The sequence below is a fragment of the Blennius ocellaris genome (genome assembly GCF_963422515.1).
Source record: "Blennius ocellaris genome assembly, chromosome: 19".
Taxonomy (NCBI): Eukaryota; Metazoa; Chordata; class Actinopteri; order Blenniiformes; family Blenniidae; genus Blennius; species Blennius ocellaris.
The window spans coordinates 723,486-795,574 of NC_137668.1; the positions used below are offsets into that span (position 1 = coordinate 723,486).

General features: G+C 46.5%; 1 protein-coding gene across 1 annotated transcript; it reads right to left on the reverse strand.

Annotated features, from left to right (window-relative positions):
• Nucleotides 1-3,989: 3,989 nt before the first annotated feature.
• On the reverse strand, nucleotides 3,990-42,209 carry LOC308143782 (transmembrane protein 170A-like; the record flags this gene model as incomplete). Its single annotated transcript, XM_080514699.1, is given in 4 exon segments — nucleotides 3,990-4,097; nucleotides 4,101-4,120; nucleotides 32,025-32,195; nucleotides 42,095-42,209. Coding segments are annotated over 4 exon segments (414 nt in total).
• Nucleotides 42,210-72,089: the final 29,880 nt, after the last annotated feature.

Genomic DNA, 72,089 nt, shown 5'->3' on the forward strand with positions numbered 1-72,089 from the left:
ACCAGAAACATCTGGTTCAGGTGAACCAGGTTCCTGGTGTGGACGACAGACAAGAAACATCTGGTTCAGGTGAACCAGGTTCCTGGTGTAGACGCCCCTGAGTGTACTTAAAATTGTGGGTGGTGCAAAGTGGGGTGGGGCCAGACTGCAGTTGAGAATCCTGAAACCCCACCTTCGGCACTGCCCACTGGTCCATGTTGTTGAGTGAGGTAAGGTGAGGTAAGGTAGGGGGGACACAGTCTCCTATGATCCAATATTCTAATGGAGGGAGATCAAAGAGGACCGGGAACCTTTGATATTGACACACAGTGACTGAAACTACTTCCTGCAGGATTTAGAAATAAAGGAAGGTTGGATGTTGGTCTGTATTTTACTAAGACTCCTGGGTCAAGGTGTGTTTTTAACAAGAGGTTTAACACCAGCAACCTTAAAGGCTTGTGGTCCATAACCTGTTATTAGAGATACGTTGATCTGATCTAGTATTGATGTACTAATCACAGGGAAAATATCTTTAAACAGTTTAGTGGGTATTGGGTCCAGTAAGCAAGTTGTTGGTTTAGATGAATCCACGATTGAGTAGAACTCTAGGACTTATAGAGTGAAGCTGGATCACTGGAAGTCAGGCTCCTCTTATGAATCTAAAGATGTTGTTTGATCTGCGACTGCACTGGGCAGTGGGTCGTTAATTTGATCCCTCATAGTTAGAATCTTGTTATTAAAAAATTTACAAACTCATTACTGCTCAGAGTTAAAGGGATATTAGGCTCGACAGAACTGTGACTTTTTGTTAGTCTGCCTATAGTATTGAAGAGAAATCTAGGATTGTTCTCTTCTATTAAGGAGGAATTGTAGGCATTTCCCGTTTTGCGTAGGATTTTTTTTATAGATGAACAAACTTTCTCTCCAGGCTGTTAGACATACTTCTGAGTAAAGAACCATTTCTTCTCTAATTGTTCTTCTGCTGGATCCATGATGGTATTGAAGTCAACACTGGTGGGAGAACTTCCATGAACTTGGTTACAGCATTGTCTGATAAATATATTGTGTATTTTCAGGGGCTAGAAAGCCAGTTAATGTAAATTTGAATGATATCAGGAAGTGACCTGACAACAGAGGGTTGTGGGGAAAAACTGTTAATTGATCAATGTACATACTGTAAGTGAGAACAAGATCAAGTGTGTGATTAAGATAAGTGTGTGTCCAGTAATGTGCTAAATGCTGTTAAATGTTCAGGCTGTCATTGTCAACATCGACATGAATATGCATTTAAGACCCATTTTTAAATATATGTCAAACAAATTTCACCATTTTAAATAAATATCTAGAGACCAAAATCATCAGTGGACAATTCAGCCCTGATGTGTTGAGTGATCTGTGTCTGAGGTGTTAATAACAAGAATAATAATGGTGTTCTGTGTATCCTGTCCACGGAGTACTGTAGGGTCAAACTGCACTGGAAAGGTTGTGTGTATCCTGTCCACGGAGTACTGTAGGGTCAATCAGCACTGGAAAGGTTGTGTGTATCCTGTCCACGGAGTACTGTAGAGTCAAACTGCACTGGAAAGGTTGTGTGTATCCTGTCCACGGAGTACTGTAGGGTCAAACTGCACTGGAAAGGTTGTGTGTATCCTGTCCACGGAGTACTGTAGGGTCAAACTGCACTGGAAAGGTTGTGTGTATCCTGTCCACGGAGTACTGCAGGGTCAAACTGCACTGGAAAGGTTGTGTGTATCCTGTCCACGGAGTACTGTAGGGTCAAACTGCACTGGAAAGGTTGTATGTATCCTGTCCACGGAGTACTGTAGGGTCAAACTGCACTGGAAAGGTTGTGTGTATCCTGTCCACGGAGTACTGCAGGGTCAAACTGCACTGGAAAGGTTGTGTGTATCCTGTCCACGGAGTACTGTAGGGTCAAACTGCACTGGAAAGGTTGTGTGTATCCTGTCCACGGAGTACTGTAGGGTCAAACTGCACTGGAAAGGTTGTGTGTATCCTGTCCACGGAGTACTGTAGGGTCAAACTGCACTGGAAAGGTTGTGTGTATCCTGTCCACGGAGTACTGTAGGGTCAAACTGCACTGGAAAGGTTGTGTGTATCCTGTCCACGGAGTACTGTAGGGTCAAACTGCACTGGAAAGGTTGTGTGTATCCTGTCCACGGAGTACTGTAGAGTCAAACTGCACTGGAAAGGTTGTGTGTATCCTGTCCACGGAGTACTGTAGGGTCAAACTGCACTGGAAAGGTTGTGTGTATCCTGTCCACGGAGTACTGCAGGGTCAAACTGCACTGGAAAGGTTGTGTGTATCCTGTCCACGGAGTACTGCAGGGTCAAACTGCACTGGAAAGGTTGTGTGTATCCTGTCCACGGAGTACTGTAGGGTCAAACTGCACTGGAAAGGTTGTGTGTATCCTGTCCACGGAGTACTGTAGGGTCAAACCGCACTGGAAAGGTTGTGTGTATCCTGTCCACGGAGTACTGCAGGGTCAAACCACACTGGAAAGGTTGTGTGTATCCTGTCCACGGAGTACTGTAGGGTCAAACTGCACTGGAAAGGTTGTGTGTATCCTGTCCACGGAGTACTTCAGGGTCAAACTGCACTGGAAAGGTTGTGTGTATCCTGTCCACGGAGTACTGCAGGGTCAAACTGCACTGGAAAGGTTGTGTGTATCCTGTCCACGGAGTACTGCAGGGTCAAACTGCACTGGAAAGGTTGTGTGTATCCTGTCCACGGAGTACTGTAGGGTCAAACTGCACTGGAAAGGTTGTGTGTATCCTGTCCACGGAGTACTGCAGGGTCAAACTGCACTGGAAAGGTTGTGTGTGTCCTGTCCACGGAGTACTGCAAGGTCAAACTGCACTGGAAAGGTTGTGTGTGTCCTGTCCACGGAGTACTGCAGGGTCAAACTGCACTGGAAAGGTTGTGTGTGTCCTGTCCACGGAGTACTGCAAGGTCAAACTGCACTGGAAAGGTTGTGTGTGTCCTGTCCACGGAGTACTGCAAGGTCAAACTGCACTGGAAAGGTGTTTTTGGAAGAAGGCAGTGGACGTGTGCTCCTCACCTGCAAACACAAGCATCACACATGAAGACTTCAGGACTTTAATGACACGCTGCCCCCTTCCGGGCTGAACAAGGCAAGGCGGAGCAAGTCCTCCTGAAGAAACATGGGGGAGGAAAGTAGCAGCAAGACGCAGAGCAAAGGTAGGACATACAAAGTAAGGCATCAGGAGGAACAGTCTTCAAATGAGCATCATCCTCCTGTGGAACCCTGAAGGTCCAGCTGAAGGTCTAGCTGAAGGTCTGAAGGGCCAGTGGTCTAGCTGAAGGTCTAGCTGAAGGTCTGAAGGGCCAGTGGGCTAGCTGAAGGTCTAGCTGAAGGTCTGAAGGTCCAGTGGTCTAGCTGAAGGTCCAGCTGAAGGTCTGAAGGTCCAGTGGTCTGGCTGAAGGTCTAGCTGAAGGTCTGAAGGGCCAGTGGTCTCGCTGAAGGTCCAGCTGAAGGTCTGAAGGTCCAGTGGTCTAGCTGAAGGTCCAGCTGGAGGTCTGAAGGTCCAATGATCCAGCTGAAAGTCTGAAGGTCCAGTGGTCTTGCTGAAGGTCCAGCTGAAGGTCTGAAGGTCCAATGATCCAGCTGAAAGTCTAAAGGTCCAGTGGTCTTGCTGAAGGTCTAGCTGAAGGTCTGAAGGTCCAGTGGTCTAGCTGAAGGTCCAGCTGAAGGTCTGAAGGTCCAATGATCCAGCTGTCGGTCTGAAGGTCCAGTGGTCTAGCTGAAGGTCTAGCTGAAGGTCTGAAGGTCCAGTGGTCCAGCTGAAGGTCCGGTGGTCTTGCTGAAGGTCCAGCTGAAGGTCTGAAGGTCCAGTGGTCCAGCTGAAGGTCCGGTGGTCTAGCTGAAGGTCCAGGTGAAGGTCTAGCTGAAGTCCTGCTTCACCTGCTTCATCCTCAGTGGTCTCTCTGGTCCCATGTCCAAGACCCTTCCGGGGTCCAGGTCCTGGTGCTAAAGGGTGGCCAGGATTCTGAGGAAGGAGATGAGGAGGACGCAGAAGGACTGTCCAACTCCGTAGACCAGGGCCTCCAAGGAGATCATGGTCTTCCCTGCTGCTTGTTACACACCGGCTATGGCTGCACCTGCAAGACATCAGCATTAACACTGAGGGAGCAGCATGACCACTGAGAAACACCAGCATTAACACACAGAAAGACAGCAGCATTAACGCAGAGAGACAGCAGCATTAACACACAGAGACAGCAGCATTAACACAGAGACAGCAGCACTACCACAGAGAGACAGCAGCATTAAGACACAGAGACAGCAGCATTAACACACAGACAGCAGCACTACCACAGAGAGACAGCAGCATTAACGCAGAGAGACAGCAGCATTAACACACAGAGACAGCAGCATTAACACAGAGACAGCAGCACTACCACAGAGAGACAGCAGCATTAACACACAGACAGCAGCACTACCACAGAGAGACAGCAGCATTAACACAGAGACAGCAGCATTAACACACAGAGACAGCAGCATAAACACAGAGACAGCAGCACTACCACAGAGAGACAGCAGCATTAACACAGAGACAGCAGCACTACCACAGAGAGACAGCAGCATTAACACAGAGACAGCAGCACTACCACAGAGAGACAGCAGCATTAACACAGAGACAGCAGCACTACCACAGAGATACAGCAGCATTAACACAGAGACAGCAGCACTACCACAGAGAGACAGCAGCATTAACACAGAGACAGCAGCACTACCACAGAGAGACAGCAGCATTAACACACAGAGACAGCAGCACCACCACAGAGAGACAGCAGCACTAACCACAGAGAGACAGCAGCATTAACACAGAGAGACAGCAGCACTACCACAGAGAGACAGCAGCACTACCACAGAGAGACAGCAGCATTAACACAGAGACAGCAGCACTACCACAGAGAGACAGCAGCATTAACACACAGAGACAGCAGCACCACCACAGAGAGACAGCAGCACTACCACAGAGAGACAGCAGCATTAACACAGAGAGACAGCAGCACTACCACAGAGAGACAGCAGCACTACCACAGAGAGACAGCAGCATTAACACAGAGAGACAGCAGCATTAACACAGAGACAGCAGCACTACTACAGATAGACAGCAGCATTAACACAGAGAGATTGCAGCATGACCACAGAGAGACAGCAGCATTACCACAGAGAGACAGCAACATTAACACAGAGAGACAGCAGCATTAACACAGAGAGACAGCAGCATTACCACAGAGAGACAGCAGCATTAACACAGAGAGACAGCAGCACTACCACAGAGAGACAGCAACATTAACACAGAGAGACAGCAGCATTAACACAGAGAGACAGCAACATTAACACAGAGAGACAGCAGCATTAACACAGAGAGACAGCAGCATTAACACAGAGAGACAGCAGCACTACCACAGAGAGACAGCAACATTAACACAGAGAGACAGCAGCATTAACACAGAGAGACAGCAACATTAACACAGAGAGACAGCAGTACTACCACAGAGAGACAGCAGCATTAACACAGAGAGACAGCAGCACCACCGCAGAGAGACAGCAGCATTAACACAGAGAGACAGCAGCACTACCACAGAGAGACAGCAGCATTAACACAGAGAGAAAGCAACATTAACACACAGAGACAGCAGCACTACCACACAGAGACAGCAACATTAACACAGAGAGACAGCAACATTAACACAGAAATAGCAACATTAACACAGAGAGACAGCAGCATTAACACAGAGAGACAGCAGCATTAACACAGAGACAGCAGCACCACCACAGAGAGACAGCAACATTAACACAGAGACAGCAGCACTACCACAGAGAGACAGCAGCATTAACACAGAGACAGCAGCACTACCACAGAGAGACAGCAACATTAACACAGAGATAGCAACATTAACACAGAGAGACAGCAACATTAACACAGAAATAGCAACATTAACACAGAGAGACAGCAGTACTACCACAGAGAGACAGCAGCATTAACACAGAGACAGCAGCACCACCACAGAGAGACAGCAGCACTACCACAGAGAGACAGCAGCATTAACACAGAGACAGCAGCACTACCAAAGAGAGACAGCAACATTAACACAGAGAGACAGCAACATTAACACACAGAGACAGCAGCATTACCACAGAGAGACAGCAGCATTACCACAGAGAGACAGCAACATTAACACAGAGAGACAGCAGCATTAACACAGAGAGACAGCAGCATTACCACAGAGAGACAGCAACATTAACACAGAGAGACAGCAACATTAACACAGAGAGACAGCAGCATTAACACAGAGAGACAGCAGCATTAACACAGAGAGACAGTCGCATTACACAGAGAGAAAGCAGCATAACCACAGAGAGACAGCAACATTAACACAGAGAGACAGCAGCATTAACACAGAGAGACAGCAGCATTAACACAGAGAGACAGCAGCATTACCACAGAGAGACAGCCGCATTAACACAGAGAGACAGCAGCATTACCACAGAGAGACAGCAGCATTAACACAGAGAGACAGCCGCATTAACACAGAGAGACAGCAGCATTAACACAGAGAGACAGCCGCATTAACACAAAGAGACAGCAACATTAACACACAGAGACAGCAGCATTAACACACAGAGACAGCAGCATTACCACAGAGAGACAGCAGCATTAACACAGAGAGACAGCAGCACTACCACAAAGAGACAGCAGCACTACCACAGAGAGACAGCAGCACTAACACAGAGAGACAGCAGCATTAACACAGAGACAGCAGCACTACCACAGAGAGACAGCAGCATTAAGACACAGAGACAGCAGCATTAACACACAGAGACAGCCGCATTAACACAGAGAGACAGCAGCATTAACACAGAGAGACAGCCGCATTAACACAAAGAGACAGCAACATGAACACACAGAGACAGCAGCATTAACACACAGAGACAGCAGCATTACCACAGAGAGACAGCAGCATTAACACAGAGAGACAGCAGCACTACCACAAAGAGACAGCAGCACTACCACAGAGAGACAGCAGCACTAACACAGAGAGACAGCAGCATTAACACAGAGACAGCAGCACTACCACAGAGAGACAGCAGCATTAACACAGAGAGACAGCAGCACTACCACAAAGAGACAGCAGCACTACCACAGAGAGACAGCAGCATTAACGCAGAGAGACAGCAGCATTAACACACAGAGACAGCAGCATTAACACAGAGACAGCAGCACTACCACAGAGAGACAGCAGCATTAACACACAGACAGCAGCACTACCACAGAGAGACAGCAGCATTAACACAGAGAGACAGCAGTACTACCACAGAGAGACAGCAGCATTAACACAGAGAGACAGCAGCACCACCGCAGAGAGACAGCAGCATTAACACAGAGAGACAGCAGCACTACCACAGAGAGACAGCAGCATTAACACAGAGAGAAAGCAACATTAACACACAGAGACAGCAGCACTACCACACAGAGACAGCAACATTAACACAGAGAGACAGCAACATTAACACAGAAATAGCAACATTAACACAGAGAGACAGCAGCATTAACACAGAGAGACAGCAGCATTAACACAGAGACAGCAGCACCACCACAGAGAGACAGCAACATTAACACAGAGACAGCAGCACTACCACAGAGAGACAGCAGCATTAACACAGAGACAGCAGCACTACCACAGAGAGACAGCAACATTAACACAGAGATAGCAACATTAACACAGAGAGACAGCAACATTAACACAGAAATAGCAACATTAACACAGAGAGACAGCAGTACTACCACAGAGAGACAGCAGCATTAACACAGAGACAGCAGCACCACCACAGAGAGACAGCAGCACTACCACAGAGAGACAGCAGCATTAACACAGAGACAGCAGCACTACCACAGAGAGACAGCAACATTAACACAGAGAGACAGCAACATTAACACACAGAGACAGCAGCATTACCACAGAGAGACAGCAGCATTACCACAGAGAGACAGCAACATTAACACAGAGAGACAGCAGCATTAACACAGAGAGACAGCAGCATTACCACAGAGAGACAGCAACATTAACACAGAGAGACAGCAACATTAACACAGAGAGACAGCAGCATTAACACAGAGAGACAGCAGCATTAACACAGAGAGACAGTCGCATTACACAGAGAGAAAGCAGCATAACCACAGAGAGACAGCAACATTAACACAGAGAGACAGCAGCATTAACACAGAGAGACAACAGCATTAACACAGAGAGACAGCAGCATTACCACAGAGAGACAGCCGCATTAACACAGAGAGACAGCAGCATTACCACAGAGAGACAGCAGCATTAACACAGAGAGACAGCCGCATTAACACAGAGAGACAGCAGCATTAACACAGAGAGACAGCCGCATTAACACAAAGAGACAGCAACATTAACACACAGAGACAGCAGCATTAACACACAGAGACAGCAGCATTACCACAGAGAGACAGCAGCATTAACACAGAGAGACAGCAGCACTACCACAAAGAGACAGCAGCACTACCACAGAGAGACAGCAGCACTAACACAGAGAGACAGCAGCATTAACACAGAGACAGCAGTACTACCACAGAGAGACAGCAGCATTAAGACACAGAGACAGCAGCATTAACACACAGAGACAGCCGCATTAACACAGAGAGACAGCAGCATTAACACAGAGAGACAGCCGCATTAACACAAAGAGACAGCAACATGAACACACAGAGACAGCAGCATTAACACACAGAGACAGCAGCATTACCACAGAGAGACAGCAGCATTAACACAGAGAGACAGCAGCACTACCACAAAGAGACAGCAGCACTACCACAGAGAGACAGCAGCACTAACACAGAGAGACAGCAGCATTAACACAGAGACAGCAGCACTACCACAGAGAGACAGCAGCATTAACACAGAGAGACAGCAGCACTACCACAAAGAGACAGCAGCACTACCACAGAGAGACAGCAGCATTAACGCAGAGAGACAGCAGCATTAACACACAGAGACAGCAGCATTAACACAGAGACAGCAGCACTACCACAGAGAGACAGCAGCATTAACACACAGACAGCAGCACTACCACAGAGAGACAGCAGCATTAACACAGAGACAGCAGCATTAACACACAGAGACAGCAGCACTACCACAGAGAGACAGCAGCATTAACACAGAGACAGCAGCACTACCACAGAGAGACAGCAGCACTACCACAGAGAGACAGCAGCATTAACACACAGACAGTAGCACTACCACAGAGAGACAGCAGCATTAACACAGAGACAGCAGCATTAACACACAGAGACAGCAGCATAAACACAGAGACAGCAGCACTACCACAGAGAGACAGCAGCATTAACACAGAGACAGCAGCACTACCACAGAGAGACAGCAGCATTAACACAGAGACAGCAGCACTACCACAGAGAGACAGCAGCATTAACACACAGAGACAGCAGCACCACCACAGAGAGACAACAGCACTACCACAGAGAGACAGCAGCATTAACACAGAGAGACAGCAGCACTACCACAGAGAGACAGCAGCATTACCACAGAGAGACAGCAGCATTAACACAGAGAGACAGCAGCACTACCACAAAGAGACAGCAGCACTACCACAGAGAGACAGCAGCACTAACACAGAGAGACAGCAGCATTAACACAGAGACAGCAGCACTACCACAGAGAGACAGCAGCATTAAGACACAGAGACAGCAGCATTAACACACAGAGACAGCCGCATTAACACAGAGAGACAGCAGCATTAACACAGAGAGACAGCCGCATTAACACAAAGAGACAGCAACATTAACACTCAGAGACAGCAGCATTAACACACAGAGACAGCAGCATTACCACAGAGAGACAGCAGCATTAACACAGAGAGACAGCAGCACTACCACAAAGAGACAGCAGCACTACCACAGAGAGACAGCAGCACTAACACAGAGAGACAGCAGCATTAACACAGAGACAGCAGCACTACCACAGAGAGACAGCAGCATTAAGACACAGAGACAGCAGCATTAACACACAGAGACAGCAGCATTACCACAGAGAGACAGCAGCATTAACACAGAGAGACAGCAGCACTACCACAAAGAGACAGCAGCACTACCACAGAGACACAGCAGCATTAACGCAGAGAGACAGCAGCATTAACACACAGAGACAGCAGCATTAACACAGAGACAGCAGCACTACCACAGAGAGACAGCAGCATTAACACACAGACAGCAGCACTACCACAGAGAGACAGCAGCATTAACACAGAGACAGCAGCATTAACACACAGAGACAGCAGCACTACCACAGAGAGACAGCAGCATTAACACAGAGACAGCAGCACTACCACAGAGAGACAGCAGCACTACCACAGAGAGACAGCAGCATTAACACACAGACAGTAGCACTACCACAGAGAGACAGCAGCATTAACACAGAGACAGCAGCATTAACACACAGAGACAGCAGCATAAACACAGAGACAGCAGCACTACCACAGAGAGACAGCAGCATTAACACAGAGACAGCAGCACTACCACAGAGAGACAGCAGCATTAACACAGAGACAGCAGCACTACCACAGAGAGACAGCAGCATTAACACAGAGACAGCAGCACTACCACAGAGAGACAGCACCATTAACACAGAGACAGCAGCACTACCACAGAGAGACAGAAGCACTACCACAGAGAGACAGCAGCATTAACACAGAGACAGCAGCACTACCACAGAGATACAGCAGCATTAACACAGAGACAGCAGCATTACCACAGAGAGACAGCAGCATTAACACAGAGACAGCAGCACTACCACAGAGAGACAGCAGCATTAACACACAGAGACAGCAGCACCACCACAGAGAGACAACAGCACTACCACAGAGAGACAGCAGCATTAACACAGAGAGACAGTAGCACTACCACAGAGAGACAGCAGCACTACCACAGAGAGACAGCAGCATTAACACAGAGACAGCAGCCCTACCACAGAGAGACAGCAGCATTAACACACAGAGACAGCAGCACCACCACAGAGAGACAGCAGCACTACCAAAGAGAGACAGCAGCACTACCACAGAGAGACAACAGCACTACCACAGAGAGACAGCAGCATTAACACAGAGAGACAGCAGCACTACCACAGAGAGACAGCAGCACTACCACAGAGAGACAGCAGCATTAAGACACAGAGACAGCAGCATTAACACAGAGACAGCAGCACTACCACAGAGAGACAGCAGCATTAACACAGAGACAGCAGCATTAACACACAGAGACAGCAGCATAAACACAGAGACAGCAGCACTACCACAGAGAGACAGCAGCATTAACACAGAGACAGATGCACTACCACAGAGAGACAGCAGCATTAACACAGAGACAGCAGCACTACCACAGAGAGACAGCAGCATTAACACAGAGACAGCAGCACTACCACAGAGAGACAGCAGCATTAACACAGAGACAGCAGCACTACCACAGAGAGACAGCAGCATTAACACAGAGACAGCAGCACTACCACAGAGAGACAGCAGCACTACCACAGAGAGACAGCAGCATTAACACAGAGACAGCAGCACTACCACAGAGATACAGCAGCATTAACACAGAGACAGCAGCACTACCACAGAGAGACAGCAGCATTAACACAGAGACAGCAGCACTACCACAGAGAGACAGCAGCATTAACACACAGAGACAGCAGCACTACCACAGAGAGACAGCAGCACTACCACAGAGAGACAGCAGCACCACCACAGAGAGACAGCAGCACTACCACAGAGAGACAGCAGCATTAACACAGAGAGACAGCAGCACTACCACAGAGAGACAGCAGCACTACCACAGAGAGACAGCAGCATTAACACAGAGACAGCAGCACTACCACAGAGAGACAGCAGCATTAACACACAGAGACAGCAGCACCACCACAGAGAGACAGCAGCACTACCACAGAGAGACAGCAGCATTAACACAGAGAGACAGCAGCACTACCACAGAGAGACAGCAGCACTACCACAGAGAGACAGCAGCATTAAGACACAGAGACAGCAGCATTAACACAGAGACAGCAGCACTACCACAGAGAGACAGCAGCATTAACACAGAGACAGCAGCATTAACACACAGAGACAGCAGCACTACCACAGAGAGACAGCAGCATTAACACAGAGACAGCAGCACTACCACAGAGAGACAGCAGCATTAACACAGAGACAGCAGCACGACCACAGAGAGACAGCAGCATTAACACAGAGACAGCAGCACTACCACAGAGAGACAGCAGCATTAACACAGAGACAGCAGCACTACCACAGAGAGACAGCAGCATTAACACAGAGACAGCAGCACTACCACAGAGAGACAGCAGCATTAACACACAGAAACACCAGCACCACCACAGAGAGACAGCATCACTACCACAGAGAGACAGCAGCATTAACACAGAGAGACAGCAGCACTACCACAGAGAGACAGCAGCACTACCACAGAGAGACAGCAGCATTAACACAGAGACAGCAGCACTACCACAGAGAGACAGCAGCATTAACACACAGAGACAGCAGCACCACCACAGAGAGAAAGCAGCACTACCACAGAGAGACAGCAGCATTAACACAGAGAGACAGCAGCACTACCACAGAGAGACAGCAGCATTAACACAGAGAGACAGCAGCATTAACACAGAGACAGCAGCACTACCACAGAGAGACAGCAGCATTAACACACAGAGACAGCAACATTAACACAGAGAGACAGCAACATTAACACACAGAGACAGCAGCATTACCACAGAGAGACAGCAGCATTAACACAGAGAGACAGCAGCATTACCACAGAGAGACAGCAGCATTACCACAGAGAGACAGCAACATTAACACAGAGAGACAGCAGCATTAACACAGAGAGACAGTCGCATTACACAGAGAGAAAGCAGCATTACCACAGAGAGACAGCAACATTAACACAGAGAGACAGCAGCATTAACACAGAGAGACAGCAGCATTACCACAGAGAGACAGCAGCATTAACACAGAGAGACAGCCGCATTAACACAGAGAGACAGCAGCATTACCACAGAGAGACAGCAGCATTAACACAGAGAGACAGCCGCATTAACACAGAGAGACAGCAGCATTAACACAGAGAGACAGCCGCATTAACACAGAGAGACAGCAACATTAACACACAGAGACAGCAGCATTACCACAGAGAGACAGCAGCATTAACACAGAGAGACAGCAGCACTACCACAAAGAGACAGCAGCACTACCACAGAGAGACAGCAGCATTAACACAGAGAGACAGCAGCACTACCACAGAGAGACAGCAGCATTAACACAGAGACAGCAGCACTACCACAGAGAAACAGCAACATTAACACAGAGATAGCAACATTAACACAGAGAGACAGCAACATTAACACAGAAATAGCAACATTTACACAGAGAGACAGCAGTACTACCACAGAGAGACAGCAGCATTAACACAGAGACAGCAGCACCACCACAGAGAGACAGCAGCACTACCACAGAGAGACAGCAGCATTAACACAGAGACAGCAGCACTACCACAGAGAGACAGCAGCATTAACACACAGAGACAGCAGCACTACCACAGAGAGACAGCAACATTAACACAGAGATAGCAACATTAACACAGAGAGACAGCAGCACTACCACAGAGAGACAGCAGCATTAACACAGAGAGACAGCAGCATTAACACAGAGGCAGCAGCACTACTACAGATAGACAGCAGCATTAACACAGAGAGATTGCAGCATTACCACAGAGAGACAGCAACATTAACACAGAGAGACAGCAACATTAACACACAGAGACAGCAGCATTAACACAGAGAGACAGCAACATTAACACAGAGAGACAGCCGCATTACACAGAGACAAAGCAGCATTACCACAGAGAGACAGCAACATTAACACAGAGAGACAGCAGCATTAACACAGAGAGACAGCAACATTAACACAGAGAGACAGCAGCATTAACACAGAGAGACAGCCGCATTAACACAGAGAGACAGCAGCATTACCACAGAGAGACAGCAGCATTAACACAGAGAGACAGCCGCATTAACACAGAGAGACAGCAGCATTAACACAGAGAGACAGCCGCATTAACACAGAGAGACAGCAACATTAACACACAGAGACAGCAGCATTACCACAGAGAGACAGCAGCATTAACACAGAGAGACAGCAGCATTAACACACAGAGACAGCAGCATTAACACACAGAGACAGCAGCATTACCACAGAGAGACAGCAGCACTACCAAAGAGAGACAGCAGCATTAACACACAGAGACAGCAGCACTACCAAAGAGAGACAGCAGCATTAACACAGAGAGACAGCAGCACTACCACAAAGAGACAGAAGCACTACCACAGAGAGACAGCAGCATTAACACAGAGAGACAGCAGCATTAACACAGAGACAGCAACATTAACACAGAGAGACAGCAGCACTACCACAGAGAGACAGCAACATTAACACAGAGAGACAGCAGCATTAACACAGAGACAGCAGCATTAATTCAGAGAGACAGCAGCACTACCACAGAGAGACAGCAGCATTAACACAGAGACACAGCAGCATTAACACAGAGACAGCAGCACTACCACAGAGAGACAGCAACACTACCACAGAGAGACGGCAACATTAACACAGAGACAGCAACATTAACACAGAGAGACAGCAGCATTAACACAGAGAGACAGCAGCATTAACACAGAGAGACAGCAGCATTAACACAGAGATAGCAACATTAACACAGAAATAGCAACATTAACACAGAGAGACAGCAGTACTACCACAGAGAGACATCAGCATTAACACAGAGACAGCAGCATTAACACAGAGAGACAGCCGCATTAACACAGAGAGACAGCAACATTAACACACAGAGACAGCAGCATTACCACAGAGAGACAGCAGCATTAACACAGAGATAGCAACATTAACACAGAAATAGAAACATTAACACAGAGAGACAGCAGTACTACCACACAGAGACAGCAGCATTACCACAGAGAGACAGCAGCATTAACACAGAGAGACAGCAGCACTACCACAAAGAGACAGCAGCACTACCACAGAGAGACAGCAGCACTAACACAGAGAGACAGCAGCATTAACACAGAGACAGCAGCACTACCACAGAGAGACAGCAGCATTAAGACACAGAGACAACAGCATTAACACACAGAGACAGCAGCATTACCACAGAGAGACAGCAGCATTAACACAGAGAGACAGCAGCACTACCACAAAGAGACAGCAGCACTACCACAGAGAGACAGCAGCATTAACGCAGAGAGACAGCAGCATTAACACACAGAGACAGCAGCATTAACACAGAGACAGCAGCACTACCACAGAGAGACAGCAGCATTAACACACAGACAGCAGCACTACCACAGAGAGACAGCAGCATTAACACAGAGACAGCAGCATTAACACACAGAGACAGCAGCACTACCACAGAGAGACAGCAGCATTAACACAGAGACAGCAGCACTACCACAGAGAGACAGCAGCACTACCACAGAGAGACAGCAGCATTAACACACAGACAGTAGCACTACCACAGAGAGACAGCAGCATTAACACAGAGACAGCAGCATTAACACACAGAGACAGCAGCATAAACACAGAGACAGCAGCACTACCACAGAGAGACAGCAGCATTAACACAGAGACAGCAGCACTACCACAGAGAGACAGCAGCATTAACACAGAGACAGCAGCACTACCACAGAGAGACAGCAGCATTAACACACAGAGACAGCAGCACCACCACAGAGAGACAACAGCACTACCACAGAGAGACAGCAGCATTAACACAGAGAGACAGCAGCACTACCACAGAGAGACAGCAGCATTACCACAGAGAGACAGCAGCATTAACACAGAGAGACAGCAGCACTACCACAAAGAGACAGCAGCACTACCACAGAGAGACAGCAGCACTAACACAGAGAGACAGCAGCATTAACACAGAGACAGCAGCACTACCACAGAGAGACAGCAGCATTAAGACACAGAGACAGCAGCATTAACACACAGAGACAGCCGCATTAACACAGAGAGACAGCAGCATTAACACAGAGAGACAGCCGCATTAACACAAAGAGACAGCAACATTAACACTCAGAGACAGCAGCATTAACACACAGAGACAGCAGCATTACCACAGAGAGACAGCAGCATTAACACAGAGAGACAGCAGCACTACCACAAAGAGACAGCAGCACTACCACAGAGAGACAGCAGCACTAACACAGAGAGACAGCAGCATTAACACAGAGACAGCAGCACTACCACAGAGAGACAGCAGCATTAAGACACAGAGACAGCAGCATTAACACACAGAGACAGCAGCATTACCACAGAGAGACAGCAGCATTAACACAGAGAGACAGCAGCACTACCACAAAGAGACAGCAGCACTACCACAGAGAGACAGCAGCATTAACGCAGAGAGACAGCAGCATTAACACACAGAGACAGCAGCATTAACACAGAGACAGCAGCACTACCACAGAGAGACAGCAGCATTAACACACAGACAGCAGCACTACCACAGAGAGACAGCAGCATTAACACAGAGACAGCAGCATTAACACACAGAGACAGCAGCACTACCACAGAGAGACAGCAGCATTAACACAGAGACAGCAGCACTACCACAGAGAGACAGCAGCACTACCACAGAGAGACAGCAGCATTAACACACAGACAGTAGCACTACCACAGAGAGACAGCAGCATTAACACAGAGACAGCAGCATTAACACACAGAGACAGCAGCATAAACACAGAGACAGCAGCACTACCACAGAGAGACAGCAGCATTAACACAGAGACAGCAGCACTACCACAGAGAGACAGCAGCATTAACACAGAGACAGCAGCACTACCACAGAGAGACAGCAGCATTAACACAGAGACAGCAGCACTACCACAGAGAGACAGCAGCATTAACACAGAGACAGCAGCACTACCACAGAGAGACAGAAGCACTACCACAGAGAGACAGCAGCATTAACACAGAGACAGCAGCACTACCACAGAGATACAGCAGCATTAACACAGAGACAGCAGCATTACCACAGAGAGACAGCAGCATTAACACAGAGACAGCAGCACTACCACAGAGAGACAGCAGCATTAACACACAGAGACAGCAGCATTACCACAGAGAGACAGCAGCACCACCACAGAGAGACAACAGCACTACCACAGAGAGACAGCAGCATTAACACAGAGAGACAGCAGCACTACCACAGAGAGACAGCAGCACTACCACAGAGAGACAGCAGCATTAACACAGAGACAGCAGCCCTACCACAGAGAGACAGCAGCATTAACACACAGAGACAGCAGCACCACCACAGAGAGACAGCAGCACTACCACAGAGAGACAGCAGCACTACCACAGAGAGACAACAGCACTACCACAGAGAGACAGCAGCATTAACACAGAGAGACAGCAGCACTACCACACAGAGACAGCAGCACTACCACAGAGAGACAGCAGCATTAACACAGAGACAGCAGCACTACCACAGAGAGACAGCAGCATTAACACAGAGACAGCAGCACTACCACAGAGAGACAGCAGCATTAACACACAGAAACACCAGCACCACCACAGAGAGACAGCATCACTACCACAGAGAGACAGCAGCATTAACACAGAGAGACAGCAGCACTACCACAGAGAGACAGCAGCACTACCACAGAGAGACAGCAGCATTAACACAGAGACAGCAGCACTACCACAGAGAGACAGCAGCATTAACACACAGAGACAGCAGCACCACCACAGAGAGAAAGCAGCACTACCACAGAGAGACAGCAGCATTAACACAGAGAGACAGCAGCACTACCACAGAGAGACAGCAGCATTAACACAGAGAGACAGCAGCATTAACACAGAGACAGCAGCACTACCACAGAGAGACAGCAGCATTAACACACAGAGACAGCAACATTAACACAGAGAGACAGCAACATTAACACACAGAGACAGCAGCATTACCACAGAGAGACAGCAGCATTAACACAGAGAGACAGCAGCATTACCACAGAGAGACAGCAGCATTACCACAGAGAGACAGCAACATTAACACAGAGAGACAGCAGCATTAACACAGAGAGACAGTCGCATTACACAGAGAGAAAGCAGCATTACCACAGAGAGACAGCAACATTAACACAGAGAGACAGCAGCATTAACACAGAGAGACAGCAGCATTACCACAGAGAGACAGCAGCATTAACACAGAGAGACAGCCGCATTAACACAGAGAGACAGCAGCATTACCACAGAGAGACAGCAGCATTAACACAGAGAGACAGCCGCATTAACACAGAGAGACAGCAGCATTAACACAGAGAGACAGCCGCATTAACACAGAGAGACAGCAACATTAACACACAGAGACAGCAGCATTACCACAGAGAGACAGCAGCATTAACACAGAGAGACAGCAGCACTACCACAAAGAGACAGCAGCACTACCACAGAGAGACAGCAGCATTAACACAGAGAGACAGCAGCACTACCACAGAGAGACAGCAGCATTAACACAGAGACAGCAGCACTACCACAGAGAAACAGCAACATTAACACAGAGATAGCAACATTAACACAGAGAGACAGCAACATTAACACAGAAATAGCAACATTTACACAGAGAGACAGCAGTACTACCACAGAGAGACAGCAGCATTAACACAGAGACAGCAGCACCACCACAGAGAGACAGCAGCACTACCACAGAGAGACAGCAGCATTAACACAGAGACAGCAGCACTACCACAGAGAGACAGCAGCATTAACACACAGAGACAGCAGCACTACCACAGAGAGACAGCAACATTAACACAGAGATAGCAACATTAACACAGAGAGACAGCAGCACTACCACAGAGAGACAGCAGCATTAACACAGAGAGACAGCAGCATTAACACAGAGGCAGCAGCACTACTACAGATAGACAGCAGCATTAACACAGAGAGATTGCAGCATTACCACAGAGAGACAGCAACATTAACACAGAGAGACAGCAACATTAACACACAGAGACAGCAGCATTAACACAGAGAGACAGCAACATTAACACAGAGAGACAGCCGCATTACACAGAGACAAAGCAGCATTACCACAGAGAGACAGCAACATTAACACAGAGAGACAGCAGCATTAACACAGAGAGACAGCAACATTAACACAGAGAGACAGCAGCATTAACACAGAGAGACAGCCGCATTAACACAGAGAGACAGCAGCATTACCACAGAGAGACAGCAGCATTAACACAGAGAGACAGCCGCATTAACACAGAGAGACAGCAGCATTAACACAGAGAGACAGCCGCATTAACACAGAGAGACAGCAACATTAACACACAGAGACAGCAGCATTACCACAGAGAGACAGCAGCATTAACACAGAGAGACAGCAGCATTAACACACAGAGACAGCAGCATTAACACACAGAGACAGCAGCATTACCACAGAGAGACAGCAGCACTACCAAAGAGAGACAGCAGCATTAACACACAGAGACAGCAGCACTACCAAAGAGAGACAGCAGCATTAACACAGAGAGACAGCAGCACTACCACAAAGAGACAGAAGCACTACCACAGAGAGACAGCAGCATTAACACAGAGAGACAGCAGCATTAACACAGAGACAGCAACATTAACACAGAGAGACAGCAGCACTACCACAGAGAGACAGCAACATTAACACAGAGAGACAGCAGCATTAACACAGAGACAGCAGCATTAATTCAGAGAGACAGCAGCACTACCACAGAGAGACAGCAGCATTAACACAGAGACACAGCAGCATTAACACAGAGACAGCAGCACTACCACAGAGAGACAGCAACACTACCACAGAGAGACGGCAACATTAACACAGAGACAGCAACATTAACACAGAGAGACAGCAGCATTAACACAGAGAGACAGCAGCATTAACACAGAGAGACAGCAGCATTAACACAGAGATAGCAACATTAACACAGAAATAGCAACATTAACACAGAGAGACAGCAGTACTACCACAGAGAGACATCAGCATTAACACAGAGACAGCAGCATTAACACAGAGAGACAGCCGCATTAACACAGAGAGACAGCAACATTAACACACAGAGACAGCAGCATTACCACAGAGAGACAGCAGCATTAACACAGAGATAGCAACATTAACACAGAAATAGAAACATTAACACAGAGAGACAGCAGTACTACCACACAGAGACAGCAGCATTACCACAGAGAGACAGCAGCATTAACACAGAGAGACAGCAGCACTACCACAAAGAGACAGCAGCACTACCACAGAGAGACAGCAGCACTAACACAGAGAGACAGCAGCATTAACACAGAGACAGCAGCACTACCACAGAGAGACAGCAGCATTAAGACACAGAGACAACAGCATTAACACACAGAGACAGCAGCATTACCACAGAGAGACAGCAGCATTAACACAGAGAGACAGCAGCACTACCACAAAGAGACAGCAGCACTACCACAGAGAGACAGCAGCATTAACGCAGAGAGACAGCAGCATTAACACACAGAGACAGCAGCATTAACACAGAGACAGCAGCACTACCACAGAGAGACAGCAGCATTAACACACAGACAGCAGCACTACCACAGAGAGACAGCAGCATTAACACAGAGACAGCAGCATTAACACACAGAGACAGCAGCACTACCACAGAGAGACAGCAGCATTAACACAGAGACAGCAGCACTACCACAGAGAGACAGCAGCACTACCACAGAGAGACAGCAGCATTAACACACAGACAGTAGCACTACCACAGAGAGACAGCAGCATTAACACAGAGACAGCAGCATTAACACACAGAGACAGCAGCATAAACACAGAGACAGCAGCACTACCACAGAGAGACAGCAGCATTAACACAGAGACAGCAGCACTACCACAGAGAGACAGCAGCATTAACACAGAGACAGCAGCACTACCACAGAGAGACAGCAGCATTAACACACAGAGACAGCAGCACCACCACAGAGAGACAACAGCACTACCACAGAGAGACAGCAGCATTAACACAGAGAGACAGCAGCACTACCACAGAGAGACAGCAGCATTACCACAGAGAGACAGCAGCATTAACACAGAGAGACAGCAGCACTACCACAAAGAGACAGCAGCACTACCACAGAGAGACAGCAGCACTAACACAGAGAGACAGCAGCATTAACACAGAGACAGCAGCACTACCACAGAGAGACAGCAGCATTAAGACACAGAGACAGCAGCATTAACACACAGAGACAGCCGCATTAACACAGAGAGACAGCAGCATTAACACAGAGAGACAGCCGCATTAACACAAAGAGACAGCAACATTAACACTCAGAGACAGCAGCATTAACACACAGAGACAGCAGCATTACCACAGAGAGACAGCAGCATTAACACAGAGAGACAGCAGCACTACCACAAAGAGACAGCAGCACTACCACAGAGAGACAGCAGCACTAACACAGAGAGACAGCAGCATTAACACAGAGACAGCAGCACTACCACAGAGAGACAGCAGCATTAAGACACAGAGACAGCAGCATTAACACACAGAGACAGCAGCATTACCACAGAGAGACAGCAGCATTAACACAGAGAGACAGCAGCACTACCACAAAGAGACAGCAGCACTACCACAGAGAGACAGCAGCATTAACGCAGAGAGACAGCAGCATTAACACACAGAGACAGCAGCATTAACACAGAGACAGCAGCACTACCACAGAGAGACAGCAGCATTAACACACAGACAGCAGCACTACCACAGAGAGACAGCAGCATTAACACAGAGACAGCAGCATTAACACACAGAGACAGCAGCACTACCACAGAGAGACAGCAGCATTAACACAGAGACAGCAGCACTACCACAGAGAGACAGCAGCACTACCACAGAGAGACAGCAGCATTAACACACAGACAGTAGCACTACCACAGAGAGACAGCAGCATTAACACAGAGACAGCAGCATTAACACACAGAGACAGCAGCATAAACACAGAGACAGCAGCACTACCACAGAGAGACAGCAGCATTAACACAGAGACAGCAGCACTACCACAGAGAGACAGCAGCATTAACACAGAGACAGCAGCACTACCACAGAGAGACAGCAGCATTAACACAGAGACAGCAGCACTACCACAGAGAGACAGCAGCATTAACACAGAGACAGCAGCACTACCACAGAGAGACAGAAGCACTACCACAGAGAGACAGCAGCATTAACACAGAGACAGCAGCACTACCACAGAGATACAGCAGCATTAACACAGAGACAGCAGCATTACCACAGAGAGACAGCAGCATTAACACAGAGACAGCAGCACTACCACAGAGAGACAGCAGCATTAACACACAGAGACAGCAGCATTACCACAGAGAGACAGCAGCACCACCACAGAGAGACAACAGCACTACCACAGAGAGACAGCAGCATTAACACAGAGAGACAGCAGCACTACCACAGAGAGACAGCAGCACTACCACAGAGAGACAGCAGCATTAACACAGAGACAGCAGCCCTACCACAGAGAGACAGCAGCATTAACACACAGAGACAGCAGCACCACCACAGAGAGACAGCAGCACTACCACAGAGAGACAGCAGCACTACCACAGAGAGACAACAGCACTACCACAGAGAGACAGCAGCATTAACACAGAGAGACAGCAGCACTACCACAGAGAGACAGCAGCACTACCACAGAGAGACAGCAGCATTAAGACACAGAGACAGCAGCATTAACACAGAGACAGCAGCACTACCACAGAGAGACAGCAGCATTAACACAGAGACAGCAGCATTAACACACAGAGACAGCAGCATAAACACAGAGACAGCAGCACTACCACAGAGAGACAGCAGCATTAACACAGAGACAGATGCACTACCACAGAGAGACAGCAGCATTAACACAGAGACAGCAGCACTACCACAGAGAGACAGCAGCATTAACACAGAGACAGCAGCACTACCACAGAGAGACAGCAGCATTAACACAGAGACAGCAGCACTACCACAGAGAGACAGCAGCATTAACACAGAGACAGCAGCACTACCACAGAGAGACAGCAGCACTACCACAGAGAGACAGCAGCATTAACACAGAGACAGCAGCACTACCACAGAGAGACAGCAGCATTAACACAGAGACAGCAGCACTACCACAGAGAGACAGCAGCATTAACACAGAGACAGCAGCACTACCACAGAGAGACAGCAGCATTAACACAGAGACAGCAGCACTACCACAGAGAGACAGAAGCACTACCACAGAGAGACAGCAGCATTAACACAGAGACAGCAGCACTACCACAGAGATACAGCAGCATTAACACAGAGACAGCAGCATTACCACAGAGAGACAGCAGCATTAACACAGAGACAGCAGCACTACCACAGAGAGACAGCAGCATTAACACACAGAGACAGCAGCATTACCACAGAGAGACAGCAGCACCACCACAGAGAGACAACAGCACTACCACAGAGAGACAGCAGCATTAACACAGAGAGACAGCAGCACTACCACAGAGAGACAGCAGCACTACCACAGAGAGACAGCAGCATTAACACAGAGACAGCAGCCCTACCACAGAGAGACAGCAGCATTAACACACAGAGACAGCAGCACCACCACAGAGAGACAGCAGCACTACCACAGAGAGACAGCAGCACTACCACAGAGAGACAACAGCACTACCACAGAGAGACAGCAGCATTAACACAGAGAGACAGCAGCACTACCACAGAGAGACAGCAGCACTACCACAGAGAGACAGCAGCATTAAGACACAGAGACAGCAGCATTAACACAGAGACAGCAGCACTACCACAGAGAGACAGCAGCATTAACACAGAGACAGCAGCATTAACACACAGAGACAGCAGCATAAACACAGAGACAGCAGCACTACCACAGAGAGACAGCAGCATTAACACAGAGACAGATGCACTACCACAGAGAGACAGCAGCATTAACACAGAGACAGCAGCACTACCACAGAGAGACAGCAGCATTAACACAGAGACAGCAGCACTACCACAGAGAGACAGCAGCATTAACACAGAGACAGCAGCACTACCACAGAGAGACAGCAGCATTAACACAGAGACAGCAGCACTACCACAGAGAGACAGCAGCACTACCACAGAGAGACAGCAGCATTAACACAGAGACAGCAGCACTACCACAGAGATACAGCAGCATTAACACAGAGACAGCAGCACTATAACAGAGAGACAGCAGCATTAACACAGAGACAGCAGCACTACCACAGAGAGACAGCAGCATTAACACACAGAGACAGCAGCACTACCACAGAGAGACAGCAGCACTACCACAGAGAGACAGCAGCACCACCACAGAGAGACAGCAGCACTACCACAGAGAGACAGCAGCATTAACACAGAGAGACAGCAGCACTACCACAGAGAGACAGCAGCACTACCACAGAGAGACAGCAGCATTAACACAGAGACAGCAGCACTACCACAGAGAGACAGCAGCATTAACACACAGAGACAGCAGCACCACCACAGAGAGACAGCAGCACTACCACAGAGAGACAGCAGCATTAACACAGAGAGACAGCAGCACTACCACAGAGAGACAGCAGCACTACCACAGAGAGACAGCAGCATTAAGACACAGAGACAGCAGCATTAACACAGAGACAGCAGCACTACCACAGAGAGACAGCAGCATTAACACAGAGACAGCAGCATTAACACACAGAGACAGCAGCACTACCACAGAGAGACAGCAGCATTAACACAGAGACAGCAGCACTACCACAGAGAGACAGCAGCATTAACACAGAGACAGCAGCACTACCACAGAGAGACAGCAGCATTAACACAGAGACAGCAGCACTACCACAGAGAGACAGCAGCATTAACACAGAGACAGCAGCACTACCACAGAGAGACAGCAGCATTAACACAGAGACAGCAGCACTACCACAGAGAGACAGCAGCATTAACACACAGAAACAGCAGCACCACCACAGAGAGACAGCATCACTACCACAGAGAGACAGCAGCATTAACACAGAGAGACAGCAGCACTACCACAGAGAGACAGCAGCACTACCACAGAGAGACAGCAGCATTAACACAGAGACAGCAGCACTACCACAGAGAGACAGCAGCATTAACACACAGAGACAGCAGCACCACCACAGAGAGACAGCAGCACTACCACAGAGAGACAGCAGCATTAACACAGAGAGACAGCAGCACTACCACAGAGAGACAGCAGCATTAACACAGAGAGACAGCAGCATTAACACAGAGACAGCAGCACTACTACAGATAGACAGCAGCATTAACACAGAGAGATTGCAGCATGACCACAGAGAGACAGCAGCACTACCACAGAGAGACAGCAGCATTAACACACAGAGACAGCAACATTAACACAGAGAGACAGCAACATTAACACACAGAGACAGCCGCATTACCACAGAGAGACAGCAGCATTACCACAGAGAGACAGCAGCATTAACACAGAGAGACAGCCGCATTAACACAGAGAGACAGCAGCATTAACACAGAGAGACAGCCGCATTAACACAGAGAGACAGCAACATTAACACACAGAGACAGCAGCATTACCACAGAGAGACAGCAGCATTAACACAGAGAGACAGCAGCATTAACACAGAGACAGCAGCACTACCACAGAGAGACAGCAGCATTAACACAGAGACAGCAGCACTACCACAGAGAGACAGCAGCATTAACACACAGAGACAGCAGCACCACCACAGAGAGACAGCAGCACTACCACAGAGAGACAGCAGCATTAACACAGAGAGACAGCAGCACTACCACAGAGAGACAGCAGCATTAACACAGAGAGACAGCAGCATTAACACAGAGACAGCAGCACTACTACAGATAGACAGCAGCATTAACACAGAGAGATTGCAGCATGACCACAGAGAGACAGCAGCACTACCACAGAGAGACAGCAGCATTAACACAGAGAGACAGCAGCACTACCACAGAGAGACAGCAGCATTAACACAGAGAGACAGCAGCATTAACACAGAGACAGCAGCACTACTACAGATAGACAGCAGCATTAACACAGAGAGATTGCAGCATGACCACAGAGAGACAGCAGCACTACCACAGAGAGACAGCAGCATTAACACACAGAGACAGCAACATTAACACAGAGAGACAGCAACATTAACACACAGAGACAGCAGCATTACCACAGAGAGACAGCAGCATTAACACAGAGAGACAGCAGCATTACCACAGAGAGACAGCAGCATTACCACAGAGAGACAGCAACATTAACACAGAGAGACAGCAGCATTAACACAGAGAGACAGTCGCATTACACAGAGAGAAAGCAGCATTACCACAGAGAGACAGCAACATTAACACAGAGAGACAGCAGCATTAACACAGAGAGACAGCAGCATTACCACAGAGAGACAGCAGCATTAACACAGAGAGACAGCCGCATTAACACAGAGAGACAGCAGCATTACCACAGAGAGACAGCAGCATTAACACAGAGAGACAGCCGCATTAACACAGAGAGACAGCAGCATTAACACAGAGAGACAGCCGCATTAACACAGAGAGACAGCAACATTAACACACAGAGACAGCAGCATTACCACAGAGAGACAGCAGCATTAACACAGAGAGACAGCAGCACTACCACAAAGAGACAGCAGCACTACCACAGAGAGACAGCAGCATTAACACAGAGAGACAGCAGCACTACCACAGAGAGACAGCAGCATTAACACAGAGACAGCAGCACTACCACAGAGAAACAGCAACATTAACACAGAGATAGCAACATTAACACAGAGAGACAGCAACATTAACACAGAAATAGCAACATTTACACAGAGAGACAGCAGTACTACCACAGAGAGACAGCAGCATTAACACAGAGACAGCAGCACCACCACAGAGAGACAGCAGCACTACCACAGAGAGACAGCAGCATTAACACAGAGACAGCAGCACTACCACAGAGAGACAGCAGCATTAACACACAGAGACAGCAGCACTACCACAGAGAGACAGCAACATTAACACAGAGATAGCAACATTAACACAGAGAGACAGCAGCACTACCACAGAGAGACAGCAGCATTAACACAGAGAGACAGCAGCATTAACACAGAGGCAGCAGCACTACTACAGATAGACAGCAGCATTAACACAGAGAGATTGCAGCATTACCACAGAGAGACAGCAACATTAACACAGAGAGACAGCAACATTAACACACAGAGACAGCAGCATTAACACAGAGAGACAGCAACATTAACACAGAGAGACAGCCGCATTACACAGAGAGAAAGCAGCATTACCACAGAGAGACAGCAACATTAACACAGAGAGACAGCAGCATTAACACAGAGAGACAGCAACATTAACACAGAGAGACAGCAGCATTAACACAGAGAGACAGCCGCATTAACACAGAGAGACAGCAGCATTACCACAGAGAGACAGCAGCATTAACACAGAGAGACAGCCGCATTAACACAGAGAGACAGCAGCATTAACACAGAGAGACAGCCGCATTAACACAGAGAGACAGCAACATTAACACACAGAGACAGCAGCATTACCACAGAGAGACAGCAGCATTAACACAGAGAGACAGCAGCATTAACACACAGAGACAGCAGCATTAACACACAGAGACAGCAGCATTACCACAGAGAGACAGCAGCACTACCAAAGAGAGACAGCAGCATTAACACACAGAGACAGCAGCACTACCAAAGAGAGACAGCAGCATTAACACAGAGAGACAGCAGCACTACCACAAAGAGACAGAAGCACTACCACAGAGAGACAGCAGCATTAACACAGAGAGACAGCAGCATTAACACAGAGACAGCAACATTAACACAGAGAGACAGCAGCACTACCACAGAGAGACAGCAACATTAACACAGAGAGACAGCAGCATTAACACAGAGACAGCAGCATTAATTCAGAGAGACAGCAGCACTACCACAGAGAGACAGCAGCATTAACACAGAGAGACAGCAGCATTAACACAGAGAGACAGCCGCATTACCACAGAGAGACAGCAGCATTACCACAGAGAGACAGCAGCATTAACACAGAGAGACAGCAGCATTAACACAGAGAGACAGCCGCATTAACACAGAGAGACAGCAACATTAACACACAGAGACAGCAGCATTACCACAGAGAGACAGCAGCATTAACACAGAGAGACAGCAGCATTAACACACAGAGACAGCAGCATTAACACACAGAGACAGCAGCATTACCACAGAGAGACAGCAGCATTAACACAGAGAGACAGCAGCACTACCACAAAGAGACAGAAGCACTACCACAGAGAGACAGCAGCATTAACACAGAGAGACAGCAGCATTAACACAGAGACAGCAACATTACCACAGAGAGACAGCAGCATTAACACAGAGAGACAGCCGCATTAACACAGAGAGACAGCAGCATTACCACAGAGAGACAGCAGCATTAACACAGAGAGACAGCCGCATTAACACAGAGAGACAGCAGCATTAACACAGAGAGACAGCCGCATTAACACAGAGAGACAGCAACATTAACACACAGAGACAGCAGCATTACCACAGAGAGACAGCAGCATTAACACAGAGAGACAGCAGCACTACCACAAAGAGACAGCAGCACTACCACAGAGAGACAGCAGCATTAACACAGAGAGACAGCAGCACTACCACAGAGAGACAGCAGCATTAACACAGAGACAGCAGCACTACCACAGAGAAACAGCAACATTAACACAGAGATAGCAACATTAACACAGAGACAGCAGCACTACCACAGAGAGACAGCAACACTACCACAGAGAGACAGCAGTACTACCACAGAGAGACAGCAGCATTAACACAGAGAGACAGCAGCATTAACACAGAGAGACAGCAGCATTAACACAGAGAGACAGCAGCATTAACACAGAGATAGCAACATTAACACAGAAATAGCAACATTAACACAGAGAGACAGCAGTACTACCACAGAGAGACATCAGCATTAACACAGAGACAGCAGCATTAACACAGAGAGACAGCCGCATTAACACAGAGAGACAGCAACATTAACACACAGAGACAGCAGCATTACCACAGAGAGACAGCAGCATTAACACAGAGATAGCAACATTAACACAGAAATAGCAACATTAACACAGAGAGACAGCAGTACTACCACAGAGAGACAGCAGCATTAACACAGAGAGACAGCAGCATTAACACAGAGATAGCAACATTAACACAGAAATAGCAACATTAACACAGAGAGACAGCAGTACTACCACAGAGAGACAGCAGCATTAACACAGAGACAGCAGCATTAACACAGAGAGACAGCAGTACTACCACAGAGAGAGAGCAACATTAACACAGAGATAGCAGCATTAACAGAGACAGCAGCATTATGGTGCAGTGGTACAGTGCAAACAGTTTGTTTGTCAAAAATAATCAACATTTGATGCAGTTTGCATGAGCAGAGTTCTCAGAACAAACACGTTCTGCTCGTTCTTCCTAGAGTGACTGTAAACAAAGGCATTGCTCCAACAACAGACTGTAAACAAATGCATTGTAGCAACAACAACAGACTGTAAACAAAGGCATTGCTCCAACAACAGACTGTAAACAAAGGCATTGCAGCAACAACAGACTGTAAACAAAGGCATTGCTCCAACAACAGACTGTAAACAAATGCATTGTAGCAACAACAACAGACTGTAAACAAAGGCATTGCTCCAACAACAGACTGTAAACAAATGCATTGCAGCAACAACAACAGACTGTAAACAAAGGCATTGCAGCAACAACAACAGACTGTAAACAAAGGCATTGCAGCAACAACAACACAAAGGCATTGCTCCAACAACAGACTGTAAACAAATGCATTGTAGCAACAACAACAGACTGTAAACAAATGCATTGCAGCAACAACAACAGACTGTAAACAAAGTCATTGCAGCAACAACAACAGACTGTAAACAAAGGCATTGCAGCAACAACAACAGACTGTAAACAAAGGCATTGCAGCAACAACAACACAAAGGCATTGCTCCAACAACAGACTGTAAACAAATGCATTGTAGCAACAACAACAGACTGTAAACAAAGGCATTGCTCCAACAACAGACTGTAAACAAATGCATTGTAGCAACAACAACAGACTGTAAACAAATACATTGTAGCAACAACAACAGACTGTAAACAAATGCATTGCAGCAACAACAACAGACTGTAAACAAAGGCATTGCAGCAACAACAACAGACTGTAAACCAAGGCATTGCAGCAACAACAACACAAAGGCATTGCTCCAACAACAGACTGTAAACAAATGCATTGTAGCAACAACAACAGACTGTAAACAAATGCATTGCAGCAACAACAACAGACTGTAAACAAAGGCATTGCAGCAACAACAACAGACTGTAAACAAAGGCATTGCAGCAAAAACAACAGACTGTAAACAAAGGCATTGCAGCAACAACAACAGACTGTAAACAAAGGCATTGCAGCAACAACAACAGACTGTAAACAAAGGCATTGCAGCAACAACAACAGACTGTAAACAAAGGCATTGAAGCAACAACAACAGACTGTAAACAAAGGCATTGCAGCAATAACAACAGACTGTAAACAGAGGCATTGCAGCAATAACAACAGACTGTAAACAAAGGCATTGCAGCAAGAACAACAGAGTGTAAACAAAGGCATTGCAGCAACAACAACAGATTGTAAACAAAGGCATTGCAGCAACAAAAGACTGTAAACAAAGGCATTGTAGCAACAACAACAGACTGTAAACAAAGGCATTGCAGCAATAACAACAGACTGTAAACAAAGGCATTGCAACAACAACAGACTGTAAACAAAGGCATTGCAGCAACAACAACAGACTGTAAACAAAGGCATTGCAGCAACAACAACAGGGTGTAAACAAAGGCATTGCAGCAACAACAACAGACTGTAAACAAAGGCATTGCAGCAACAACAACAGACTGTAAACAAAGGCATTGCAGCAACAACAGACTGTAAACAAAGGCATTGCAGCAACAACAACAGAGTGTAAACAAAGGCATTGCAGCAACAACAACAGACTGTAAACAAAGGCATTGCAGCAACAACAACAGGCTGTAAACAAAGGCATTGCAGCAACAACAACAGACTGTAAACAAAGGCATTGCAGCAACAACAGACTGTAAACAAAGGCATTGCAGCAACAACAACAGACAGTAAACAAAGGCATTGCAGCAACAACAACACAAAGGCATTGCTCCAACAACAGACTGTAAACAAATGCATTGTAGCAACAACAACAGACTGTAAACAAATGCATTGCAGCAACAACAACAGACTGTAAACAAAGTCATTGCAGCAACAACAACAGACTGTAAACAAAGGCATTGCAGCAAAAACAACAGACTGTAAACAAAGGCATTGCAGCAACAACAACAGACTGTAAACAAAGGCATTGCAGCAACAACAACAGACTGTAAACAAAGGCATTGCAGCAACAACAACAGACTGTAAACAAAGGCATTGCAGCAACAACAACAGAGTGTAAACAAAGGCATTGCAGCAACAACAACAGACTGTAAACAAAGGCATTGCAGCAACAACAACAGGCTGTAAACAAAGGCATTGCAGCAACAACAACAGACTGTAAACAAAGGCATTGCAGCAACAACAGACTGTAAACAAAGGCATTGCAGCAACAACAACAGAAAAGGCATTGCAGCAACAACAACAGACAGTAAACAAAGGCATTGCAGCAACAACAGCAGCCTGGTCCATTCATCATCCACCCGTTCAGACTTACTGGTGAGGACTCCGCCCAGCAGGGGTCCCACGAAGCCCATGAGCAGGACAGCGATGGGCAGGAAGCGAGCCACTTTGTGGCGGCGCAGCGTGGCAAGGCAGAGCAAGGCAGCCGGCAGGTGGAACACCAGCGACGACACGGTGGCCCACAGGAACACTCCGTACCACATCTCTGTCCACACACACACACACACACACACACACACACACACACACACACACACACACACACACACACACACACACACACACACACACACACACACACACACACACACATAGCAGCGTCAGGCCACCTGCCTCACCTGGACCACCTGCCTCACCTGGACCACCTGGACCACCTGCCTCACCTGGACCACCAGCCTCACCTGGACCACCTGGACCACCTGCCTCACCTGGACCACCTGCCTCACCTGGACCACCAGCCTCACCTGGACCACCTGGACCACCCCTCCACTGCTGCAGGTCTGTTGTCCTCATCAGAAGCTTCACATGATTTTCAGCACAAAAGGACGATTCTTCTCCAAAAGAACAAGAAAGTTCTGCTCAACTAAATGACGTTGGGTCCGTTTCACGAAGCAGGTTTAAGGATTACCCCAGGTTATTGAACATCGAGTTGAGGGAAATGCGGGATTTTCCGTTTCACAAAGGGAGGTAACTCAAACCGGAGGAAGCGGGGTAACTCAAGCCTGTTTCACGAAGCGGTATAACGTCAACTCCCGGTCAGTTACCGGGGCAACAGACACTCTAGAACTAACCTGGTCGGGAGCAGGTTTTTGTCAGTGAACATGGAGTTTTGCTCTGGCTCCGCCCCCTTTCAGACGGGCACGGGATTTCATTTCCTCATTCAGCGGGGGAGTTTTGGTGAAACAGTTCTGCAGTGCCTTATTCCCGAGGCAAATTAGACGTCAACTTTATTCCCTCAATATGGAATGTGCTTTTGATAATGATCCGATTGATGAAGGCGCAGCATTACTTCGCCGAGAATTTCATATTCGCAGATAATATTCGCATCATCAGACCGCGCATAGATGTACTGGCATTTGCAGACACCTTCCTTTTTGAGCGGTACCGTTTTACTGCCGAGACCATTATGTACATCCACAGTTTAATCGCTCTGTACATTAGCAACATCACCAGCTGAGCCTTGCCCTGACGTCATAGCAGATATTGTGTGTTGTGTTGCGTTTCCTCGTAAATGGCAGAGCTGTCAGAGACACCATATGCCATCATCACTTCGGGGTCTGATCACCACCACCACCACCAAATAAAGACATGATGCACAATTCATTTGGTCTTTTTTATTTCCTACAAATACAAGCGCTAGTTTAGTTAATGTAGTTAGTAGTTAGCATAATTCACCTGGGGCTGTACACCCACCCTTAACTTGTGCTCCAGTGTTTTCCATCTTCTGGAGCAGGTGGAGTCTATAGATCTGTTTTACAGATAACTGGGAGGACATAAGGAGGACACTCAATTATTACAGTTGGACATGAATTCCACAGAATGAACCTCTGGTGTTTACTGAACATCTGTCTCACTGTCAGTCCCTGCAGTGGATGTTGAGGGACCCTCCTGCTGCTGCCCAGCCAGGCCCTGTTAAAAAGGATGATAATGTGTCAATACTTCAGTGTAGACAAAATATCACTCTTTATTCCACCACAATGTTTCAGAAATGTAAACGGGATGAGAACTATCATACCTCTACAGGCCTTTGTGGATCCTCCTCTGTAAAGGCAGCAGACAGGGTTTCCTGTACTCTTCATCATAGATGAATATGTTTCAGTATATTTAAACTACCATTTTGTGTAGTTTTGCCTACTGAGTGTTGCCTACTTACAAGGTCTGTTGTGGCATGAGGGGGTCCAGCAGGCAGAGAGCACCATCACAATCTGTTGGGTGACAAAAAAAAGACATGATGGGGAAATAAAGATGAACAAAAGGAGGCTTAAAGAGATATATAGGCCTCGGCATATTATATATTATGAAGGAAGTGGCATCTTGAGGGGTGAGCTCTGAAGAGGAGCTCCTCCAGGGATTCCCTCAGCCACTGGCCTCCCAACATTCTGGCTTAGGGCTCCTCTGCCTCTGTTAAAGGTGGAGGTGCTGGGCCTCCACCCGTTTTACAGGCATCTGCCTTCTTTCTGTTGGCTGAGTAAAGTCTGTCTTAGTTTAGCCTTAGTTATTTGACAGCACATGATATGGGTGAGAAGACATTTATGTGTTTGAAAACAGCATTATGTTGGGAATAAAACACTTGCACAGTCCAATGGCCACTTGATATTTACTGTACAATGTCACACATGATCGACATTACGTTAAGAAATGTATTGATTAACAATTAAATTGGCAGCGGTCTTACCCGATTGGACAATGTTTTTATATTTCACTTTCAGCTGCTGCCAAGAGCGCTTCTCCCCCGCGGAATTGCACCCAAAAGAAATAAATTAATAAGCTCCCATCAAGCAGTATTCCCTTGCAATAATGTTGCGATGACAAAGACGTTTGAACTTACGCATTCACTTGAGCAGCAATCTTCTTCCACGCCGCCTCCCTCTCTTTAGCAGCCGCTGCGCTGTTGCATTTTTTTTTTTTAATATGTTCATATTCGCCATATGATGGGATCAATACTTCCTGCTCCACTGGCGTCAAAAACTCCGCCCTCCGCGTCTCAGTTGTCATGGTGACTCGTTGAATCGGGGCTCCATTGATGCGGTCTTTTTAGAGTCGTGGTGCACGCGCTTGACTCCAGGTGAAACTACTCCGAGTTCATCAAACTGATCAAAATCCGGCGTCGTGAAACCCGAAAACTCCGCGTTTTCTGTCTCAGTCTAACTCAATTCAGAGCTCGGTGTTAAGCTCATGGCTTCTTAAACCTGCTTCGTGAAACGGACCCGTCATTTCCTTCGTCCAGCTCTTCTGGAAGAACTCATTCGTCTGCTGAACCCTGTAGGAGCTGCTCTGCTGAGCCCTGTAGAAGCTGCTCTGCTGAACCCTGTAGAAGCTGCTCTGCTGAGCCCTGTAGGAGCTGCTCTGCTGAACCCTGTAGAAGCTGCTCTGCTGAACCCTGTAGAAGCTGCTCTGCTGAACCCTGTAGGAGCTGCTCTGCAGGGACCCTTGGACCTGTGAACAACTTATCTTTCACTAAAATTAAATCTATTCAGATTTGAATTCTTTATATTTGGTCTGAGGTGAAATTGATGAAAATTAACTGAATCAGTCCAACTAGTAATTTATGGTTGAATGTTGAACTGGCTGATGTTTCTCTCATGAGAGGAAGAAAGGAACTGTTCATAATGATCTTCTTGTCACGGCTGGGGGCCGGCGTGTGGAGTGTCCTGAACCCAAAAGCAGACCTCAAGCAGAAAGTTGTTTGCAAACAGTAAATGTTTTATTGAGGGAACAGGGAAAGGGGAGCTGGAACGGTGACGGGACCCGGGTAACTCCGGGGAGCCTCTTGGAACCGGGACGTGACCCGGGGGAATCTCAGGGGGGCCTCTTCCCACATGGAAAGAACCTATATGAGGATATATTGTCAGGATTGGTGGTGAACAGGATTCAAACGCCAACTAGTCCGGGATGTAATTTGAAAATAAAGTTTATTTTAAGTCGCTCCAACGGGGCGGCAGTCCGTGGCGAGGGATCGGGAAGCAGAGGCGGACGTCACGGAGACGGGGTCTTCCCAGGAGGGCAGAGCGGCGCACACCGGGACTGGACGGGAGAACAAACGGAGGTCAGAATACTGAGCTGCTTCCACACAAGAAGCGAACAAACACAAAACAATAATCACGAGGGGCAGAGTCTAGGTACCGCAGAGTAAACGTAACGATCTTGCAATGAGAGCCTGGGATCCCGGTCCTTAAATACTGGCTTCCCTCATTCACTTCAGGTGTGCGTCCTGCTCCGTCCGCTCCGCCTACACTCACACACGCCCACACACACACACACAAAACAACAACACAGTAGGAGACCTGCACGGGTTGTGACAGTACCCCCCACTTAACGGACGCCTCCTGGCGTCCTACCCGGCTTATCCGGATGCTCCCGGTAGAAGTCGGTCAGCAGACTCCGATCCAGGATGTGACCCCGCGGTACCCATGACCGTTCCTCAGGACCGTAACCCTCCCAATCCACGAGGAACTGGAACCCCCTGCCCCGGCGACGAACATCCAAGATCTTGTTGACTGTGTAGGCCGGGTGGTTGTCAATGAGCAGGGGGGGTGGCGGGGGCTCGGTGGAGGGGCTAAGAGGGCTGGAGTGGACTGGTTTCAGTAGCGAGACATGGAACGTTGGATGTATCCTTAAGGACGCCGGCAGTTTCAGCCTCACCACCGCCGGATTGATGATCTCCTCGATCTCAAAGGGCCCAATGAAACGAGGCGCCAGCTTGCGGGACTCTACCTGGAGTGGAAGGTCGCGGGAGGAGAGCCATACCTTCTGACCCGGGTGATACACGGGAGCTGAAGACCTTCGACGGTCCGCCAGTCTCTTATTGCGGGAAGATGAACGCACCAAGGCGGCCCTCGCCTCCTTCCAAACCCGCCGGCAGCGTCGAAGGTGGGCTTGCACCGAGGGCACGGCAACATCCTCCTCCTGGGTGGGGAACAGGGGGGGTTGGTAGCCGAGGGCCACCATAAACGGGGACATACCAGTGGCCGAGCAGGTGAGGGAATTATGGGCATACTCCACCCATGGCAACTGCGAGCTCCAGGAGGATGGGTGCCGAGCCGTCACACACCGCAGTGCCGTCTCCAGGTCTTGGTTGGCCCTCTCCGTCTGACCATTAGTCTGGGGGTGATACCCTGAGGAGAGGCTGGGAGAAGTTCCAAGAGCTCGGTCCGACACCACATCCTGGGGGATCCCGTGCAGCCGGTACACCTCCCTGACCAGCAGATCAGCCGTCTACGTCGCCGTGGGTAATTTAGGAAGGGGGACAAAGTGCACAGCCTTTGAAAAGCGATCCACAACAGTCATTATCACTGTGTTACCTTCAGACGGGGGGAGACCGGTAACAAAGTCGACAGCAATGTGGGACCAGGGTCGACTCGGGATGGGCAAGGGACGGAGCAGCCCTGCAGGCGGTTGGTGGGATGCCTTGCTTCGGGCACAGACGGTGCACGCAGCCACAAACGTCTGGGCATCCCGGGATATGGAGGGCCACCAGAAACGTTGCCTCAGGAAAGACAGGGTTCGCTGGGAGCCTGGATGGCAGGTTAATTTGGAAGAATGGCCCCACTGCAGAACCCTAGACCTCATAGGCTCAGGAACAAAGAGACAGTTCTCCGGCCCATTACCCGGATCGGGATGGGTGAGTAGGGCTTGTCTGACCTGATCTTCGATGTCCCAGGAGGCAGATGCGACCATGCAGGTGGAGGGAAGTATATCCTCTGGTTCCCCCTCAGTCCTCTCAATGGTGGTCTGCCGGGACAGGGTGTCGGGCTTCGTGTTCCTGGAGCCTGGCCGGTAGGTAAGGGTAAAGTTAAACCGACCCAGAAACAATGCCCAGCGTGCCTGCCGGGAGTTTAGTCGTTTGGCAGACTGAAGGTATGACAAATTCTTGTGGTCAGTCCAGACCACAAATGTTTGGGGGGCTCCCTCCAGCCAGTGTCTCCATTCCTCCAATGCCAGTACAACTGCCAGCAACTCCCGGTTACCGACATCATAATTCCGTTCAGCCGGAGTCAGGCGTCGCGAAAAGAAGGCGCAGGGGTGAGTCTTGGAGTCCTCGGCACGCTGGGATAACACCGCTCCAACGCCAGTGTCCGAGGCGTCGACCTCTACGATGAGCTGCTTGGTGGGATCAGGATGACACAGCACCGGGGCCTGCGTGAACAGCTGCTTCAGGGTGCTGAACGCCTGTTCAGCTGCCTGTGTCCACTGAAAACGGGTTGAGGTGGACGTGAGTTGCGTGAGAGGGGCTGCGACCTTACTGTAGTTCCTGATGAATCGTCGGTAGAAGTTGGAAAACCCGAGAAACCGCTGCAGCTGTTTACGGGTAGTTGGTCTGGGCCAGTCCACCACCGCTTGGACCTTGGCTGGATCCGCTTTCACCTGTCCCCGTTCGATGATGTACCCCAAGAAGCTCACAGAGGTCGCATGGAGGACACACTTCTCCGCCTTCACAAATAGCCGATTCTCCAGAAGACGCTGGAGCACTGCCCGGACGTGAAGAACATGCTCCTCCTGGCTGCGAGAGAATATCAAAATGTCATCCAAATATACAAATATACACTGGTTCAACATGTCCCGCAACACATCGTTGACCAGGTGCTGGAATACTGCAGGAGCATTTGTGAGTCCAAAAGGCATAACTAAGTATTCAAAGTGCCCGAGGGGAGTCTTAAACGCCGTCTTCCACTCATCTCCCTCGCGGATCCGAATGAGGTGATAGGCGTTCCGGAGGTCAAGCTTGGAAAACACGGTAGCTTCATGGAGGGGCTGGAAAGCAGAGTCCATTAGCGGTAGGGGGTATTTGTTCTTGACCGTTATATTGTTCAGTCCTCTATAGTCAATGCATGGCCGTAACGTACCGTCTTTCTTGGCAACAAAAAAGAACCCGGCCCCCACGGGAGACGATGAGGGACGGATCAGGCCAGCAGCGAGGGACTCGTGGATGTACCTCTCCATGGTTTCTCTCTCGGGGCGGGACACATTATACAGGCGACTGGAGGGAAGGGGCGCCCCCGGGAGAAGCTCAATGGCGCAATCATATGGTCGGTGAGGGGGAAGGGAGGTAGCTCGCTGTTTACTGAATACCTCCCTTAGGTGGTGATACTCAGGAGGAACGGAACCCAGATCGATCTTCTCCTGGTTGGTGGAGGGGGGTGTTGGGGGGCGTCCTGGAGCCGACTGGAGACAGTGAGTGTGGCAAGATCGTTCTGTCAGGATTGGTGGTGAACAGGATTCAAACGCCAACTAGTCCGGGATGTAATTTGAAAATAAAGTTTATTTTAAGTCGCTCCAACGGGGCGGCAGTCCGTGGCGAGGGATCGGGAAGCAGAGGCGGACGTCACGAAGACGGGGTCTTCCCAGGAGGGCAGAGCGGCGCACACCGGGACTGGACGGGAGAACAAACGGAGGTCAGAATACTGAGCTGCTTCCACACAAGAAGCGAACAAACACAAAACAATAATCACGAGGGGCAGAGTCTAGGTACCGCAGAGTAAACGTAACGATCTTGCAATGAGAGCCTGGGATCCCGGTCCTTAAATACTGGCTTCCCTCATTCACTTCAGGTGTGCGTCCTGCTCCGTCAGCTCCACCTACACTCACACACGCCCACACACACAAACACAAAACAACAACACAGTAGGAGACCTGCACGGGTTGTGACATATATGCACATATATGAAACCTATATGCAGCATATATGCACATATATGACAATATATATGCTGTATATATGCACATATATGCACATATATGACAATATATATGCTGCATATATGCACATAAATGCTGCATATATGCACATATATGACCATATATATGCTGCATATATGCACATATATGCAGCATATATGCACATAAATGCTGCATATATGCACATATATGACCATGTATATGCTACATATATGCACATATATGCTGCATATATGCACATAAATGCTGCATATATGCACATATATGACAATGTATGGGCTGCATATATGCACATATATGACAATATATGCTGCATATATGCACATATATGCTGCATATATGACCATATATATGCTGCATATATGCACATATATGCTGCATATATGCACATAAATGCTGCATATATGCACATATTTGACAATATATGGGCTGCATATATGCACATATATGACCATATATATGCTCCATATATGCACATATATGACAATATATATGCTGCATATGTGCACATATATGCACATATATGCTGCATATATGCACATATATGACAATATATATGACAATATATATGCTGCATATATGGAAAGTCCCACATGGACAGAACCTATATAAACATATATGTTTTAATATAGGTTTTGATATAGGTTTTGAATATATGTGACACGTATAAAATTGGCCATTTTCCTATATTTTATGCACATCTATGGACCTATATGCACAGATAGGTACATATTTTTAGATATATATATATATAGCTCAGGTGGCAAGGCAACAGACTGGTGCACGGGAGACCCTGGTTCGATTCCCGCTAGGGTCACTGAGCAAATAACAGCATCCGGTGTGGGCCCACATGGAAAGAACCTATATAAAGGTTAGGATATATGTGACATATATAAAATTGGCCATTTTCCTATATTTTATGTACATATATGTGTGCATACATGGGCACATATAGGTGTGCATATATGCGCATATAGGTGTGCATATATGGGAACATATAGGTTTGCATATATGTGCATATAGGTTTGCATATATTGGAACATATAGGTGTGCATATATGCACATATAGGTTTGGAATATATGTGACATATATAAAATTGGTCGTTTTCCTATATGTTATGTACATATATGTGTGCATACATGCGCATATAGGTTTGGCATATATGTGAAATATATAAAATTGGCCGTTTTCCTATATGTTATATACATATATGGGTGCATACATGCGCACCTATATGTACATATATGTACATATATGTATATAACATATAGGAAAACGGCCAATTTTATATATGTCACATATATGCCAAACCTATATTAAAACATATATGTTTATATAGGTTCTTTCCATGTGGGTTGGAACCGGTACGGGACCCGGGGGAATCTCAGGGGGGCCTCTTGGAACCGGGACGGGACCCGGGGGAATCTCAGGGGGGCCTCTTGGAACCGGGACGGGACCCGGGGGAATCTCTGGGGGGGGCCTCTTGGAACCGGGACGGGACCCGGGGGAATCTCAGGGGGGCCTCTTGGAACCGGGACGGGACCCGGGGTAATCTCTGGGGGGGGCCTCTTGGAACCTGGACGGGACCCGGGGGAATCTCAGGGGGGCCTCTTGGAACCCGGACGGGACCCGGGGGAATCTCTGGGGGGGGCCTCTTGGAACCGGGACGGGACCCGGGGGAATCTCTGGGGGGGGCCTCTTGGAACCTGGACGGGACCCGGGGGAATCTCAGGGGGGGGCCTCTTGGAACCCGGACGGGACCCGGGGGAATCTCAGGGGGGCCTCTTGGAACCCGGACGGGACCCGGGGGAATCTCAGGGGGGCCTCTTGGAACCCGGACGGGACCCGGGGGAATCTCAGGGGGGCCTCTTGGAACCCGGACGGGACCCGGGGGAATCTCTGGGGGGGGCCTCTTGGAACCGGGATAGGACCCGGGGGAATCTCTGGGGGGCCTCTTGGAACCGGGATGGGACCCGGGGGAACTTCTTGGAGCCGGGACGGGACCCGGGGAATCTCTGGGGGGCCTTCTTGGAACCGGGACGGGACCCGGGGAGACCTCTTGGAACCGGCGTCGGAACAGGAACGGGAACGGGAACCACCCCGGGGAGGACACTCACTCCCCGGGGAGGACAACACCGACTCACCTCCACACGGAGTGAAGACTAGGCAATCCTCTGGCACCGGACCCACCTCCCTGCAGGGCTTAAGACTGCTTGACAATCAATTAGCTGATTGCCTGCAGGAGTGCCAGAGAGGATCCGGTGCTGGAGCGAGGTGTGTGACTCCTGACACTTCTTACATTATAAAGTCTGTAATCATCACAACTGATAGCTCAAGCGCATTAAATTGTCATTCATCTAAAACCATGTTATTTTCATCAAATAATTCAGACTCAACCCCTGAAGGAAGCAGTCTCGGTCCAGCTACACATGGAAACTGTTTTCTTACAGCACTGCTGGAAAGGCACAGAAAAGAAATCTGAAATGATGAAGTAAGGTTCAACATTACGCTGAAAAGCGGAACTGATAAAGTGTCCAGGTGAAGCAAAATGCTAACTAGCTTAGCACATTACAAAGGAAATACGTTTAAACAAGCTTCATCTTGTAACTGTACCAAACTGTTCACACACGAAGCCTTTTAACTCACAACAGCAGTAAAAACAAACGTTTATTTAGCATAAAAAACAAAATTAAAGACATTATCGTCACCTGAGAAGTCGCTAAGAGACGTGTTGTTTCCTTGGTTCGTGTCGTTTGTCCTCGGCACAAAGTTCAAATCTGGAATCTGCTTGAAAAAGCCAGTCTCCTGATATTTGTCCTGCATGTCTGTAACTGTTTCCACAACAGAAGAGAGATATGAATCTATGAATCTGCGTCTTTCTTCCACCTGAAGCGGAGCAGCATCGACCCAACTGAGCTAGCTGTAAACACGGTGACGTCAGGACGCTGGATCCCGGTGACCGCCATCTTGGATGGGTCTACAATAGACAATATACAGAGAAGCTTCATTGACTCACGCCGCCGATCGTAGCTGACGTAACAGAACGACACCATCTTGGATAGGTCACGCTGCGCCTCCAGTACATTGGTTTTCTACTGAGGAAGGTGTCGTCCAACTATAATCACCACTCGCCGAAATTTCACACACGAAAAGTATGTGCTTTTACGTTGAAATAATTTGTTTTATCCTTCTTTACAAAGACTGACATGTCATTAATAAATGTGTAAATTAAGAAACTGATCATTTGGAGTAGTTTCTCGCTCATACACGTGGAAACACCAATAACACATATATTCACATATTTGTTTTGTGAGCAAAATATATTGCCAAATCTACTGTACCCAAATATACTCAATGCTGATTTGCAAAGAAAATAAATGTCCAGATCATGACTTGTGTGTGGCTTCATTCCTGAGTGCTTGAAACGATCTTAAAGTCTGCTCCACACTCACACTTTTAACACCCAACCTCGTTAGGTTGGGTGTTAAAATAGTGTTGAATACCGTTGTATTCAACACTGGAGTTCCGGTTGCAAAGTATTTGCATTTAATCTGCTTTAATTAAATCATGACATGACAAGAGCTGGTGACTGATCACTTCCGATAACAAGTAGTAAAACTTCCTATCATGTACTTACCAGTGGCACCAGAGGGGTGAGGTTTCAGGCCTCGCACCAGCCACTCCATTTGCCAAACCTTACCAAGGTGATTGGTAGATGTTGCCCACATGTTGGAAACGCTTCACTGCAAAAATCTGGGGTCCGTTTCACGAAGCAGGTTTAAGAAGCCATGGGCTTAACACCGAGCTCTGAATTGAGTTACACTGAGACAGAAAACGCGGAGTTTTCGGTTTCACGACGCCGGATTTTGATCAGTTTGATGAACTCGGAGTAGTTTCACCTGGAGTCAAGCGCGTGCACCACGACTCTAAAAAGACTGCATCAATGGAGCCCCGATTCAACGAGTCACCATGACAACTGAGACGCAGAGGGCGGAGTTTTTTACGCCAGTGGAGCAGGAAGTATTGATCCCATCATATGGCGAATATGAACATATTAAAAAAAAAAAATGCAACAGCGCAGCGGCTGCTAAAGAGAGGGAGGCGGCGTGGAAGAAGATTGCTGCTCAAGTGAATGCGTAAGTTCAAACGTCTTTGTCATCGCAACATTATTGCAAGGGAATACTGCTTGATGGTAGCTTATTAATTTATTTCTTTTGGGTGCAATTCCGCGGGGGAGAAGAGCTCTTGGCAGCAGCTGAAAATGAAATATAAAAACATTGTCCAATCGGGTGAGACCGCTGCTAATTTAATTGTTAATCAATACATTTCTTAACGTAATGTCGATCATGTGTGAAATTGTACAGTAAATATCAAGTGGCCATTGGACTGTGAGGTGTTTTATTCCCAACATAATGCTGTTTTCAAACACATAAATGTCTTCTCACCCATATCATGTGCTGTCAAATAATGAAGGCTAAACTAAGACAGACTTTACTCAGCCAACAGAAAGAAGGCAGATGCCTGTAAAACGGGTGGTGGCCCAGCACCTCCACCTTTAATAGAGGCAGAGGAGCCCTAAGCCAGAATGTTGGGAGGCCAGTGGCTGAGGGAATCCCTGGAGGAGCTCCTCTTCAGACCTCACCCCTCAAGATACCACTTCCTTCATAATATATAATATGCCGAGGCCTATATATCTCTTTAAGCCTCCTTTTGTTCATCTTTATTTCCCCATCATGTCTTTTTTTTGTCACCCAACAGATTGTGATGGTGCTCTCTGCCTGCTGGACCCCCTCATGCCACAACAGACCTTGTAAGTAGGCAACACTCAGTAGGCAAAACTACACAAAATGGTAGTTTAAATATACTGAAACATATTCATCTATGATGAAGAGTACAGGAAACCCTGTCTGCTGCCTTTACAGAGGAGGATCCACAAAGGCCTGTAGAGGTATGATAGTTCTCATCCCGTTTACATTTCTGAAACATTGTGGTGGAATAAAGAGTGATATTTTGTCTACACTGAAGTATTGACACAGTATTTTTAACAGGGCCTGGCTGGGCAGCAGCAGGAGGGTCCCTCAACATCCACTGCAAGGACTGACAGTGAGACAGATGTTCAGTAAACACCAGAGGTTCATTCTGTGGAATTCATGTCCAACTGTAATAATTGAATGTCCTCCTTATGTCTTCCCAGTTATCTGTAAAACAGATCTATAGACTCCACCTGCTCCAGAAGATGGAAAAAACTGGAGCACAAGTTAAGGGTGGGTGTACAGTCCCAGGTGAATTATGCTAACTACTAACTACATTAACTAAACTAGCGCTTGTATTTGAAGGAAATAAATAAGACCAAATGAATTGTGCATCATGTCTTTATTTGGTGGTGGTGGTGGTGGTCAGACCCCGAAGTGATGATGGCATATGGTGTCTCTGACAGCTCTGCCATTTACGAGGAAACGCAGCACAACACACAATATCTGCTATGACGTCAGGGCAAGGCTCAGCTGGTGATGTTGCTAATGTACGGAGCGATTAAACTATGGATGTACATAATGGTCTCGGCAGTAAAACGGTACCGCTCAAAAAGGAAGGTGTCTGCAAATGCCAGTACATCTATGCGCGGTCTGATGATGCGAATATTATCTGCGAATATGAAATTCTCGGCGAAGTAATGCTGCGCCTTCATCAATCGGATCATTATCAAAAGCACATTCCATATTGAGGGAATAAAGTTGACGTCTAATTTGCCTCGGGAATAAGGCACTGCAGAACTGTTTCACCAAAACTCCCCCGCTGAATGAGGAAATGAAATCCCGTGTCCGTCGGAAAGGGGGCGGAGCCAGAGCAAAACTCCATGTTCACTGACAAAAACCTGCTCGCGACCAGGTTAGTTCTAGAGCGTCTGTTGCCCCGGTAACTGACCGGGAGTTGACGTTACACCGCTTCGTGAAACAGGCTTGAGTTACCCCGCTTCCTCCGGTTTGAGTTACCTCCCTTTGTGAAACGGAAAATCCCGCATTTCCCTCAACTCGGTGTTCATTAACCTGGGGTAATCCTTAAACCTGCTTCGTGAAACGGACCCCTGGTCCAAAGTGTCACCATGACTTTATGCAGTGGCTGCAGATTGGTCACTTCACCAAAGGTCTCTGCCGGATGGAGTCCAGAGAAGTTGTCATGCTCCAGAACTCTGACATCATTTAAACTTGAATTGAGAAAGTACTAATTTGTTCTAATGAAATAAAAACTTTATTCCAAAATCACTCTATATCTCGTGTGGAGCATCATTTCGGCCACTCCTTATGAAATGAAAATAGCAGTCAAATCCAGCATAATAAAACAGGTTGAAACTGCTTAAACCTGATAAACACTTCATGTTTAAACTTGAATAGTGAAAGTACGACTATGTTCTAGTAAAATACAAACTTTATTCTAAAAACCAACTCTCAAGCTCCTCATCCTATCTCTAAGGGTGCGCTCAGCCACCCTACGCAGGAAGCTCACTTCAACCGCTTGTATCCGGGATCTCGTTCTTTCGGTCATGACCCATAGTTCATGGCTGTGGTGGAGGCAATAACTCGGGTCTGGGAGGAGTTTGGAGAGGCCATGGAAGAGGACTTTCGGTCTGCCCCGAGGAAATTCTGGCAAACCGACTCCATGCTCCGGGAGCATGGAGTCCGGGGCCCTTCATCCCTGCAACATCGCGTGACGCGGGGACGGTACCTCTGGACAGGCAGAATGGGGTCGTGGTCCCTCTCTTCAAGGAGGGGGATCGGAGGGTGTGTTCCAACTACAGAGGGATCACACTCCTCAGCCTCCCCAGGAAAGTCTATTCCAGTGTACTGGAGTGGAGGGTCCGGCCGTTAGTCAAACCTTGGATCCAAGAGGAATAATGCGGTTGTCGTTCTGGTCGAGGAACACTGGACCAGCTCTATACCCTCCACCAGCTGCTTGAGGGTTCATGGGAGTTTGCCCTACTAGTCCACATGTGTTTTGTGGATCTGGAGAAGGCGTTCGACCACGTCCCCCGAGACATCCTGTGGGGGGGTGCTCCGGGAGCATGGAGTCCAGGGCCCTTTGTCAAGGGCTGTTCGGTCTTTGTATTCCTGGAACAGGAGTTTGGTTTGCATTGGCGGCAATAAGTCGGACCTGTTTGCAGTGGTTTCACATGATCCGCCAGTGGCAGACAGAAAAAAGCATTAGCCAAATCTATACAAGAGAAAAATCTATGTTCAGGTGAGAGATGTGACAACGCAGTTTTGAGATGTCTGGAATCTCGTTTCTCTGCACAGGTTGCCGGGACCGGCAGCCAGGGGGGACTCGGCTGAGATCCTCAACACCAGCCCCTGGGTACTTCTCAGGGTGATAAAGAGGAAGTGGTCCGAGCCCAGGTGAACGGGTCGATTTAAGGTCGTCGAGAGGACGTCTCACGCTGTTCGGCTGAGTGACAAAGGCTCCCCAGGAAAGTCTATTCCAGGGTACTGGAGAGGAGGGTCCGGCCGTTAGTCGAACCCTGGATACAAGAGGAACAATGCGGTGCCATCTGTCGCAGTGTACTCTGGCGGGAGAACCACATCGCACTCTTCAGGAGACCTCCATCCATCTGAAGCAAGTTGCCCCTGGATCGGCTGATCCAGGAGACAGCTCCACACGTCAAAGGGCGGAATAATCCCTGTACACCGAAGTAAGAAGAACACAGAGAAGTAGACGACAGCAAGGGAGGAGGTGAAATAGCGCTCCTCTCTGTTCATGTGACGTGCCAAGTCCATCCATCCATCCATCCATTTTCTGCCGCTTATCCGGGGCCGCGTCGCGGAGGCAACTCTGCTCAGACTTCCCTCACCCCAGACACTTCCTCCAGCTCTTCCGGTGGCACCCCAAGGCGTTCCCAGGCCAGCCGAGAGAGAGGGCAACTCCAGAGAGAGAGGGCAACTCCAGAGCAGTGGAGTATCCAGCCCCCGTCGAGGAGCTGGGTTCCGGAGTCCAAGCTGTAAGTGGAGGCGAGCCCGACTATATCTAGACGGTATCTCTCAGCCTCCCTCACAAGCTCGGGCTCCTTCCCCCCCAGCGAGGTCACATTCCATGTCCCAATAGCCAGATTCTGTGGCCGGGGATCGGGTCGTCGAGGCCTCTGCCGTCGACTGCCCCCCAATCCACAATGCACCCAACCCCTACGGCAGCCTCTGTAGGTGGTGGGCCCACAGGAGGGGCAAGTCCCCCGACAACATAGCTCCGAGGGTCATTCGGGTGCTCAAACTCCCCCACCACGACAAGGTTGCAGTTCAAGGGGGAGTCACCACCGTTTAAAAGTTTTGTATGTTGCTATTTGAGTATATGATTGTTGATTTTGCTTACATATGACCTCTATTATACGAAGAGTGCCTCATACTGTATTGACACTAATTATTGACCTCTGGGGTCAGAGGTCAAAAGGGGAATTGAAGGAATATAGTGGTTGAACATTTGTTTTCTGTGTGACAACTGGACATATTGTATTCAGTTGTGTTTCTACACTACTGGGGTTTCTCCCACTGCCCAAGTTGGGAAAACACAGCTATAAATCCATGTTCAGGGACATTCCAAGTTGGTTGGCGATGTCTCCTCAGTGCTCTACTTGCAAAAACATGGTCAAGGTAAGATTGGATCAACAGATAAGAGGTCACTTTGTCCCACAGAACGTCAAGCTCTGAGAAGAACCAGTTTGAAGCAGTTTTGGGAACAAAGGAATAGTAAATTCACTATAGCAACGCATACATCACGAGGAACCGACCAATGTGAGGTTGAGGTGGTGTATGCAAATGTATAAATATGAACCACGTGTTGCAGTTGTGCCCTTCTTCATTGTAAACCTGGCCTGCACACTTGGGTCTGCAAGGAAGAACGGTCTGAGCTCGTATTATGTAATCTGATATATGTATTTTTGTAATCTCTTGTTTGTGTGATTATTAAATTCACTATTGAAGAAATTAACTCTGTTCCTGCCTCTCCCGGATCAAACGAACAAGCAGGAATTCAGGGGAACACAGGAACGAATTCCAACACTAAGCATCTCTACCTAAAGTCAGTAACACGATTTCTCTAGATTAAACCAGTCTGAGATGCTATATCTAAAGACAGTAACGGGATTGATTTTTTTTTTTTTTTTTTTTTTTTTTTTTTATTAAACCAGCCTGAGCAGCTCCATCTAGAGACAGTAACGTGATTTTCTAAATCAAACCAGCCTGATCAGCTCTATCTAAAGACAGTAATGTGATTTTCTAGATCAAACCAGCCTGATCAGCTCTATCTAAAGGCAGTAACACAATTTGTCTAGATTAAACCAGCCGGAGCAGCTCTATCTTAAGAAAATAACATGATTTTTTTCTCAATTAAACCAGCCTGAGCAGCTCTATCTTAAAGGAGTACAGTAGGATTTTCCCGAATTTTAGGAAAGAACCGCCCTCTCCACCTTTTGAAAAATGCACGCAAAGCTCTACCTGCTCCCGAGATGGAACGCCTACTAAAACGTGTGCGAGAGACATGAACGAGCCCAGTTCTCCTCGTGCACGCACTGTTTACAAGTCACAAGTCAGCATCGCTTACACAAGCTCACTTTACAAGAAGATTTGAACTTTTTCCACTAATCAACCCTGGAAAGTTACAATATAGACATAGATAACTTTTACTGGAAGTGATTTGAAATGGATTTCTCCAAATAGAATGCCAAACTTTACCTGTCGAGTAGAAACTTCGCGACTGAAGCATCAGTGGGAAGCCCAACCTGGGCTTTCAGCGCACGCCATCGTGTGAAAGAATCTCCCAAAAACACTCTGGTCTTGTTTCTCTCTTCCGAAGCCTTTCTCTTCTTCTCATACACTTCGAAGACACTTTTTCTCTTTTGTGACCCTCTGCCATTTTCAAAGTACCCGGTGAGAACTGCGAGCTCGCTGAAGGCGTAGCTCACCATATACACCTGAAAGCGCGCATGCGCAGAAAGTGAAAACTAATAGATCCACGCTACCTGGGGACGAGCACATACGACGGCCTTGCGTAATATATCACCAGAATGATTGACAGTTGGGAGTACCAATAGTCTTGATGATCCACCCGGAAAAAGAAAATCCTCCTGTACACCTTTAAGACAGTAACATGATTTTACTTGATTAAACCAGCCTGAGAAGCTCTATCTTAAAAAAGTACACTCAAAAATGAAATGACAGAATTGTTTTTTCAGTGTGACATGATTTTCCTCGATTAAACCATGGTCCAAGTGGAGGAACGTGGGAGCAGCGCTTCAAAGGGTTGAGTGGAAATCTCCACCAACGGCTGATCCCACGTTTCATCGGGCTCATCCATCCCTCCGGACAGGGCCTCACAGCCAGAGACAGGTGAGCCGTTTAGGGACTATTCAGTAACAAGAACTTAGAGCTGTGATTTCACTTGTATATAAGTTAAAGATGTAAAGCAAAGTTGGACTCTTCAGGTGATGAAATATACATTAAATGTCCACCAATGACTGTTGAGATGGTTGATCATTTAGTTTTAAACGTAGTAAACATAGAAAATACTTTGGCTGGTTATTGTGATTAAATTAAATTACATCTCACAACAAAACATGCTTTTAAAATAACAAAGACATTTGATCCAAATTACATTGAATTTAATACAAGAGACCCATTCTACAAAACAAACCTTTCCTCCTGCAATTAGCCTTTCAATACCACCTCACTCCGTGTGTGTTGTCCTCACAATCAATCAAAGTGATCTGGTGTCTCCTGGTGTTGATCTTAAGAGTCTCTCAACTTGTGGAACCTGTGCATTTAACACTTTTCTTTTGTCTACAGTGTGTTGTGGGAATCTCCCAGAACCTGTATCTCGCCCACCTTGCTGCTCCTCCTGTCACCTGCAGTACAAGGTGATTTCGTCTGTCCACTTCTGGCTCTAAAGACTCTTCTGGCTGTTTGTACCTACATGAACATCATTACATGCAGCTTGTTTACCAGAGCTTTACTTCAAGTCATTGCACAGCTAGAAAACTTTAGTTTAGTAAGTCTCAGTAAGGTCTGAGTGTGTATCACATGTTTAGGTGCAACCAGGGTTGGGTAGTCATGGAATACATGTAACAGTGTTACATAATTAGGATACAAAAAACATATAACTGTAATCTGTTACAGTACATAAAAAAATGTGTAATCTCGTTACAGGTATGCTCGATAAAAACTGGGATTACTGAGCAGGATTACAGTAGAAATCAGATGGAATAAACTAGAAATGCAGCTGTCACATGCGCCATGCACTGGCATTGCGACACTTCCCGACGCTTTCAGGCTGACAATCCATGCTTTGCCATGGATTCTGCAGACAGTTGCTTTCATCACTATGTTTTAAAGTCGGAGAAATCTCTTAACCTCTCTGTACAATGCAAACTATGTCTCCCAGAAGTGAAAGTGCTGTGAACGTCCAGGAACTGGACATCTCACCTGAAGAAACATAGAAACATAAAACCTGCTCACTTTCACTGATACACACATGGACTCTGTTTACTAGTTTTATTAGCTCGTAATATGCTTCCTACCTGTTCTCAATACGTTTAGAGGCTCTTGTGTTTTAGGGATTAATTGGGGCGACACGTGCCATCACTTTTTTCTTTTTACTCAATGAGTGATTCATGCTGCCAGATACAGCCTCTCATCAAACATTCACATTTATTCCGGAAAAAAACCAACATTAAAACTAATGAGGAAACGGGTCGAGAGAGAGAGAGAGAGAGAGAGAGAGAGAGAGAGAGAGAGAGAGAGAGAGAGAGAGAGTTTTAGAAAAGATGGGCACATTTTCTTGAATAGAAATTGAAAGCTTTATTTGTATTGTGGTTTTGATTCTCTAAAAAAAAAAAATCAATGTTAGACACCTGATTGGTTACTGAGTTTTGATAGTTCAAAACTTGTTAAGTGCAATTTGTGTCTGCTGTGTATAAGATGTGTCAATACACTGAGCAGATGACACTTTCTATTCTTTCTTGTCATTTTTTTATGTTTTATTATGGCCAGGCAAGAGTAGAGGCACGGCTTTTCAGAGGTTGATGGACTCTGTGCTGCGCGACCTCGCTTTCGTTTCTGTTTACCTGGACGACATCTTGGTGGCTAGTTCTTCAGTTGAGGAGCATTTTTCACACCTAAAGCAAGTTTTTCAGCGCCTTGAGCAGGGGTGGGCAATTATTTTTCCGAAGGGGCCAAATGAGAAGCAGAAAATATTGTGGAGGGCCTTGCCAAAAGTTTAAACTCTATTCTGCATATGAATTTTATTTCTAAATTGAAAGCAGTAAATGGCATTGTTTACACATGCTGGTAAGTGTCTGTGTTATTATTAGGTAAAGAGAAAGTGAGGGTTATTTTAACAAAAAAATTTTTTATTCAGTGCAGTTATTCAAAACAATTGTAAACATGAAACATTTGTAACTCTTTTTTTAATTACATTAACCAAAAACACTTTTTTCTATTAAGACATCACAATGTCTTTGTATGCCAAATATCATTAACAAGATATGTCACATTATGATTGTCAAACTGCCAAGCTGTGCAGATAAAAAGTAATAGTGAACACACATTTGGGTATTTTCTTGTTCAGTGAGAGAAATCTAGCCTTTGCTGCCCTTTAACGAGTGCATCAAAGTCAGGTTGAATGTCTGAGGTGGAGATGCGAAGCACAGCTGACAGATGATCATCAGTAAGAGAGGATCTGAACCTGGATTTGGTAAACTTCATTACTGAGAATGTTTGTTCACATATGTAGGTAGATCCAAACAGAACCAACATCTTCTGAGCATGTCTCCTCATGTTTGGAAAGTTCTCCTCCTTAAGAGATGAGTAGAACTCCAGCAGTGATGCTGACTTAAAGTGCTCTGCCAGTACTGTGTCAGACTGCAGGTCAATGAGCTCCAGCTGAACATCACTGGGTGCATCATCTACTCTGCAGGCAAAGGGAGAGGAAACCAGGTGCATTTCATCCTCAATGTTTTTACAATCATCAAATCGCCTTAAAAACTCACCATGCAAATCTCCTAACATGGATGAGTACCTGCAGAGATGATTAGCTGATGGTCTGACTTCTTTAAGGGTTTGCATGTGAGTGAGAGTGTTGTTCTGTAGTTGACTTGAAAGAAACAGCAACTTTCTCATAAAAGCCTTCACCAGGTTATGCATGTCATGAACGAAAAGGCCCTTGCCTTGCAGTTTAGTGCTCAGTTCATTCATCAGTGCCGTCACATCAACAGCAAATGCAAAATCTGTCATCCAGTTCATATCTGAAAGCTCGGGGATGTTTTTGCCTTTCATCTCACAAAACTCTTGAATCTCTGTTTTCAGGTCCCAAAATCTTTTGAGCACTTTGCCCAGACTGAGCCATCTGACAGCTGTGTGGTACATGATGTCACCATGTTCATTCTCATGCTCCTCTAAAAGTGCAACAAACTGCCTGTGATTTAATGCTCGTGCCCTGATAAAGTTAACCGTTTTTGTTACAACATCAATAACATGGTTAAGTTTTAGCACAGACCTGCACAGTACATGCTGATGTATAATACAATGTATCAACACTAAATGATGCTCTGTGCCGAGTTCAGTCACTTTATCTTGGATCTGTTTCAAAAGTCCAACATGTTTTCCGGTCATATTCGGACAACCATCAGTAGTAACGCCTACCAGTTTGTCCCATTTCAGTCCAAGCTTGACCATGCATGCATCGACCTCCTTGAACAGATCGTTTCCCGTTGTCGTTCCTTTTATTGACCTCAATGCTGCCAGCTCCTCCGTAATCTTGAAGCCCTGCCTTATTCCCCGGAGAAACACCAGTAACTGGGCAGTGTCACGGACACCACAGCTCTCATCCAAAGCCAAAGAGAAAAAGTCAAAACTTTCAACTCCACTTTTCAGCTGACATTCGAGATTCTCCGCGATTCCTTCCACCCTTCTGGTGACGGTTCGCCTGGACAGCGGGACTTTTTCAAATGCTTCTTTATTCTCAGGGCATATTAGCGCGGCAGAGTCCACCAAGCACTCTTTCACAAACTCGCCAATCCGAGAACGGCTTGCTGTTTTTAGCGATTTTGTGGGATATAACGAAGCTGGTCTTGGTCGCTGCATCCCGGGCTGTGTGTAGTTTGCTAAAACAGCCTTGTTGTTTTGCTAGCTTTGCTAGCAAGTCTTCTGATATTCGCGCTCTCTCAGCCTCCGCCAAGTGTCTGTATTTCTCCGCGTGTTTTGTCTCATAATGCCGACTCACATTGTACTCCTTAAACACGGCGACGTGCTCTCCACAAACTAAACAGACGGGTTTACCACCGACTTCAGTAAACAAATATTTAGTGCTCCAAATCTTCTTGAAATTTCGGCCTTCAGCATCCACCTTTCTTTTCTTGACGTGCCCGTACATCATTGAGGGGCGACAATCACATGCACTGATTGACTTGTTTTACGGGTACGTATACGACGTACGTAGGTTACGTACACTGTACATAAATAAACAGGCTTCAAAGTAAAAGCATTTCCGTTTTAGTTTATAGAGCCGATGGTTTTAGTCCACACATTAAAATTCGAAAGAAGCTTTTGTTTTCTTAATTCTAAGCAACCTTTCGCGGGCCGGTCAGAATCGGGTCACGGGCCGCATTTGGCCCGCGGGCCTTAAAATGCCCAGGTCTGGCCTTGAGGAACATGGCCTAATTGTCAACCCTGCTAAGTGCCAGTTTGGTCTGCCTGTGATTGACTTTTTGGGTCATCGTATTTCAACTCAGGGTGCCATTCCATTGCCTTCTAAGGTGCAAGCGGTGACAGATTTCCCTCGTCCAGCCTCGGTTAAGGCCCTGCAGGAGTTTTTGGGCATGATTAATTTTTACAACCTTTCATATTGAGATTACAACTATATACCAAATAAAGGTTTTATCAGCTCTATCAATTACAATGGTCAAATTGTCTCAATGGCTACAGACAGAAAATCGTGGATTTAAATCCACCTGGAGGTGTTTGTGGAATTAACTTGTGTGTGCATGTGTTTCCTCAGGGTTCTCTGGTTTTCTTCCATAGTCCAATTAAATGCATGTTAATGGTAATACTAAACTGACTCTCTGTGTATGTCCCGTGGTAGACTGATGACGTGTTCTGTTTCTTTTGAAACGTATTTTCAGTGACTTTCATTCAGGCTCTTCTGAGGAAGTCTTCTGGATGTCTAGAGACATCGTCTTTAGTTGTGTTCTGGACCTACATGTTGACACAAAGAACAGTGGCTGTGTAAAACACATTGGTTACTGTGGAACTGTGCTGTGTATTCATCAACAACATCTCACATGTTGGAAGATAAACAAGAGCACGGAGCAACATTTTATCAAAAATAATTTATTTATGAAAAATTATTCATTAGAATAAATTGGTTATTTATCAAATAATAATGACATTGGGCCACCACCAGCTAAACTGGAAATAGTTAATGCCAAAAAAAGTGTTATTTAAATTGATTTATGTTTCTCTTTAGATATAACAATCTTGAATAACAGGGAAGGTGTGAGATTCGAGCGCAGGCTGTTTCAAACCAGTGAACCAGGACCGCTTGACCCCGTCAGCTAGAAAGGGTATGTACTGGGTTTCAGAAGATGGCAGTGCCTCGAAGTCAGTGGGGACGCGCACTGGGTGGATGTCTGTGACTCCCCCCCCCCTTTTGTGCGAGTCCCTTGCGAAGATCGTGTGATAATCGCGGGAGACCTCCTCATACAAATGCATCTCCTTGTTTCTGTTGTGGTAAAGTGCGAGCCTCAGCAGAGCGTTGCTCGGTCTTTGACTCGAAGCCTGAATAAGGTTCTTCTGGCACAGACATGGTCTGTTTACCTGAAATGTCTGTATTCTCTGGTTGAGTCATTGGAGCGTGCACAACCATGTCACCTTCGGTGCTCGGTTTTGTACCCTGAAGAACCTGTTCAAGGTTAACATGGTGAGTGCTGGTGATGGTTTTGGTTGTGGAAATGAGGAGAGTTGTGTCATGCGTGTCGTCGCTGGTGAGGGACGAAGGCAGATTGTCAATGAGATGAGAATTAGTTCAAGATTGTGGAATGAACTGTCAGTTAACATCTCTAAAGGTGGAAATGCGGTCACTTTAATCTGACCAGGTGTCAGATTTTGGACCCGTGGGTTGGCTGAACGATTGCTGTTAGAAGCTGGGTGGCCTAGTTCTTAGCCAATGGGAGTCGGGCTGACGACTTGGGATCAAAGGCGCCGTTTGGTGGCAGCGAGTCGGTTTAGGATGTCCTGACCAATAAGCAGTTCTTCTGTGTCCAGATCAGTGACGTGGATGGGATGCGTCGCTGACATGTCCTGGAAAGCTGTTGACCCAGACACATTGAGTGATGTGGTGCAAGTCCTGAGTGAAGCCTCGGTTGTTTATGCTACACTCTTCCACCTGAAGTGGCTTTCCTTAAGTGGCATGCGCAAGCGTGGTTCTAGCAACCCGTGCGAAGGTGTCTGAACACATGAGGGGGATTTCTGACCCAGTACCAAGCAGTGAGAGAGTGTCAACAACCCCTACCACCACTGAAGTGTATCTGTGGTTGGCATAGCCAAGATTACCCAAGAATGTCAAATGGGCCTCTTTCACCTCCTGGATCTCCTCCTCCTGCCAAAATGAACTTTGTGTGCGGAGGGGAGGGGCCAAGTCATGCGGTCAGGGGGAGCCAGGTCCCTTCTTACCAGGCGGGTTCAGGTGCTGCTTCACCACTCTGATGCAGGTTTTAATCCACTGTGGGACATCTGCATCCCAGTTGTTTTGAGTCTGACCTCAGCCTCGGTTTTTAGACTTACCTCTCCTCACCTGAGACCTCAGGACACCTGCATCACCATCATAGTTTTCACCTGAACGGTGGTGCAGCTCCCACACCATCTGCGCATGTTTGCGGAGGTCTTTCATGGTGGGGTTTTGGTCCTGCAGAAAAGGGCGACATCGATCCACACACTGTTGTGGAGGTTGTTAACGAAGAGGGACTTAAAAGTCTGGTCTTTGTCCAATCCTGGTGCATTGTGGCCTTGGAAGTAGGCAGCCCTTAGGCACCTATAAATACTATCTGGGAGTCTCCGCCCCCTTTTGAGTGATTGTAAATGCACCAAAGTTTGCAGAGGTAGGATCATTGTGCAGATGATCCTGCTTCCCTAAGCGCATGACAGAGGGCTGAGTAATGGTCTCTGATGGCAGATGGGAGGGACTCTATGTAAACATGGACACTCCTGGATGTCATCTTCCAGAGAAGCGTAAGCTTCTCTCGGGACGAAGGATGAGGCAGGTTGAAGAGGCAGCGTTCAACCTCCACCAGGTTGTCCGCTACACGAATCTCCGGGTTGTTTGGTTCGAACTGCTCTATGTCCTCTGCAAGGGACTCAAGCTGGCTGGTCCAAAGACCAGGTACCCTTGGGATATCGGAATGGTCAGAGTCATCTGAGCTAGAACATCCTGGTTCTCTCCGGTGGAGAGAGTGAGGGAGCTGATAGCACTGTCAGGTGCTGGAAAATGACAATGTTCCTTCTCCTGAAAAGGAGTGAAAGAGCTGCGAGACCACGTGGTGGTGCGGCTGAGAGCACTGATGGATGTGTGTCATAGCAACTCGCTGTTGAGGTTTCTTCTCTCCTGTGTAGACAGGCATAGAAGACCGGCGACAACAGTCTTCAACTGGGTCATGTGGCTCCCGAGGTATCTTTGCTCTGAGCACGCAGTGTCTCTGACGACTCATGGTAGGAGTCACGCAAAAGCTGTGTTTCGAAAAGTGCGAAAATGTTGTTAATGCACCTGTGGCTTTCACTTCTGTAGTCTATACAAATTGTAACCTCGCAGCTGCAACACAGTGTTTTTAGCACCTTGGGTGAGCAATAGTTGTGTTAGTGTACATTTATCTGGGTAGATACTTGAATAGTGAAAGTACGAGTTTGTCCTAATAAAATTAAAACTTTATTCGAAAAACATACTCAGTATCTCGTCTGAAGCATCTTTTCGGCCACAACTGATGAAAAGACCATAACAGTCAAATCCAGCATAATAAAAGAGGTTGAAACTGCTTTAACCTTATAAACACTTCATGTTTAAACTTGAATTGAAAAGTACCAGTTTGCTCTAAGGAAATAAAAACTTTATTCCAAAATCACTCTATATCCCGTGAGGAGCATCATTTCGGCCACTCCTGATGAAATGAACATAGCAGTTACTCCACCAATAAAACTGGTTGAAACTGCTTGAACCTGATAAACACATCATTTAAACTTGAACTGAGAAAGTACTAGTTTGTTCTAATGAAATAAAAACTTTCTTCCAAAATAACTCTATATCCCGTGTGGAGCATCATTTCGGCCACTCCTGATGAAATGAAAATAGCAGTTACTCCACTAAATAAAACTGGTTGAAACTGCTTGAACCTGATAAACACATCATTTAACCTTGAACTGAAAAAGTACTAGTTTGTTCTAATGAAATAAAAACTTTATTCCAAAATCACTCTATATCCCGTGTGGAGCATCATTTCGGCCACTACTGATGAAATGAAAATAGCAGTTATTCCACTAAATAAAACTGGTTGAAACTGCTTGAACCTGATAAACACATCATTTAACCTTGAATTGAGAAAGTACTAGTTTGTTCTAATGAAATAAAAACTTTATTCCAAAATCACTCTATATCCCGTGAGGAGCATCATTTCGGCCACTACTGATGAAATGAAAATAGCAGTTACTCCACTAAATAAAACTGGTTGAAACCGCTTGAACCTGATAAACACATCATTTAACCTTGAATTGAGAAAGTACTAGTTTGTTCTAATGAAATAAAAACTTTATTCCAAAATCACTCTATATCCCGTGAGGAGCATCATTTCGGCCACTACTGATGAAATGAAAATAGCAGTTAATTCACTAAATAAAACTGGTTGAAACTGCTTGAACCTGATAAACACATCATTTTAACTTGAATTGAGAAAGTACTAGTTTGTTCTAATGAAATAAAAACTTTATTCCAAAATTACTCAATATCCCGTGTGGAGCATCATTTCGGCCACTCCTGATGAAATGAAAATAGCAGTTACTCTACTAAATAAAACTGGTTGAAACTGCTTGAACCTGATAAACACATCATTTAACCTTAAATTGAGAAAGTACTAGTTTGTTCTAATGAAATAAAAACTTTATTCCAAAATCACTCTATATCTCGTGTGGAGCATCATTTCGGCCACTCCTGATGAAATGAAAATAGCAGTTACTCCACTAAATGAAACTGGTTGAAACTGCTTGAACCTGATAAACACATCATTTAAACTTGAACTGAGAAAGTTCTAGTTTGTTCTAATGAAATAAAAACTTTCTTCCAAAATTACTCTATATCCCGTGTGGAGCATCATTTCGGCCACTCCTGATGAAATGAAAATAGCAGTTACTCCACTAAATATAATTGGTTGAAAGTACTTGCAACTGCTAAGTCCATCATGTTTAAACTTGAATTGAGAAACTACTAGTTTGTTCTAATGAAATAAAAACTTTATTCCCAAATCACTCTATATCCCGTGAGGAGCACCATTTCGGCCACTCCTGATGAAATGAAAATAGCAGTTACTCCACTAAATAAAACTGGTTGAAACTGCTTGAACCTGATAAACACATCATTTAAAAGTTGAATAGTGAGAGTTTAGTATGTTTCGTGAAATACAAACTTTATTCTAAAAACACACTCAGTATCTCGTCTGAAGCATTTTTTCGGCCACAACTGATGAGAAGACCATAAGCAGTCAAATCCAGCATAATGAAACTGCTTAAACCTGATAAACACTTCATGTTTAAACTTGAATAGTGAAAGTACGACTATGGTCTAGTAAAATACAAACTTTATTCTAAAAACCAACTCTCAAGCTCCTCATCCTATCTCTAAGGGTGCGCTCAGCCACCCTACGCAGGAAGCTCACTTCAACCGCTTGTATCCGGGATCTCGTTCTTTCGGTCATGACCCATAGTTCATGGCTGTGGTGGAGGCAATAACTCGGGTCTGGGAGGAGTTTGGAGAGGCCATGGAAGAGGACTTTCGGTCTGCCCCGAGGAAATTCTGGCAAACCGACTCCATGCTCCAGGAGCATGGAGTCCGGGGCCCTTCATCCCTGCAACATCGCGTGACGCGGGGACGGTACCTCTGGACAGGCAGAATGGGGTCGTGGTCCCTCTCTTCAAGGAGGGGGATCGGAGGGTGTGTTCCAACTACAGAGGGATCACACTCCTCAGCCTCCCCAGGAAAGTCTATTCCAGTGTACTGGAGTGGAGGGTCCGGCCGTTAGTCAAACCTTGGATCCAAGAGGAATAATGCGGTTTTCATTCTGGTCGTGGAACACTGGACCAGCTCTATACCCTCCACCAGCTGCTTGAGGGTTCATGGGAGTTTGCCCAACCAGTCCACATGTGTTTTCTGGATCTTGAGAAGGCGTTCGACCGCGTCCCCTGAGACATCCTGTGGGGGGGTGCTCCGGGAGCATGGAGTCCGGGGCCCTTTGTTAAGCGCTGTTCGGTCTTTGTATTCCCGGAACAGGAGTTTGGTTTGCATTGGCGGCAATAAGTCGGACCTGTTTGCAGTGGTTTCACCTGATCCGCCAGTGGCAGACAGAAAAAAGCATTAGCCAAATCTATACAAGAGAAAAATCTATGTTCAGGGGAGAGATGTGACAATGCAGTTTTGAGATGTCTGGAATCTCGTTTCTCTGCACATGTTGCTGGGACCGGCAGCAAGGGGGGACTCGGCTGAGATCCTCAACACCAGCCCCTGGGTACTTCTCAGCGTGATAAAGAGGAAGTGGTCCGAGCCCAGGTGAACGGGTCGATTTAAGGTCGTCGAGAGGACGTCTCACACTGTTCGGCTGAGTGACAAAGGCTCCCCAGGAAAGTCTATTCCAGGGTACTGGAGAGGAGGGTCCGGCCGTTAGTCGAACCCTGGATAAAAGAGGAACAATGCGGTGCCATCTGTCGCAGTGTACTCTGGCGGGAGAACCACATCGCACTCTTCAGGAGACCTCCATCCATCTGAAGCAAGTTGCCCCTGGATCGGCTGATCCAGGAGACAGCTCCACACGTCAAAGGGCGGAATAATCCCTGTACACCGAAGTACGAAGAACACAGAGAAGTAGACGGCAGCAAGGGAGGAGGTGATATAGCGCTCCTCTCTGTTCATGTGACGTGCCAAGTCCATCCATCCATCCATCCATTTTCTGCCGCTTATCCGGGGCCGGGTCGCGGAGGCAACTCTGCTCAGACTTCCCTCACCCCAGACACTTCCTCCAGCTCTTCCGGTGGCACCCCAAGGCGTTCCCAGGCCAGCCGAGAGACAGGGCAACTCCAGAGAGAGAGGGCAACTCCAGAGCAGTGGAGTATCCAGCCCCCGTCGAGGAGCTGGGTTCCGGAGTCCAAGCTGTAAGTGGAGGCGAGCCCGACTATATCTAGACGGTATCTCTCAGCCTCCCTCACAAGCTCGGGCTCCTTCCCCCCCAGCGAGGTCACATTCCATGTCCCAATAGCCAGATTCTGTGGCCGGGGATCGGGTCGTCGAGGCCTCTGCCGTCGACTGCCCCCCAATCCACAATGCACCCAACCCCTACGGCAGCCTCTGTAGGTGGTGGGCCCACAGGAGGGGCAAGTCCCCCGACAACATAGCTCCGAGGGTCATTCGGGTGCTCAAACTCCCCCACCACGACAAGGTTGCAGTTCAAGGGGGAGTCACCACCGTTTAAAAGTTTTGTATGTTGCTATTTGAGTATATGATTGTTGATTTTGCTTACATATGACCTCTATTATACGAAGAGTGCCTCATACTGTATTGACACTAATTATTGACCTCTGGGGTCAGAGGTCAAAAGGGGAATTGAAGGAATATAGTGGTTGAACATTTGTTTTCTGTGTGACAACTGGACATATTGTATTCAGTTGTGTTTCTACACTACTGGGGTTTCTCCCACTGCCCAAGTTGGGAAAACACAGCTATAAATCCATGTTCAGGGACATTCCAAGTTGGTTGGCGATGTCTCCTCAGTGCTCTACTTGCAAAAACATGGTCAAGGTAAGATTGGATCAACAGATAAGAGGTCACTTTGTCCCACAGAACGTCAAGCTCTGAGAAGAACCAGTTTGAAGTAGTTTTGGGAACAAAGGAATAGCAAATTCACTATAGCAACGCATACATCACGAGGAACCGACCAATGTGAGGTTGAGGTGGTGTATGCAAATGTATAAATATGAACCACGTGTTGCAGTTGTGCCCTTCTTCATTGTAAACCTGGCCTGCACACTTGGGTCTGCAAGGAAGAACGGTCTGAGCTCGTATTATGTAATCTGATATATGTATTTTTGTAATCTCTTGTTTGTGTGATTATTAAATTCACTATTGAAGAAATTAACTCTGTTCCTGCCTCTCCCGGATCAAACGAACAAGCAGGAATTCAGGGGAACACAGGAACGAATTCCAACACTAAGCATCTCTACCTAAAGTCAGTTTTTTTTTTTTTTATTAAACCAGCCTGAGCAGCTCCATCTAGAGACAGTAACGTGATTTTCTAAATCAAACCAGCCTGATCAGCTCTATCTAAAGACAGTAATGTGATTTTCTAGATCAAACCAGCCTGATCAGCTCTATCTAAAGGCAGTAACACAATTTGTCTAGATTAAACCAGCCTGAGCAGCTCTATCTTAAGAAAATAACATGATTTTTTTCTCAATTAAACCAGCCTGAGCAGCTCTATCTTAAAGGAGTACAGTAGGATTTTCCCGAATTTTAGGAAAGAACCGCCCTCTCCACCTTTTGAAAAATGCACGCAAAGCTCTACCTGCTCCCGAGATGGAACGCCTACTAAAACGTGTGCGAGAGACATGAACGAGCCCAGTTCTCCTCGTGCACGCACTGTTTACAAGTCACAAGTCAGCATCGCTTACACAAGCTCACTTTACAAGAAGATTTGAACTTTTTCCACTAATCAACCCTGGAAAGTTACAATATAGACATAGATAACTTTTACTGGAAGTGATTTGAAATGGATTTCTCCAAATAGAATGCCAAACTTTACCTGTCGAGTAGAAACTTCGCGACTGAAGCATCAGTGGGAAGCCCAACCTGGGCTTTCAGCGCACGCCATCGTGTGAAAGAATCTCCCAAAAACACTCTGGTCTTGTTTCTCTCTTCCGAAGCCTTTCTCTTCTTCTCATACACTTCGAAGACACTTTTTCTCTTTTGCGACCCTCTGCCATTTTCAAAGTACCCGGTGAGAACTGCGAGCTCGCTGAAGGCGTAGCTCACCATATACACCTGAAAGCGCGCATGCGCAGAAAGTGAAAACTAATAGATCCACGCTACCTGGGGACGAGCACATACGACGGCCTTGCGTAATATATCACCAGAATGATTGACAGTTGGGAGTACCAATAGTCTTGATGATCCACCCGGAAAAAGAAAATCCTCCTGTACACCTTTAAGACAGTAACATGATTTTACTTGATTAAACCAGCCTGAGAAGCTCTATCTTAAAAAAGTACACTCAAAAATGAAATGACAGAATTGTTTTTTCAGTGTGACATGATTTTCCTCGATTAAACCATGGTCCAAGTGGAGGAACGTGGGAGCAGCGCTTCAAAGGGTTGAGTGGAAATCTCCACCAACGGCTGATCCCACGTTTCATCGGGCTCATCCATCCCTCCGGACAGGGCCTCACAGCCAGAGACAGGTGAGCCGTTTAGGGACTATTCAGTAACAAGAACTTAGAGCTGTGATTTCACTTGTATATAAGTTAAAGATGTAAAGCAAAGTTGGACTCTTCAGGTGATGAAATATACATTAAATGTCCACCAATGACTGTTGAGATGGTTGATCATTTAGTTTTAAACGTAGTAAACATAGAAAATACTTTGGCTGGTTATTGTGATTAAATTAAATTACATCTCACAACAAAACATGCTTTTAAAATAACAAAGACATTTGATCCAAATTACATTGAATTTAATACAAGAGACCCATTCTACAAAACAAACCTTTCCTCCTGCAATTAGCCTTTCAATACCACCTCACTCCGTGTGTGTTGTCCTCACAATCAATCAAAGTGATCTGGTGTCTCCTGGTGTTGATCTTAAGAGTCTCTCAACTTGTGGAACCTGTGCATTTAACACTTTTCTTTTGTCTACAGTGTGTTGTGGGAATCTCCCAGAACCTGTATCTCGCCCACCTTGCTGCTCCTCCTGTCACCTGCAGTACAAGGTGATTTCGTCTGTCCACTTCTGGCTCTAAAGACTCTTCTGGCTGTTTGTACCTACATGAACATCATTACATGCAGCTTGTTTACCAGAGCTTTACTTCAAGTCATTGCACAGCTAGAAAACTTTAGTTTAGTAAGTCTCAGTAAGGTCTGAGTGTGTATCACATGTTTAGGTGCAACCAGGGTTGGGTAGTCATGGAATACATGTAACAGTGTTACATAATTAGGATACAAAAAACATATAACTGTAATCTGTTACAGTACATAAAAAAACGTGTAATCTCGTTACAGGTATGCTCGATAAAAACTGGGATTACTGAGCAGGATTACAGTAGAAATCAGATGGAATAAACTAGAAATGCAGCTGTCACATGCGCCATGCACTGGCATTGCGACACTTCCCGACGCTTTCAAGCTGACAATCCATGCTTTGCCATGGATTCTGCAGACAGTTGCTTTCATCACTATGTTTTAAAGTCGGAGAAATCTCTTAACCTCTCTGTACAATGCAAACTATGTCTCCCAGCCGTGAAAGTGCTGTGAACGTCCAGGAACTGGACATCTCACCTGAAGAAACATAGAAACATAAAACCTGCTCACTTTCACTGATACACACATGGACTCTGTTTACTAGTTTTATTAGCTCGTAATATGCTTCCTACCTGTTCTCAATGCGTTTAGAGGCTCTTGTGTTTTAGGGATTAATTGGGGCGACACGTGCCATCACTTTTTTCTTTTTACTCAATGAGTGATTCATGCTGCCAGATACAGCCTCTCATCAAACATTCACATTTATTCCGGAAAAAAACCAACATTAAAACTAATGAGGAAACGGGGCGAGAGAGAGAGAGAGAGAGAGAGAGAGAGCGAGAGAGAGAGAGAGAGAGAGAGAGAGAGAGAGAGTGAGAGAGAGAGAGAGAGAGAGTTTTAGAAAAGATGGGCACATTTTCTTGAATAGAAATTGAAAGCTTTATTTGTATTGTGGTTTTGATTCTCTAAAAAAAAAAAATCAATGTTAGACACCTGATTGGTTACTGAGTTTTGATAGTTCAAAACTTGTTAAGTGCAATTTGTGTCTGCTGTGTATAAGATGTGTCAATACACTGAGCAGATGACACTTTCTATTCTTTCTTGTCATTTTTTTATGTTTTATTATGGCCAGGCAAGAGTAGAGGCACGGCTTTTCAGAGGTTGATGGACTCTGTGCTGCGCGACCTCGCTTTCGTTTCTGTTTACCTGGACGACATCTTGGTGGCTAGTTCTTCAGTTGAGGAGCATTTTTCACACCTAAAGCAAGTTTTTCAGCGCCTTGAGCAGGGGTGGGCAATTATTTTTCCGAAGGGGCCAAATGAGAAGCAGAAAATATTGTGGAGGGCCTTGCCAAAAGTTTAAACTCTATTCTGCATATGAATTTTATTTCTAAATTGAAAGCAGTAAATGGCATTGTTTACACATGCTGGTAAGTGTCTGTGTTATTATTAGGTAAAGAGAAAGTGAGGGTTATTTTAACAAAAAATGTTTTTATTCAGTGCAGTTATTCAAAACAATTGTAAACATGAAACATTTGTAACTCTTTTTTTAATTACATTAACCAAAAACACTTTTTTCTATTAAGACATCACAATGTCTTTGTATGCCAAATATCATTAACAAGATATGTCACATTATGATTGTCAAACTGCCAAGCTGTGCAGACAAAAAGTAATAGTGAACACACATTTGGGTATTTTCTTGTTCAGTGAGAGAAATCTAGCCTTTGCTGCCCTTTAACGAGTGCATCAAAGTCAGGTTGAATGTCTGAGGTGGAGATGCGAAGCACAGCTGACAGATGATCATCAGTAAGAGAGGATCTGAACCTGGATTTAGTAAACTTCATTACTGAGAATGTTTGTTCACATATGTAGGTAGATCCAAACAGAACCAACATCTTCTGAGCATGTCTCCTCATGTTTGGAAAGTTCTCCTCCTTAAGAGATGAGTAGAACTCCAGCAGTGATGCTGACTTAAAGTGCTCTGCCAGTACTGTGTCAGACTGCAGGTCAATGAGCTCCAGCTGAACATCACTGGGTGCATCATCTACTCTGCAGGCAAAGGGAGAGGAAACCAGGTGCATTTCATCCTCAATGTTTTTACAATCATCAAATCGCCTTAAAAACTCACCATGCAAATCTCCTAACATGGATGAGTACCTGCAGAGATGATTGGCTGATGGTCTGACTTCTTTAAGGGTTTGCATGTGAGTGAGAGTGTTGTTCTGTAGTTGACTTGAAAGAAACAGCAACTTTCTCATAAAAGCCTTCACCAGGTTATGCATGTCATGAACGAAAAGGCCCTTGCCTTGCAGTTTAGTGCTCAGTTCATTCATCAGTGCCGTCACATCAACAGCAAATGCAAAATCTGCCATCCAGTTCATATCTGAAAGCTCGGGGATGTTTTTGCCTTTCATCTCACAAAACTCTTGAATCTCTGTTTTCAGGTCCCAAAATCTTTTGAGCACTTTGCCCAGACTGAGCCATCTGACAGCTGTGTGGTACATGATGTCACCATGTTCATTCTCATGCTCCTCTAAAAGTGCAACAAACTGCCTGTGATTTAATGCTCGTGCCCTGATAAAGTTAACCGTTTTTGTTACAACATCAATAACATGGTTAAGTTTTAGCACAGACCTGCACAGTACATGCTGATGTATAATACAATGTATCAACACTAAATGATGCTCTGTGCCGAGTTCAGTCACTTTATCTTGGATCTGTTTCAAAAGTCCGACATGTTTTCCTGTCATATTCGGACAACCATCAGTAGTGACGCCTACCAGTTTGTCCCATTTCAGTCCAAGCTTGACCATGCATGCATCGACCTCCTTGAACAGATCGTTTCCCGTTGTCGTTCCTTTTATTGACCTCAATGCTGCCAGCTCCTCCGTAATCTTGAAGTCCTGCCTTATTCCCTGGAGAAACACCAGTAACTGGGCAGTGTCACGGACACCACAGCTCTCATCCAAAGCCAAAGAGAAAAAGTCAAAACTTTCAACTCCACTTTTGAGCTGACATTCGAGATTCTCCGCGATTCCTTTCACCCTTCTGGTGACGGTTCGCCTGGACAGCGGGACTTTTTCAAATGCTTCTTTATTCTCAGGGCATATTAGCGCGGCAGAGCCCACCAAGCACTCTTTCACAAACTCGCCAATCCGAGAACGGCTTGCTGTTTTTAGCGATTTTGTGGGATATGACGAAGCTGGTCTTGGTCGCTGCATCCCGGGCTGTGTGTAGTTTGCTAAAACAGCCTTGTTGTTTTGCTAGCTTTGCTAGCAAGTCTTCTGATATTCGCGCTCTCTCAGCCTCCGCCAAGTGTCTGTATTTCTCCGCGTGTTTTGTCTCATAATGCCGACTCACATTGTACTTCTTAAACACGGCGACGTGCTCTCCACAAACTAAACAGACGGGTTTACCACCGACTTCAGTAAACAAATATTTAGTGCTCCAAATCTTCTTGAAATTTCGGCCTTCAGCATCCACCTTTCTTTTCTTGACGTGCCCGTACATCATTGAGGGGCGACAATCACATGCACTGAGAAGCCGTCGGTGGGGAATCCACCGCCGCCATCTTGTTCGGCCATTTTGATCCGAATCACCACCCCAGCGCCACTGTTGGTGGGAGGCAGTACTACATGCAATATGTTTTGTTCCGACGCACAATTACAGCGTCACTGTCGGTGGGAGGCAAGAGAACATGATCCGCAATGCAACCGTGCTCCTCCAGACTTGAAACCTCGCCAGTGCGGTATAAAAATGGCGGTGTACGGCCGCTGACATGCTTGTTTGTGGACGCCGCCATTATTACTCACGGTCAGCGCCATACTACTCTCAAAACGCAAACCTCGCCAGTGCGGTATCACAATGGTGGCTTATGGGCACCGACATACTTGTTTTTGGCCGCCGCCATGCGTGTTTGTGGTCGCCGCCATATTTAAAAGGACAACTGATGTCACTGCTTCAGTTACGTCACGGTTTCATGGATCATGTTCAGTTTGAAGAAGCACAAGAACACTGGAGAAACATCCAGGTAGATATTATGTGAATAGAGCTCAGAGTGTTTATAAGGTCCAGAGCCAAGTGGATTGAAGAGGGAGAATCCCCCCCCCCATCATATTCCATATTCAATATCTCTCTGAACCTATTTCAACAAGACACTGCAGCTGGAACCACATCTGTAGAGTTCAGCTACTAAACTGATCTGCCTTCTTCATTCATGCAGTGACAATGTGTGGTGCATTAAGCAAAACTAACTACAAAAATGGAGAGTAACTGTAGTTACTTCAGAGTAAATGTCCATGACAAACCTTCAAAAAGTACCTCTGACAACTTTAAAAGAATTAAACCATCCATGAATCACGTCATTGTTCTTTATTATATATTAAAAGCACTTTTAAAGACAAAACCAAACAAATCCACATGAGCAAGCGTGAGCGACTGTGGAAAGGGAAAAAGTCCCTCTAACAGGAAGAAATCTTTGCAGAAACCAGACTCAGAGGTGGAGGCATTCTGCTGGCCGGTTGGGGTGAGAGGATAGAGGAGAGGACAGACAGATAGATAAAAGATACACTCTGAAAATTGGGACAGGAGACTTCAAACCACTATATTGATAGACATCCGGCAGGGAGGATGAGAGCACAGACGACAGGAGCTTGCTAGAACTTTCTCCCACTGGCTATGATGACCTGTGCTTGAAGCCTTGTGTGACCTTCAGCCATCAGGATGTTGATGATGATCTGAAAAAGATGGACAAGGTGCATGCAGATAGGTTTCAAAAGACACAAAATATTGACCACTACTTCTATGATGTCCTCCATTGATTGATCATCTTAATTCTGGAAGCATAACATCAAAAATGTAATCGATGAGTCTCAGGTCCCCCTTCTTGATTTCCATGACCTCCTCCATCTCTTTCAGCATCTCGAAGATCTGTTGCAATACAGACGAATAAAAATAAACAAACTGAGCTTATGTTACATAAAAAATCTCAAACTTGATTGATGAGTCATAGGAGTGTTCTGCATGCAGACATGCGACACTCAATTCCTTTACGGTCTCTGGATCCGTGGTCAGCACAGATGCTGTGTGCATTGTTGGGTGTGCATATGAATGCTCCATGCCCACGCATTCGCTGCTACGATGACGTGACATTCTGATTGAACACTGCGTCTGAAAAAATATTTAAATCAGAATCATTAGTATTTGTTCAAATGTACTGATCTCTCATTGATGATTGCAAACTGACAAGCATCCAAGTGATTCATTGCAGTATGTTATATATAAGATATTCAATCTCCCTCACAACCATTAAACTTTCTCTAATTTGGATGCTCTGATAATAACACAGAAATCCCAGTCAGGTTGTAAAAATCCAGTAATGCAGTATGATAAAAAATACCAGTACGGGTCTAAATAAACCAACACATGGAACAAAGATAAAAAAAGAGCAACATAAACTTTGAGCTGATCTTACTTGAATTGCTCCCAACATAACTATACAACGACTCTTCCTCTCACTAATACTGATATAATGACACCAATCAACCATGTCCTACTTATTAGTGCAGGCTGATGCACACCGTTTTGAGGCTTTTCACCCACGTGACAAAATTCAGCCATTTAGGACGTAAACGCAACTAAATGTTGTGATGAAACTGCAGTTAGCAGGAGTGATAAGTGAAGGCACACAGTAAACTGTGAGTTGTCTGGACGGAGAAATAAAGCAGCAGATATGTGGACAGACTGACACAGTTGGGGAGAGATGAACATATCTGTTCCCTCATGGAAGGTTGTGAAGCTGATCTGGCTCCGGTCTTCCAGTGCGAGTATAAACATATTCTCTAAATACTGGTATAACTCCACCTACTATTTCGTTCTTATTAGTGCAGGCTGATACTTTACACATAGAAAAAAATGCAATTATTTACCTTAGCAGAAGACAATCCTTTACTCTGTTGAGCTTCGAGTACACGTGTGAAGAAAACAATGCAATGGGAACAAATGTGCGTTTGAAGCGCGGCGCACAGTTTTTTTTCCGGCGAGTGGGTCCTCCAACGTCACTTCCGGTGGGTGGGCCTCCGAAAACGTAATTCCCGACGTTCCGCGGGGTCTGATACGTCACTTCCTGTATCTCGCTACAGTAAACGTCACTTCCGGTACGCATATTTTCAAAATGGCGGCGACCGGTAAATAAGTATGGCGGCGCCCGCAACACCGCCATTTTTGATTCTCCACCGACATCTCTTGCATGCACTGATTGACTTGTTTTACGGGTTACGTATACGACGTACGTAGGTTACGTACACTGTACATAAATAAACAGGCTTCAAAGTAAAAGCATTTCCGTTTTAATTTATAGAGCCGATGGTTTTAGTCCACACATTAAAATTCGAAAGAAGCTTTTGTTTTCTTAATTCTAAGCAACCTTTCGCGGGCCGGTCAGAATCGGGTCACGGGCCGCATTTGGCCCGCGGGCCTTAAAATGCCCAGGTCTGGCCTTGAGGAACATAGCCTAATTGTCAACCCTGCTAAGTGCCAGTTTGGTCTGCCTGTGATTGACTTTTTGGGTCATCGTATTTCAACTCAGGGTGCCATTCCATTGCCTTCTAAGGTGCAAGCGGTGACAGATTTCCCTCGTCCAGCCTCGGTTAAGGCCCTGCAGGAGTTTTTGGGCATGATTAATTTCTACAACCTTTCATATTGAGATTACAACTATATACCAAATAAAGGTTTTATCAGCTCTATCAATTACAATGGTCAAATTGTCTCAATGGCTACAGACAGAAAATCGTGGATTTAAATCCACCTGGAGGTGTTTGTGGAATTAACTTGTGTGTGCATGTGTTTCCTCAGGGTTCTCTGGTTTTCTTCCATAGTCCAATTAAATGCATGTTAATGGTAATACTAAACTGACTCTCTGTGTATGTCCCGCGGTAGACTGATGACGTGTTCTGTTTCTTTTGAAACGTATTTTCAGTGACGTCCAGACAAGACGTCAATATAATGTTCAAGAAAGACGTCTCAAAAAACTTTCATTCAGGCTCTTCTGAGGAAGTCTTCTGGATGTCTAGAGACATCGTCTTTAGTTGTGTTCTGGACCTACATGTTGACACAAAGAACAGTGGCTGTGTAAAACACATTGGTTACTGTGGGACTGTGCTGTGTATTCATCAACAACATCTCACATGTTGGAAGATAAACAAGAGCATGGAGCAACATTTTATCAAAAATAATTTATTTATGAAAAATTATTCATTAGAATAAATTGTTATTTATCAAATAATAATGACATTGGGCCACCACCAGCTAAACTGGAAATAGTTAATGCCAAAAAAAGTGTTATTTAAATTGATTAATGTTTCTCTTTAGATATAACAATCTTGAATAACAGGGAAGGTGTGAGATTGGAGCGCAGGCTGTTTCAAACCAGTGAACCAGGACCGCTTGACCCCGTCAGCTAGAAAGGGTATGTACTGGGTTTCAGAAGATGGCAGTGCCTCGAAGTCAGTGGGGACGCGCACTGGGTGGATGTCTGTGACTCCCCCCCCCCCTTTTTGTGCGAGTCCCTTGCGAAGATCGTGTGAGGAGGGAGACCTCCTCATACAAATGCATCTCCTTGTTTCTGTTGTGGTAAAGTGCGAGCCTCAGCAGAGCATTGCTCGGTCTTTGACTCGAAGCCTGAATAAGGTTCTTCTGGTACAGACATGGTCTGTTTACCTGAAATGTCTGTATTCTCTGGTTGAGTCATTGGAGCGTGCACAACCATGTCACCTTCGGTGCTCGGTTTTGTACCCTGAAGAACCTGTTCATGGTTAACATGGTGAGCGCTGGTGATGGTTTTGGTTGTGGAAATGAGGAGAGTTGTGTCATGCGTGTCGTCGCTGGTGAGGGACGAAGGCAGATTGTCAATGAGATGAGAATTAGTTCAAGATTGTGGAATGAACTGTCAGTTAACATCTCTAAAGGTGGAAATGCGGTCACTTTAATCTGACCAGGTGTCAGATTTTGGACCCGTGGGTTGGCTGAACGATGGCTGTTAGAAGCTGGGTGGCCTAGTTCTTAGCCAATGGGAGTCGGGCTGACGACTTGGGACCAAAGGCGCCGTTTGGTGGCAGCGAGTCGGTTTAGGATGTCCTGACCAATAAGCAGTTCTTCTGTGTCCAGATCAGTGACGTGGATGGGATGCGTCGCTGACATGTCCTGGAAAGCTGTTGACCCAGACACATTGAGTGATGTGGTGCAAGTCCTGAGTGAAGCCTCGGATGTTTATGCTACACTCTTCCACCTGAAGTGGCTTTCCTTAAGTGGCATGCGCAAGCGTGGTTCTAGCAACCCGTGCGAAGGTGTCTGAACACATGAGGGGGATTTCTGACCCAGTACCAAGCAGTGAGAGAGTGTCAACAACCCCTACCACCACTGAAGTGT